This window comes from Lytechinus variegatus, chromosome 10, assembly GCF_018143015.1.
Source record: "Lytechinus variegatus isolate NC3 chromosome 10, Lvar_3.0, whole genome shotgun sequence".
Classification (NCBI taxonomy): Eukaryota; Metazoa; Echinodermata; class Echinoidea; order Temnopleuroida; family Toxopneustidae; genus Lytechinus; species Lytechinus variegatus.
In genome coordinates this window covers 21,323,080-21,378,380 of record NC_054749.1, presented here as the reverse complement: position 1 = coordinate 21,378,380, position 55,301 = coordinate 21,323,080, and the positions used below count along the sequence as shown (strand labels likewise).

The following is a 55,301-nucleotide window of genomic DNA, read 5'->3' as shown; positions in this document are numbered from 1 at the left end:
CTTTTAACAATTCTATGTAGAAACAGGCCATTGATATATCTTTTTAGGTGAAAAGAAAAAAAAGACCAATTTGGGAGTACTATTTTCCCCCCTTTTGGGGATATTTCATTTCTTCTAGGTGTGGCACCCTTTATTCATTTGGCCATGTGAAGGCTATCACACATTTTGAGTTTAATCTTCGAAATTTGGTGTTCATTAGTTTGTTGTCCAAACTCTGTCTTACATGTAAATGTTTATAGGAAGATTAACATAATATTTATGTGGAGTGCAATCATTGATCTCTTGTGGAGTCGCACAGTCACATGTATTCATAATATGGTGCTTTTATGCCATACCTGTCAATACTCTTTTGTACTTGAACTTATTAGTAAAAAAATGTTTATTAATGTCGTTGAAATCAATTACACACAAAAGATTTAACATCAAGTTTATTGTATTACAAGTATCAGGTTTGTATGCAGAACAGTGGTTTTGCCAAGTACTCAATCCATGTAAAAAGCAATATGAGAGAACAGGTTTATTCTTGGAAATGTTAGTCTTCATTTGTTGTGTTTTTCAATCAAACTCTGTCTTGATGCATGTTTAGTTTTAGATAACAAGATTGACAGAGTATAGATATCAACGAGTAGCTAAGTCATATATATTAATAACTTATGTGCTTTAATTATAAAGTCTATACTTGTGAATACTCTGTGCCATTTATGCTGTACTTAAACTTCTTATAGTAAAAACATTTTATTGACGTTCTTGAAATAAGTAACTGTTTTCATTTTTTTTCTTGTGTATACTTATTCCATTATTAAGCCTACCACTAACCCCAGAGATATGCTGTTCACCATTGGTCTACCATTCACTGTACTTTATTGGCCTACTATACATTGCACATCGTTGTTCTACTGTCTACCATTCAGTGTAAACCATTGGTCTACCATTGAATTTACACTTGTGGTCTATAGTGAATGACCAATGGTGTTATTTGAATGGTTGACTAATAGTATAGTGTGTATGACAGTGTTGTATGGTAAATGGTAGGTCAATGGTGTGCGGTGTATGGTAAGCCAATGGTGTATGGTAAGCCTATGGTGTATGGTAGGCCAATGGTGTACTGTAAATGGTAGGTCAATGGTATACGGTGTATGGTAGAATGGTGTAAAGTGAATGGTCAATCAATGGTGAACGGTGTGTGGTGTACGACGAATGGTAGTTGAATGGTGTATGGTGAGTGGTGAATGGTACACGAATGGTGTACTTTGAATGGTACGTGAATGGTGTACGACGAATGGTAGTTGAATGGTGTATGGTGAGCAGTGAATGGTACATGAATGGTGTACGGCGAATGGTGTATAGTGAATGGTACGCGGATGGTGAATGGTACACGAATGGTGTATGTTGAATGGTAGGCGAATGGTGTATGGTGAATGGTGTAAGGTAATTGGTAGGCCAATGGTGTCCAGTGAATGGTGGCTGAATGGTAAATGGTAGGCCAGTGAATGGTGGCTGAATGGTGAATGGTGGTCAATGGTAAACCTGTCTATAGTGGCCATATGGTAGATCAATGGTGAATGGTGTTTGATCAATGGTATATGAATGGTAAATGGTGCTCATGAATATGGTAATAGTAACGTCCGAATTATTTAAATTAGTTTGAATGGTATACCATTGAGGCTTGAATGGTATACCATTGGTGTATGGTGGGTGCTGTGCGAATGGTATTCCAATGGTATATCAATGGTGTATGATAGATGGTAGTCAATGGTATACCATTCAATTTTTTTTATAATCTTAAAACTGGAATTCACTTGAGCTCCAAATGGCGATGCACACCACAACTGACGGCGGCGCCCTCCGAGCCGTCCCCCTACGCCTCTCCGGTCAAGATCCTCTTGGCCACATGGTCGAGTCACGGCAATTACTCACATCACAGACAGTTCTGATAAGCTCTTCCTCAGACTTGGGGATCATCTAAAACAGCTTCCCTACTCTTGGCATGACACAAGGCCGGGGCACACCAACCATCAGACAGAGCAGTGCACCCTCAAGGGGGTTCCCGAGGCAGACCGCCTGTCCCTGCCCTCTGCGTCAAGTACGTGCCCCCATCGCCTCCTACAAAACTTCCATTTCCTGCAAAGCGTGAGAAGCTACAACAGTATCTCCTAGATTACTACCAGTCCAGCACATTCAACACCTGTGAGCTGCAGCCCTTGATGGTGGACCCAGATGCGGAACCCGTCGCTCATCACACACCTGTGCCGGTCCCACTCCATTGGCGTGATGCCGTCAAGGCTGGTTTGGATCATGATGTGCAGTTGTGCGTGCTGGAACCTGTACCCATTGGGGAGCCTATAACATATGGTGCCACAGGATGATGGTGTGTGCTAAAAAGGACGGTAAACCGTGTCGAACAGTCGACTTTCAAGCCCTCAATGTCCATGCTACATGTGAAACGTACCATACACCATCACCATTCATTCAGGCCCGTTAATTCTGTCCCCCACGGGAAGAAGAAGACTGTATTAGACGTATGGAATGGTTACAACAGCGTCCCCATATGCCCAGAGGACCGACACCTCACCACTTTTCATTACCCCTAGGGCAGGTACCGTCACAAGACAAACCCTCAGGAGATGGATGCACCAAGAGATATGATGAAATCGTCTCGGACATTCAAAATAAGATGAAATGCATCAACGACGTCCTCCTGTAGGCTGACATGATGACATATAGTTTCTTCCAGGCTGTTGAATGGCTGGACATATGCCGCAACAGGATTACCCTCAATCCTAGGAAGTTCACGTTCGGTGCGGATATCGTCGAATTCGCTGGCTTTGAGATCACCCCTGACAGCATTCGCCAATGTGAGAAGTACGTACTTAGTTACAAGCTTTCCTTGACTTCCCAACGCCCACCGGCATCACAGACGTGCGTTCCGGGTTTGGCCTTGTCAATCAAGTGTCCAGTATGAGAAGATGCTCCAATTCCATGACCTCTTGAAGTCCAACACACCCTTCATTTATGGACTACAGCCCTCCAGACAGCTTTCGACGAGTCCAAAGCCACCATTGCCAGCGAGATTGAAGAAGGCGTGCATATCCAGACAAACCCACCTGCCTCGCAACGGACTGGTCCAAGAATGGCATCGGATTCTGGTTCCTGCCAAAACACTGAACCCTTCTACTGCAATATGGGCTGGAAGATCACCCTTGATGGGAGCAGATTCACCCATGCCACTGAGGCATGCTATGCTCCAGTGGAAGGTGAAGCCCTCGCCATGGCTGATATGCTCTGGACAAGGCAAGATACTTTGTCTTGGGATGTGAGGACCTCACCATAGCTGTTGATCACAAGCCCCTCCTCAAGATCTTTGCCGATCACGCCCTACAAGACATCCCAAATCCCCACCTGAGGAATTTGAAGGAAAAAACCCTGCGATACACGTTCCATATGGTCCACATTCCAGGCGTCAGTACCGTTCCACAGATTGACTTTCGAGACACCCGACCGGTGAGCCTGAGAGGTTGCACCTCCCTGATGACATCGGTACAATCTCTTTGACCTATGCCATGTTCGTGGTTTCCATAATGCTCACGACAGGCCTCTGAACCATTGCCCCACGAGAGGACACTGATGCACACTTTCCTCTGCTATGTGTGCCCTGGAGTCCCTTCACTTGAAGTCAGTCACATGGGACCGGGTTCGTACTGCCACAACTAGTGATGACAACATGCAAGCACTACTCAATGCCATTGAAGCTGGCATGCCGGAGTTTCGTCATAAGCTCCCCTCACCTCTCCGCGAATACTTCCCAGTCCGTGGTGGCCTTTATACAAGTGATGGTGTCATCCTCTACAAGGACTGCATTGTCATACCACCATCCCTCCTGGAGGAAGTATTGGCTCACCTGCATGCTGCACACCAAGGAGTAACTTCTATGACAGCCAGAGTGGAGTCCTCTGTCTTTTGGCCTTGCATCACTCCAGCCATTACACCTCCCTATGCCCGGTGCAACCAATGTAACAGGATCGCACCCTCCAACCCGCATGCACCTTAGACCTGGTTGCTGTTTCCGGCCTACCCTTTCCAATGCGTCTGTGCCAATTTCTTTCACTACAAGGGCAGCAACTACCTGGTCATCGTGGATACTACTCCAATGGGCCTAACATTGAGAGGTTCAATCAAGGGGCAACTGGACTCATTTCTTGCCTATGGAGGACATTCCTCACCTTTGAGATCCCGGATGAACTAGCATCGGATGGTGGCCAAGAATTTACAGCCGCTGCCTTTCTCAAGGACTGGGGCATTCATCAAAGACTTTCATCCGTTGCTTACCCACATAGCGACTGTCGTGCTGAGGTGGCTGTCAAATCTGTGAAACGTCTCATCATGTCCAACGCCAGCCCTGCAGGTGCCCTTGACACTGATACCTTCCAATGGTCTATGCTCCAGTACAGAAACACTCCTGACAGGGACACCAAGCTCTCCCCGGCTATGTGTATCTTTGGCCATCCGATCCAAGACATCCCCATTGCCCCAGGCAAATATTTACCACACAACACATGGCGCGAGACCCTGGTAGCTCGGGAAGAAGCACTACTTTCCCGCCACATGAGGGACACAGAACGTTGGTCCGAGCATACTAAACTGCTCCAGCCCCTTGCCGTCGGAGACCACGTCCGCCTCCAGAATTAGACAGGACAACACCCACTCAAGTGGGACAGAACTGGGACTGTGATCGAAGTTCGACAAATTGACCAATACTTCATCCGAGTTGATGGTTCTGGGACAGTCACTCTTCGCAACAGGAAATTTCTTCGGAAATATGTGCCTGTGCAACAGCATGCACCCACCCCCACTGACTATGGAGGAAGACATCTCTGCACATCGCCATCCAGCACCCACACCCCTCTCTAGCCGTGTGGGACGGATGCCACTCTCCCTGCAACATACCGGCACTGCAGATGCCCCATGCCGCCCCCCTGGGCCTGCTTCTGACGCTCCTTCACCTCCGCAGGCAGCCAAGGATGCCCCTTTGGAACGCATCCCCCTTCTACCGCGGAGGCGGACTCCCTCACAAACCGCTTGAGTCACCATCATCAGCCCCCGGCTTGGATCCAATTCCTGCACCAATCGCTGCTTCTCCGCCAAGCACCCCTACTACGGCACCACGGTGATATACCCGTCGCACCAGACAGCCCGACTGGTACTATTCCATGTGATTTCAGCCAGTTAAACTGACATATTATCATTGCGTTTAAGAGTTTCCTGTTATTCGCACTGATGTTGACTTTGCACATTGTTTTCGCGTTCCTTAGTGCTAGTTATGTTATTCCCACGGTTCTTGATTTTATACATGGAGCTTTATGGACTCATTTCAACGTTGCACAATCTGTGTCGTATTTTTACTTTTTCAGTCTTCGTTCATGTATTGACGTCTTCTCTGATCTACGATACACATCAAAGACTTGGGGGAGATAGAGGATCTTGTATTGTGCACGCTGCATCACTGGTGTAAACGTTTGTTCTTATATGTACACAGGGACTGTGTTCATTGTTAGCTGCCATAGCACCTGATGCTTCATAGCCCAGAGCAATTACAAAAATAGACAAGGTTCTTATTTAAGCTAGTCTTGACTCTATTGGTTAAAGTGTCAAATATGAGTCTCTGCTTGTGCAAACCCTTCATTTAAGTTAAAAGGTCTGCCATGTACAGCCTATTGATGCCTGTATACTGAAGGCCCTATACAAAGACAGCAAGTTTTTGTTTACGTGCTATTCTTTGCGTCAAATTTTCAATCAGGGTTTGTGGATGAGCTAGGTCTGTATAGTAAAGCCCGGAGTATTAGGTACACAAAACTTTCAGAGTCATATGGCGTATCTCGATCAGAAAACGGCACACAGCTGACACATTAATTGCTACGTGCACCTCTCAATTGACTTACATAAAAAGACATATGAGCTGTGGGGTTTCGTGAGCCCAAATGGCATACATGTATTTTACTGAAAATAACGCGGAAAATAGAGTTATCGGCCAAAAAGTGGTAGGGGTGTGCCGCGCGCGGGCGAGACAAAAAACGGGGACCTTTATGGAGCGGGCTTTTGTAAAAAAGAGGGTCCACGGAACGGGCTTCGGAACTACAATTTTGTGAAAACGGGGGTCCTTGGAATGGATCGCCAGCGTGTGAGTACGTGCGTATGCACCCATATGGAACGGGCATGCGTGCGTGATGCAGCTAGCGCGGCCTCCGCCGGGTGCACTCGCGCAGAGACGATGGTCGGACAGCGCTCAGCGGCCGCTTTTCACCAAAATTGCAGAAGATCAGTGCGACCCGCGGAACGTCGTAAATATGCCAAGCTTTGGAGCGGATTTCTTTCTTCTTTTTTCTCGATAAGAACAAAATGCTATGCCTTGGAGCGGCTTTCTTTGTTTTTTTATAAAAGTTAATTAAGAAAAAAATGCTATGCCTTGGAACGGAAAGTTGGGTGTCATGGCCCGGGGGGGGGCCTCCGCGGCATTTGCATCATACACACTTATTATATGAGCCTAGGTTATGTTAAAACTACAGTTATCGCGTTTACAAGGACTTGGGTAGATCGATGAAAACATGTCACTGTGACCTTGACCTTTGACCTCAACATCATCAATTAAATAGGCTTCCTGGAATCCATGCTGGTATCATACACATCAAATTATATGAGCCTTGGTTACGTTAAACTGAAGTTACCTTATTTACAAGGAAAAGTTAATGGACGGACGGACAGACAGCGACACCGAGCGTGCACATCTCGTCTTGGACTGGCGTATATTATATAAAGTTGTGCTGAATTTTGGTCAATCGCGGGATCAAACGTATTTAGGGTATTTTTTCCCCCAAAGCTTTTTTTAAGACTAGAAAAACGTGTTTAGGATATGTTTTTTTTTCTCCCAAGCTTTTCCCCCGAGGTCATATATTTGGTGACTTGTTTAGGGGCCAAAATGTGAAAATAAAGCCCATGGAAAAACTTGTTTAGGGGGTTATTTTGCACACAGAAAAACAAACTCGTTTAGGGTGTGTTTTGAAATTCCTTGGTCACGCGTGTGTACAGCAATATATTGGACTGCCCCCCACCCCCCCCCCCCCCCCCCGGAAAGGAAGCTCAGTAGTTACCATTTCTAGAATCAGTGTTAGATTTTCAATTATATTCATACACTTTTGTCAATCAGCAATTTCAAATTGAAAAAAAAAAATTGAATGGGTTGGGTCGAATGAATATTTTTAGCCCTCGATCCTGTTGTAATTAGGCTCATGGAACCTGTGTTATATAACCTATGAATTTTATTTTTTTTGATAGCTACTTTGCTATTATTTTATATCTGTACACTCACACTAGCACAAATAAATAAATTGAAAATTCCTAGTTTCTGCAATGACCCATTTTAATGTGTTACTCATAATATATTCACTATATGGATGTACACATTATCCTACCTGCATTTAGCCCAGGCCAACAGTGAATGCAATGACAATATAGGCCCCTGCCCCTATTCTCCTTTTAATATAAAGGTTTATGTAAATTTTGTGTAGATCAGGATACCAGAACTGTCCCCAACATAATTAAAAGATATACACATGACATTGAATGAGGAAACAATAAAAGAATGGGAACATATATTACTTTTAAAGTAATATGTACTCATTCTTTTAATGTACTAAATTAGTATATTTGCATAATTATGACCTTTATATCAAAATCTTCCTAGGGCTATTGCCTATTAGTATCAAAAGGAAGAGATACATGATAGATAGAGAGAGAGAGAATTATATAGATGGCATGGCTTATAAAGAGGGGGGGGGGCTAGACTATAAGATTGGAGCACACAGCCACCCCCTCTCCATTGATGAGCACTACTAGTATTAGATACCTTAAGGTATTTAGAAAAAGGCAGAGCTCTGCCTTTTTCTAAATACCTTCTTGAAGGTATACTCTGCACTTCAGTATATATAGTTCTCAAAGTTCTATCTCCTCTCTATCCCCTTCCAAAGAACAGTTTTAACATAAGCAATTTGTAAAGGTTTTTCTAACATTAAGTAGGTGATGACATACACTAACACACAAACCAATGATGAATCAGGCCTAGACTCTCATTGACCAGTCTATATACATTCCTCGGCTTACTTACAGAGAGTCAGAGACCTACAAACTTTACCTGATATAGCCTTGCTAAGCCATTAAATCCATTTTTTAAAGACACATCTTTTTCAGGATCAAAACTTTGTCCAGAATGTTCAAATTTTCGGAAAAAAATAGATACAATTTCAAAAAAAAAAATTGCTCGCGCTTCGCGCTCGCATCATAATATAATTTATCAGAATAAAGCTTAGAAGTGACTATATTAGGCATACCCCTTTCAAGAAACAAACAAAAAATCAACTTCGAGCGACTGATCGGGGAAAACGTGGCAGGAAAAAAAGCCCCCCCCCCCTCTATTGGCGAAGGCCGGATCCGGCCCTGGTATAGTAAAGGGGCGGCGATCCTTAGGGCGGGAAGCACAATGCCCCCGCTTTTTGATGCACTGAAAAAGTGTCCTTTTTACGCAAGAAAAATGCCCCCCCCCCCTCACGAACGTATATACTGTGCATGCCCCTTTCACCCGAGGAGGACCCGTTTTAGGTGTTACTAGGAATCCTTTCTCGTATGTGCCAATTCTCTAAACCAAAAATGCCCCCTTTCGAACGTGTTTTACCAATTTTACATGTTAACGAGTGCCCCTTTTTTGAAAAAAAAACAGTATTCTCATTTTCATAATTATGTTACTACAAAACTTGTAAGGCTGATTCTATACGTTCCTTAAGCTTCATGAGTCTTGTGAGTGGGGTGAATGGTGATAAGCAGAGGCTTACAGATGGGGACTCTTCCCCCTTCCAGTTTTCACGAAGGAAAAAAAAACTGAGAGAAAAGGAAAGAGAGAAGGGTGAAATATGATTATTTTCTGAATATTAGTTGTCAAAATATAATTAAAAAAATTGATTTTCGTTATAGAAAATAATGTCAAAAACTTTCGCTCGCTCACAGCTTCTTATAAATTTCCATGATTTTTCGAGATATATCTAACCCCCTCAAAAAAATTTGCCCCATTATGCCACGAGTGTAAATAAGTAATTTTTTCTTTGTTTTAAGAAAGTGCCATTTTTAAAAGAAAAGGTGCCCGTTTTCCCTGTGTCCCCCTTTCACTTTCAACTTCGTTCCGCCGCCCCTGGTGTATAATACCCCCTTTACTTCCTTTCTGTTTTTGAGTGTTTCTCTAAAGTAAAAAAAAATGACACTTTTTTCTGCAGGTTGCCCCCCCCCCCTTGCATCCACGCCTGGATTGGGACCTATAACCAATTGGTTTCAATTGGGACCAATAGCCAATATGATATGGCTGTGATCAGCTTACTTGCATATCACACGTATACGTCTGTATTATGTCTCATGCCATTTTGCAATATAGTTTAATAAACAAGTAAAGAATTATTTCTGAATGAGTAGCAAAGAATGTAATACCAATAAATGATTATATATTTCAATTGCAATACATTAAAAGTCTATAACAGCAGTTCTTCACCGGATGAAATTTGATTTGCCTACTGTCTTTGTCCTTTATAATTGATATTTATGCAGACAAGCAATATATTCAATTCAATTTCATTTATTCACCATATGAAAATATTCAAATTACAATACAAAATAATGTTTAAATGCATACAAGTAGCGACAAATAATACAACAAATAAATACAATATCACACCTGCGCGTTCACCCACTTGCACACACACACGCCCACTTCATTTCTTCATTTTTTTCTTTCTCCTTTTCTGATGATTTGTGACGTAAGATTTTCTTCCAGACCTATTCTCGCCGGGTCGTGTGGTCCAGTGGTTAGAGCATGACTCGTAATCGCAAGGTTGTGAGTTCGAATCCCAACTCTACCATTGTCCCCACTTCGATAAAAAGGCCCAAGCCCCAAGAGTGATATATGTCGTCTATTACGTCAGCCACTATGACTGATTAACCTAGATGTAAAATGTTTCCAAGGTAATTGGTTATATACCAGCTTGGCGTTAACCAGCAAAATGCTGTCCTGCCGAGTTCCTACGGGAGTTACCACAAACAGAAACCTATAGAATAATTGGTTTCCATGTAGCATTTTTTTGCTTATATATATATATAGTTTGCCACTGCATTTGTTTTTCACTACTCACTCTTATCCTTAAATTGTATTCATGTCTAAATTTTTTATGACACTATTATGAATTTGTCACATGACAATCATACTACGATTATATGTTTATGTATTGTAAATTTATTTTGACTTTACAATAAATGCAGAAATTCCTGAAAAAAAATCAACATAATATGGTATGAGGCAACCAAAAAGATTAAAATCTTGTAGGCAGGTGCCCCTTTATAAATATCAAATATTAATTATTCATACAGACATAATTATTATTGTATACATTCACGCATCAAACACATATAGTCACCCACACCCAACACACATCCATGATTTATATATACACTCAAACAACAGAGAGGGAGAAAGGGGGGGGGGTGATAAAAAGGAATCAAGATTAATATCTAAAAATTAATTGTCATTTAAATAAAATTTTAAATGAAGAGTCACTTGAACAGGAACGAATTGTGGTATCTAAATTTTCATAAATTCCAGGTCATGCTTGCATGTTCAATAGAATTATGAATTTGATTATTCGAAAACATCTGAAAACTTACTTATTTTTGTTGTAGTTGTATATTGGAGAGTAAATAATGTGTATGTAGCAGTTTCAATTGATTATGCGCTTTTATATGAGAACCAATTTATTATCATTATTATCATAATGTTGTTATTATTATTATTATTAAGTCAGTGTATGGTGAAAATGAGGAGCAGAACGATTATTATATGATTATACTGGTGAAAATCATTATTATAATTCAAACGATTTATAATGTTAACAGGTGCATTTTCCCGTTTAATATAATACCTAAAAACTGCATAAATATGATAAATATTCAGTGTTTTTAATAAAAAAAGAGGGGGCAGATGGTGCTTAACAAGAAGAATTTGTACAAATACGTAAAGTTTTTTTTTCTGCAATTCGCAAAAAGGTTCTAAACTTCTGATTGATTTTCCCCTATATTTCTCCAGGTATATTACATTAATAGATAAGAGGAAATAGAAGTGAGTTGCAAAAACATGAACATGTTTTTAAGGTACATTAGAACGTAGTTTTCCGATGATATCTACATTCTTGGAAATCTTATTATAAGTAAATTCAAGCAATGGTCTCGAAAAGGAAGTTGATCATAAAATAAAACTTTTAGGAATTTTACTGACTTTGAAAATTCAAATATAATTCACTAAATTTTATTTTAACTTTTTGGTAAGAAGACTTGATATTTGCTTTGGAAAAATACAAAATAAAAGTTTTATCATAATTGAGTGCTGATTTATTGGACTAAAACCAGTCGATAACATTGGGTGAATTTCATATGAAGATAATAATATTGTTCTACTGATTTTGCTTGTGCCTATTCCAAGTTCCATATTGCTTCAAGTAGAAAACCAATTAACTGCAAATTGGTTTCAATTGGATACTAACCAATCATTGGTTTCAAATTGAGATCAATATTGGCTATTAGTTCCAATTGAAAACAATTGGCTAAAGACCTGTCTCAAACTGTCAGCTCGGTCGATCTTCGCGCTCGCGTCAATTGATTATTTAGTTCAAAACCAATTTGTTCATGGTTACTAAATTGCTTAGAATATCAAGTTCATTAAGATGGAAAGATTAAGATTAAGTCGGAATATCAAAAGTTTTAACGCTCGCTTCGCGCCCGCACGACTGTTAATTTAGATACCCATCCTGTAAAACTGCTTAGAATGTCGCGCTTCGCGCTCGCATAATTTATTAAAGAAGATACCTATCCTATTCATAATTAAGTGCACAAAATGTATTGTTTTAGGTCTATTTTTTTATTATTATTTTAAAATTATCATTTTTAACATGATTTCAATGTCGAATACCTCTATTATAACGTCTCTAAATGAGCAAAATCGGGAACATAATATAAACACCTTCAAAGAGGAATAAAACAAAAGTGTTTTAATACAAACGTTACATGCAATTACCACTTGATAAAAAATATATCGATCACGATCGGGCCTACATTTCATTTCTGGAATGATATTCAAAAAATACTTAATTTCGACAATAAAGTGCAATCGCCCAATATATATAGCAAATATCACGGTGGTAGCAAGGTCCTTTGAACTGTTTTATTGGGCACCCCCTTGGTATTGACCTTTCCCACCTTCAGTGCCACTGCTGCCAGACCTACACATCCAAACGTGTGTATGCCACTACGTGTGTGTGTGTGTGGGGGGGGGGTGGGCTGCAAAATGCAGGACAATCCTCGTGTATTGGTAATTTTATGACCGAATGTGTTGCTAATTGCCCCCCCCCCCTCCTATGCCAGGTACGCGGCTATTCACGCTCACTCATGCAGGAAATTTCAATTTAATAATTTATAGAATTTGCTTTTAATTTAAGTTGATCATGATTGACTCAGTATCACAACACTCTACTTTGCAAATAAAGTTCCAAGGGACTCACCTCGATCTCACAAAAAAATGAAAGATATTGGAAAGGTAATTCCTGCTCATCCTAATTTATATATCCAATATATAACAATAATGCTGAAGATAATGCTTTCATTGCCAATAAAGTTTTTATTGTTCACTCGAATTTTCGACGTTCCTCCGTCTTACAGGAGTTGAATGTGTGGTATCAATCAGAGAGCGCATCCTCATCAGACAGATGTTGTTATGATGACTGGCTGAGGATATGTGCGCCCTTCACAGAAACAAATCGATAGTAACGTCGAAAATTCGAGTGAACAATAAAAACTTTAACTATATTGGCAATGAAAGCATTATCTTCAGCATTATTTTGTTACCTTACAGAAGCCAAGACGTGAAACTTTAAGATATATATATATATATATATATATATATATATATATATATATATATATATGTTTACGGTATATATATATAATAAGATATATACAAGATGATTTTTTATTTTTCAATGCATGAAAAAAGGTCTGCCACATTCGATAAAAATTTAGCCCTATCAATTTTTGTTAAATTTTGTAGCCATGTTTATGTTATAATGTGAGTTATTCGATATATTCCACGTTCAAGGCATCATATCACAATCAAAATGAATACATACGGGCGCGCCGAGACGGTCAGCTGATTGCCCGATGAGCATGCACTGCTATGCTGCTGAGCTGCCCCTATTCCTATAGCCAATTCTCGCGAGCTAGGCTCGCTGCGCGCGCTAGTTTACAATCGTGTTGTTGGCATAATGGCGGAGGATGAGGGAGATACTTGACAAGGTTTGTGCAATTTTAGGTGAGTTAAAAACCCATCATGTTTTCCCTGATATTTTTCCTTACATAAATACAACTGAAGATATGGAAAGGGGCTACACCTGTGGAATATTGGCTTTTAATGCTGAGTTTGAAAATGTTTTATTGTCGAGGCCTTTTTTGTTTCGTAATGTTTCATTGATTGCGACGCACAGCACGATTTCCACAAACAGCCTACGGTACCGTACTGAGCTACATTCACATTATTATAGTGTCAGTGAGTGAGATAACACTGCACTAGTAAAGTATGATGGGTAGACAGGAATAACGGCATAACCGTCGTTTCTGGGATTTATTCAGCAATTTCTGGCATTTTACTATCATCCCCATTCACCGACGGTAAAGTGTTAGTGCGAGCTCGCATACATCACGCCCTCCCTTTTGTCGATTGACCAGATTTCGATGTGCTTTTTTTACATCGAATTTACACTCTAAGTCTAGGCCTAACTAAGAATTTATCAACTACAAGATATCAATTTATAATTTCTTATCAATGAAAAAATGTAAAAGATTTATATTAAAAGGTATGAAAATGGTACTTAACAGATGTTTTCTTGCGACTTGGACGCCAGAATCACTCCAACAATGGCAGCCAAAAATTACAAACAAACGGAGAGTGCATTGACATTTTACTAATGTGATATCGATATTGCTTTCGATATTAATTATAATGAGATCTGCTCCACATGCGAGCTAAACTGCTACGATCACAGGTAGCAGACAACATTTGATATATCGAGACATTAACGATAATGACGTCATTCAAGATGGCAACTTGCAAGAAAAACCGTCAGCTCAGGTGAAAATGTCTTAGACGAAAGGTTTCTGGATCATCCAGAGGATTTTTATCAATGACTCTGGTCCAAGGTACGCAATCACTTATATTTCCCTGATAATGGAAACCATGAAACTGTAAATTTCGCTTAAAAACAGTTTTAAATCGCGACCTATAAAACGTTAGCTCAAGTTTTACGTTGGCTGTATGTACGGAACAACCAAAATACAGAGACTGAAGCTTTTGGTCTATATGATGGGGGGACCCAAAGCTACGCACTTTGTTTTCAAACGATAAAAACTATCCCTATTTTAATATTTCAACAAAAATCTTTCACTAATTTGTGGCAAATATTCTAAAGATCATTAACCAAGAAAAAAATATTGCAAAACTCACTAATACGAAAATCCCGTCGTGTTTTCCGAACAAGTCTTAATTTCGCCGCCCGAAGGGGTCCTAAACTACGCACTCGATTTATCATGCAAAAAAAATAGTATTTCCTGTGCCTCAATTATTAAAATATATATTCATATTATTATAGGATAAAATGAAATTTAAGTGAAAATAACTCCAAAATTCCAAACAGTTGTTGGTTTTCTTGGCATTTAGAGATTCATTGCAGCCTCTGTAGAAAAAATTGAATAGGAATCGTTCGTGACTGCAGTCACAATTCCACACACAGAGTGCACTTTTGCCATAAAACTGCATGCACGATGAGTGGTGCGTAGCTTTAGGACCTGCGCAACTTTAGGACCTGCGCAGCTTTAGAATCCCATACCATATCATGAATCTTGCTGAACTTGCTCAGAGAAAAGTGTGCATGAATTTAAATGAATGGTCGTTACTCGCCGTTATTGTTGTTTTCTTTGGTTTTAAGGTGCGTATCATTCTGATAAGAATATTAACTCCTTGAGATGCATGTAGCCGTTTTGACAAGGCATCGGGACATAAATGTACAGCCAAATCGTGGTTTGAAGGTTTCGAAAACCGCTCGTCGATTTGTATGCGCGTACGTGTGTACAAAATGAATGAAGGTGGAAATAGGGAACCGTGCGTGTGACTGAATAAAGCGCTGTTGTATGAAGTGAACAATGGTTCCCAATATCACGATAATGCCGGACATACCTGGTACCGCATACCGTAGATGTTATTATTAATCTTCGTCGAAATCTAGATCTAACATTAGTGACAGTGGCTGAAAAAATATAGGTCTAGATTTAGATCTTGGTCTAACGTTAGATCTAGAACTACATGTATCTAGTACTAGTATTAGTAGTGGTTGACTCGAAGAAGAGATCTGATCTGGGGCCTGTTTCATGACGAGATGAGCGATCTGTAGTCTACATTCAAGGACCATTCTTTCGAGATAGGAAGATTGGGGACAAATCAATGTTTTCCGTTTCACAAAGGCAGTTTTTTCTTCCAAGTCCGCGACATTGTTAGATCTCCATAACCAAGAAAATGTCGTAAGTCAGTGGCGTAACTACGGGGGGGGGGGCATGTGCCCCCCAATCGGCTGGCCCCCCCAAAAAAAACTGGGAAAGGGGAAAAAGAGGGAGAAAGGAAGAGCACCGAAGTGGGGAAAGAAGAAATTATGTTCATTATATTATAATTATGTTATATTACATAAGAAGCATTTTCTTCATAACTTTATGAAACATTATTTGCTCACAGGGCCTATGACTTTATTGTTCCTGGTGCTCGCATAGACCGTTTAAAGAGATAAATAATTCTGATGTACTAAAACCTCCCTTTTTCAAATCAATATACTGTACACTAATGCTGCAGCCGAACCGCCGAACCGAACGGAAGTTCGCCGAACTTGGCACTTCCGAACCGGACCGAACCGAACCGAACTCAAAGGCCTGGTTCGGAAGTTCGGTAAAAAAAAAAGTATGTTTGTATGCAATGCATGAATGCGATGACTACATAGATTTAAGTATAAAATCAATAAAATATATATTGGTTAGTGATTGTTCACAAAGAGAATTCCACTCAATATATTTTTAAAATCCACTATGATAGCTCCCATCTTGTCTTTGATTGAACTGTTATCAACTTGAGAATATTTTATTAACATAAATATATTTTTTCTTGATAAAATGAGGGGGCATTTTGAAGCTAAACTTGGTATAAAAGTGTGGTGTAATTACGTATTGCCGTAATCGATCGTGATCGTAATCGGACCTAATCATTTTGTATTTAATAAAGAAAAAGAACCAGACATAAATTCATTCCTCGTAAATGACAAAGTATGACAGTTTCGGTCTCGTGTTTGATTAAATTTTTATCATTTTCAATTTTTTTTATAAACATGAATAGGCCTGGGAGTAAACATCGATTGATCGAATGGTTCGATTGGCATGCCGCCAATCACCAATCGATTAGCAAAATTTACACTAATCGAATGTTCGGCAGATCCCGATTATGACGTTGGGATACCTCTAATACCCAAGTAATAAAAATAAAATGACAAGAAAACAATGATGACAGCTGTTTTTTACAGGTTTAAAAATTATGTTACCGAGGTAATGTTTCAAAAATTATCAATGATTGTATCACATTCACAGTTACATACCAACATGATAGCGCTCCGAAAATGTTAATCCCACCCGACCTTGCCCTCATACACAAAATAAGTCATTGTGTGCGTGCACAATAATAAGTAAACACATAACCAGCTCACTTGAGCTGATTGGACCTTCGGATAGCCAATGAAACTTTGGGAAACAAAGAAGCGGAAGGCATGTGGTTCCCTTATCAGGAAAGGTCATGACTTCAGAAATGAATTGACCCCTCCCCCATCTGTGTGTGTGTGTGTGCGTGTGAGGGAAAGAGAGAGGGAAGGATAGGGGGTGGGAGCCGGAGAATTTCTTTCATGTTTCAGAACAATGCAACCTTTTTTATATCCCCCTCAAGGCCTCAACCAATGAAAACTACATTCCAACACGCGCCCGCCTTCACCAGTACTTTCTCGACTAGTCTCGAAAAATAGACCCAGTTATACATGTAGGTTCAAATGATAAAAAAATCGTTATTTTGAAAGGTATTTCACATGAAATATTTTTTTTAATACAGGTGTAGCATCGTGGGCAGTGCCGCAAGTGGAGGCGGGGACATGGTGTGGGCAAGGGATGAAAATTTTCAAGTGAAATGCTCCACCTGGGCTCAGTCTCAAAGAATATACTTCATCAATGAGTTGTTTACGTCTTAGGACTCGGCGGGGCTGATTCATTTATATGCAGGGGTGTGGCACTTGGAGGGATGAATGCATAATACCAGGGTACCAGTATTAATTTAGGAAAGATTTTCATTGGGACAATAAACTGAAAGATTTAATCTCATTTCATGAAGTTTCTTTTGATATAAAAAAATCATGGAGAAGGGGGAAAAGGGCCTCATTTATGCTAAACATGTGACTTTGATGGAGATTTCTTCATGGGGGGGGGGGGGGGCACCATAAAGTAGGACAACTATTGTGACTTAAAAGACGTAATTCCCGACGAACAATCGAATCATTCAATTATTTTTCCAGGAAATAATCGAATGGTAATAATGACAATCGTCCCAGGCCTAAACATGAATATATTTTTCCTTATAAAATGTGGGGACATTTTAAGCTTAACTCAGTTAAAAAGTGTAGTTGAAATACGTATTGCTGTAATCGGATGTACATTTAATTGAAAAGACATAAATTAATTCCTTGTGACTGACAAAGTAATGGTAAAGTATATTCCACCTTCTGAAATTTCCATATTAATATAAAAGATAAATAAAGAGATGAAGGAATGAGGGTGAAAAAAACAAAAAAGATAAAAATTCAAACCAAATCAACGCATGTTCCCTGATCGATGTTCCGGAAATGGTTGGTAAGGAAAGTTGAAACAGGAAGTCCAAACAACCTGCTCTCGGTCGCTATTATACAGGTAAAATTCGTATTCCAAACTTGAAACGTTTTTCCATTGTCAATATTTTCTTAAAAGTGGTTTAATCTGGCCAATTACTGAGAATGAAATGATAAATTATCAGTTCCGTCTTAGTTCTGACGATCAACGCCGAGTGATTTCACAACACTAAAATATGCAGTACAGTCCCATGTACTCATTTTCGTGTTAGAAATATGTTTGAAGTCACGTAGCGTCGATCTTTCTGGACCAAGAATGGACTGATATTTATCTTTTTAAAGTAATTCATTGACCAGATTTTACCACTTTTCAGAAAATAGGGACTTTCTAAAACACTCGTATTCTTTGGAATGTGAATTTTACCGGTATAATAACAGTTGAGTGGAGGTTGTTTGTCTACTATTTCGACATTCCCGATCAACACTTTCCAATTTGAGAAGCTGCGTTGGCAATGACATCGTAATCGATCATGATCATAGCTACATGAAATAATCGTGAAAAAAATATTCTGATCTTTGTAATTCTGTTTCTGTCCTGATTCTCTCGTTATCAATATTTTTTTCTTTTGATTTTTTTTATTTTCATTTCAAAAATGAAAGTAGAAATGACTTATTTTTTGTTAATTAAAACAAAAGAAAGTTCAACAATTATCTTAACTATTCTTTTTAGAAACAAAATTTATTATTAAAACATGACGGATCATACACGAGATTGCTTGTTTGTAGGTCGGCGGTCTTTATTTTTTATGTGTTAAATTTAATTTGGCTTTTATTGCCGAACTCCGAACCGAACCAAAGTTCGGAAAAAAATTGCCGAACCCTGCCGAACCGAACCGAACCCGAACATGCCGCCTGACTTGCAGCACTACTGTACACCAAATACATTACCTCGCAATTCGAGTCATAAGTTTTTCATGTAGTGACATTTGCTTTTTTTTTCATGACTACTTACATTGATTGCCCTATTTAAGGTCTTAATATAAAATATTTCCTGTCCGTGTTAACGTTCGCAATAGTTGATTGGTGAGATGTCTGCTCTTCAATGAATTCCTAAAATCAGTCCTTAAAATGTCAATTTTTCTGATCTCAATATCAAAAATTTTCAACTCGGGCTTCGCGCTCGCATCATTTGGTTAGTGAAATACTTATGGTCTTAGTGAATCCCTGCAAACAAGCCTTAGAATGCCCTTCTTTAGGTCTGAATTTCCTAAATTTTCAGCTTGCTCTTTGCGCTCGCAGTATGTGATTAGTGAGATGCGTATGATCATGATTACTATGTCTACAAAAAGTGCTAAATGTTTTTAGATGTCATTCTAACAAAATCAGCAAAGGATGGTACTAGCATTAGATGACTATATGCTGAGATATGTATACTCTTAATGGATTTCTAAAATATATTCCTTGTTTTTGGTCAATATATACCAAAATTTCAGCTCGCGCTTCGCATCGTTTGTTTAGCGAGGCAGGTACATATCATGATTGCAAAAAAATTGCTTATAATGTCCCTTTTTAGGTCTGAATATCAAAAATTTTCAGCTCGCGCTTTGCGCTCACATTATTTAATCAGTGAGATACATATCCGTTTAATAGCACTGCATGTCCTTAAAATGTCTCTATTAGGTCAGTATACTTGGAAACTGAGCAAGTGACTCGAATTTTTTGCTGGTGCCCCCCCCCCCCCCCCCGATGCCATGGCCCACGGTATGCCACTTTCGTCAGTGAAATAGTGAGGACTTAACTGTTTACCTTGGCTCAGACAATGCCAATGGTTTGTGTAAGCTATACTACACGAATTGGAGTCGAGTCGGTAGAATCTGGACCGTTCATTTACAACTGTATATGAAGAGTTTAGTTGCAAAAGGGGTTAGGTCCACTTTGGACCATTCCAAGAAAAAACATGTTTTTTATTCTCACTTATTGCAATATTCTTATGAGAAACTAAATTGTCATGATGTACTACCCTATCATGTGAACATAAAATTTGGTATAAAAGAAATCTACTTGTCTTCAATTTGAAAAAAAAAAATCATTGTGGACCTGACCCTTTTGCAAGCAAACTGAAATTAATTCAATCTCTTATGATTAAAAAAGTGATTTTTCTTTGCCACTTTCATTCATGTTTTCATTTGAATTTCAAATTTTCTTGGTATGATCAGAGTGACTAAAAATTCAGAGGTTTAGAGACAGAAAACAATAAAATTTATGAAAAATTGACCTACATGTAACCACTTTTGACAAATGAGTTCTTCAGAAGAGTTTTGTTGCAAAAGGGGTTAGGTCCATCCAAGAAAATATTTTTTTTATTCTCCCATATTGCAATAATCTTATGCGAAACTGAATTTTCATGATCGCCTACCATGAGAACATAAAATTTTGTATAAAAGAAATCCACCTGTCTTATTTTTTAAAGATATTCTTTTCCCCAAAAAATCTGTGTGGACCTAACCCCTTTTGCAACTGAACTGAAATGGACCCAACCCCTTTTGAAAAAAAGTGATATTTCTTTGCCATTTTAGTTCACTTTTTAATAGGAATTTCAAATTGTCTTTGGTATCATCTTTAATATAGAGCTACAAAAAATCTGTACATTGAGACATAAAATCAAATTTGATTGAAAATGGACCTGAAAAATGGTACTGTAGTACTGACTGTAGCCTTAATGATAAACAACTAGTTCACTGTGTTTCGAGGGTTCTATCAGTCCCAAATTCAATTATTCCAAATCTGAAGGCCTCCCCATTTCTTCACATTTCACAGCAGGTGACAAGTACATGTACATGTATGACCACTTGCGATTACAGCAATTCAAGCGGGTTTCCATTAGATGCTATACCTATCTACCATGCATCAAACTGGTATTTTTTCAGTGAAAAGTAAAGAAATTCATTTACATTAATGATTCAGCTTATAAACATTTGTTAATGAACATATATACCCAGGGTAGCCACTTCAGCTCTGAAAACTGTCCTCTCAGTGAGCCCTGCTTATTATGATGTTATTACCTTAGCTTTAGCATGGCTAGTACCTTGTTCGGGCACTTGGGCATTCAAGGATTGGATTTGGCTCTTCAGATTATGTGTATAAAAAATGTAATCTAGAAAAAAAAAACAAGAACCAAGGCTTTAGTATCAAGGATTAAAGTTTGAAGATTAAACATTTGCAGCTTTCAAGTTCATGGATGCTCGGTGAAGTTGAAAAAAAAAATGGTTACCTGGTCTATTTTCTATCTTTCTAGGTCCGGTGGCATACCATGGACACTAGGCACAAACAGCTCCATGACCGGGCCAATGATTTATTTTCGCGGCAACAGTACCAGCAGGCTGCAGAGCTTTTCACCCAAGCTCTGCAGCAGCTAGCCACAACTTCCTCATGGGGGGACAGCAGCAACAGCCGCAGCAGCAGCAACACCAAACAACAGACCCCACAACAGCAGCAACATCTAACAAGTAGCAGTCCCAGACACAGTAATAACAGCCAAACGCAGCAGAACAACCACAATTCAACCAACCCCCACCATCAGCCTCGAGATCTCCACCTCTCCTGCCTCAATAAACGTGCCACCTGCTTCCTCAAGTTGGTAAGTTTCTCAATGAATGTCACCCTTGGAAAAAGGGCTCATCTCGAAGTGCATCGTTGCGGTGTTGGCACCCCCCCCCCATTTTTCTTGAAAGGTTGCAATGCAACACTTTGAGGTAAGCCTGGAAATAGAAAAGAGAAGAGAACAAAGAAAAGTGAAATTTTACAAAGGGCCATATACAGAACGTGTGTGGTAAAAATCCAAGAATATAAATAGAAAGTTGTTTTTATTTGAAAAGGATTAATTTTTAAGATAACTTATGTACAGTACTGATAACAACAGAAAATAAAATGCTCTAAAATTGAACAAAACTCGCACCGAATGGTAAAGACTATAAATGAATGATATGCCAAACAATTTTTTAGGAAAATGTGTTTAAATTACAGAGTAATTAGCAAATATCAGAATAATTGCTGAAGAATGCCTGCCTGTTCATGTGGTCCCACGTTTTGTTTCCTGTGTTAGCTACACAAGGAAAAGCATGTGGTAAGGGACTGAATATAATTTAATGCATGCCTGAATTATTTTTATTCAACTGTGCTATTCTAAATAAGCGTTCTGGAATGAAAAACACTTTAGAATGGCTTCCAACCACTCCTGTCAAAATAAAATTTTTATACCAGAACTGAAATTGAGCTTTGATAGCCAAATAGTTTTGAAATTTTGAACAAAATCACTCTAACAATAGAAATGTTATTAAAGGTCAAGTGCACCCCAGAAATTTTTGATTTGATAAATCTAACTAGCATAACACTGAAAATTTCATCATAATCGGATGTAAAATAAGAAAGTTATGACATTTTAAAGTTTCGCTTATTTTTCCACAAAAAAGTGATATACCCAACTCAGTGACATGCAAATGAGACAAGCGATGATGTCCATCACTCACTATCTCTTTTGTTTTTTTATAGTATACAATATTTTATTTTTTAGAGATTTAACAATAAGGACCATATACATGTAGTATTAAACAATGCTAATTCCACATGTTCAGGGAGGAATTAATTTTTTCACTTGACAAAGAGGAGAAAATAAGAAAATTTTACATTTCATAAAATACATAGGAAATAGTGAGTGGATGACATCATCAGTCTTCTCATTAGCATACCGACCAGGATGTGCATAACTGTATATAACTGTTTTGTGAAATTAAGTTAATTATTAAAATGCCATAACTTTCTTATTTTACATCCGATTTTGATAATTGTCAGTGTTATGCTTGTTGGATTTTTCTCTTTTTAATTCATTGAAATCAACTTTTTGTTCAGGTGGTCTTGTCCTTTAATTTCCCTCTACCTTTGGGGTATTAATTCGCTTTACATGTATATAATACTGTAGGTGGCATATGTGATGAAGGGTTGAGGCAACTCTAGGGAATAATTTTCCGGGTATTGCATCGCAATTTGCTCCAAATTACTGAAAGATAGGACTGTACATTACTTAGTTGATAGCTTTTCTCTAATGCATTACTTTTCTCTCATGGCCAAAAATGCTATTAAAATTTGTAAAGTAAAATTATTCCCTGAACTCTCTTTGCTCAATACTTACATTACATTTAAAGGGGAAGTTCACCCTGACAAAAAGTTTATTGTAAAAATAGCAGAAAAAATAATAAAAAATATTGCCGAAGGTTTGAGAAAAATTCATCAAATAATTAAAAAGTTATTAGAATTTCAATTATTTGATTTGTGACGTCATATGCGAGCAGCATTTCTACATAGCGAATGGTAAAAAATCAATGAAATGTCATTTTCTCAGAAAATTGAAAATGGTTTTCACTGTAACTTTTGTATATCAATAGACAAATCATTTCACATCCGATCATGAAAAGAAAACAAAATTAAGTTATCAGGAACCATACAAAATTTGAAATTCATGCATTTTATATTACATAACACATGGGGCAGCTGCTCGTTTATGACGTCACAAATCGAAAACTTTGAACTCTAATAACTTTCTTACTCTTTAACGGATTTTCCTCAAACCTTCACCAATATTTTTTACTATTTTTTCTGTTATTTTTACAACAAAGTTTTCTTCAGGGTGAACTTCCCCTTTAAGTGTCATTTTTTTAACAGAAGATAATCAAAATGTCATTTTTCCTTAGGTACTAGACTATGTACATACATGTATCACCCTAGGGGAAAAGCATGAGATTCTGAATTATTTAAGTAGCATTACTGCAATGGCAGTAGATATATGTAGGAGAATTATCCCTATAACATTTCATAATTTACTCGCAGAGAAAACAAAGGAAAATATTGAAAATAATGTATTGCAGTGGCTGTTGTAATTCAGATTCAGAGTAAACCACCATGAATTGCAGGAACTGCACTTCCTTTTCATTGTGTAAACATTTAATCCCAGCTAATGTTATGATTGGACTCTGATATCCTCCCACCCTCTAGACCTTCCTTTCAAGGAAAAAGCTAATGTCAACAAATACCTGCTTATTTTTCCTCTCCTGTATGACACATATTTTGCTACAGTTTAGATTCAGATCATTTGGTTTATGCTTGGTACATATGTAGGTAACACTGATTAGTGATTAATGACCATTTTTTTGTGGATTTTTAAAAATTGTTGAAGCCTTATTCAGACTTGGTGCAATAAGCCTCAGCACAAAGCCTAGAGACGTGTTAGTGTTCACACTATAAAGCGAATAACCTTAATTTACTGTTACAGGTCAGTGTGAACACTAGTAAACATTGTCTCTGGGCTTTTATTGCAGTAGACCATATTACATGTACATTATGTTATAATAAACACAATAACACATGTCATGATCATATACACTGTACAGCAACCTGGGGCGTCATATTTTGCAACATCTTTAGCAGAATTTTTGAATTTTTGAACCAGGCGTTGCATATTTGGTCTCAAAAGATGGGCACAACTTGAAAGTAATGAGTCGGTGAGCGGCGCAGTCAAACAAATTCACGCAGCGGTGTAGTGACAAAATTGGTCAACCTGTTAATATTGAAGGGGGGAGGGGACCCCCCTCCCAAAGGGTTGAAATTATTTCATTTAAAATTGTGATTGAAATTTTCTCATCAATCCTCATAGCAAATTATACTCTCATTGTGTCCCAGTTATCCAATTTGAAATTATTTTTTTTTACACTTGTTTAAGTTATTCATTGAATTACATGTACAGTCTGTGTACGATGTGAGTCTTCGGAGTATATGTATGAAATTTGACACATGTTACTCTTATTGTTCAGATACTGTATATTTGTGTTGTGAATGTGTAGGACCAGCATAATGTTAAGAAATATTACCTAAGGTCATTTCTTTTACTATGAGAAGTGCCACTTCCACACAGTATCATGGTTGAGTTGAAATTTGAGTCCCCTGTTCCAGGATGGTAATTTTGAACAAAAAAAATTGAATATAGCCAAGACTGATACATGTACAGTAAATTTTATAATACAGATGGAGAGACTGTGCTTAAAATCAATCATGTGAGTAATGAATATGTTTGATTTGATTTGATTTGACTTTAAATTTTAATGAAATTGTTTTGAATGAAAATTGCAGCATAACAGGAAATGAGAGTAAAATTGTTTATCCCCCAAGCAATAAAATATTGATACCTGTAGATTTCAGAAGAAATACAATGCAGAAAGGGCGGTTGTACAAATGCATTTCACTCCCAATTTATGACTTTGAGACTGTATGAATGCACTGTACATTTTACATGTGCATGGATAGCACATGAACTTTGTTTTTCTCAAAATTCATGTATTGTAGGAGTACTTACGATCTAGATCCATGTGCATCATATTTTCATTAACAGGTGTTGGCCTACTTTATCTGTAAAGATGTAAACAATCCACATTTTTGTTGTCATTATAATCTCTTTTATCTTACTCAATGAAGGATGTGTTCTTGTATTTATTCAGTCTTGTGTGAAGGACTGTATTTTTCAGATGGGTATTTGAATTAACAAAAAGTTCATTGAATACTTGTTTCTGTCACCATGAAATGATAAAGAACAAGGATGAAAGGTGAAGGTAAACATTAGATATTAAGATTCCTTCATATAGCCACATATTTGCTTGAACAGTGAAATGGCCAACTACTTTGTCATCCAGGGAGAGAAACACTTGCAAGGTTGTCTCATCTCCCTGCAGTTGGAAAACAAAAAGGATATTTATAATGCTAGCAAGACAACTTCAAGTACATTTCACAATTCTTTTTATTAAAATCTTATCCAGGTGGTGTTTGACAAAGACAAAAGTGTGACTTAAAAGTAAAATCTCATTCAAACAAGTAGAACTTTGTGTATGATGTATAACCTGTCACTACATTAGTCAGACCATGCTGAGAGATAACAAGTAGCATTGGTACCTGAGCATGATTTTACATTTAAATCTTTGTGCACACCACCGATTTCATCATCTTTCTGAATGGAGTTGACTGTGACCTTTGATCTCAATTGAAATATTCATTCCACAGGATCAAAATGAAAAAGCCCTAGATGACATCAACAAGTTATTATCCATGTCCCCAACCAGAAGTAGCCTAGGTAAATTATTAATGCGCAAAACCCAAGCCCTCAGCAAGCTACGCAAGACCCAAGAAGCCTACGAAACAGCAAAACAGTGGACCTCCGCAGAACCAAAGGTAGGACGGATGTATTTTTATTGGTATTCTTATTGTTGCCGTTGGATGATACATCAATGGAATCTTTATTTATTTATTGTAGATTCTATTTGTATTAAATTGATTTCATCCTGAAATTAAAGGGGAATCCAACCCAAATAAAAACTTGTTTTTATAAGGAAAAGAAAAATCAGACAAGTTGATAGGTGAAAGTTTGAACAATATTGGACAAACAAAAAGAGAGATATGAATTTTTAAAAGTTGTAAATATTGGTAATCACTATACCCATGGAGATTTCAAATTGGCCGCATATGGGATGTCATAGTGATGTAAGGCAAGGACTACTCTTCCATGTACTCCAATACATATTATGGCTAAAATGTCATTTTCCCAAAAAGTTTTATTTCAAATTATATTTTTCTTTCATGAGGACATAAAACAATATACTACATGGGTTATATTCAGATTACTGCCCCAGGGGAATGGGTACTTAGGAGAAAACCACAAATCCCTGATAATAAAGTACATGGCCTATGGGAAAGTTGTCCTTGCCCCTTGTCATAATTTACTTACCCAGTTGCCAATTTGAAATCTACATAGTATTAAAAACATAATGTGAATTCGATGTGTTTTGGACATAGTTACAGAGGGCGGATAATTTGGATTGAGCTATTTGCATGTTTGCTCTTTGTTACCTTAACTCCCCTTACATTACAATCCTGATTTTAAAAAAAAACATCAAAATTATTTTGGATTATTAATTCAATGACTGCTAAAATCTCCTATTATCTGTGGGAGGTCTCAAGGCAAATAACAAGTATTGTAAATCAAAATCAATCTCAGAGATGCCAACCCTCCCGATTTCATCGGGAGGCTCCCGAAAATTCATCCCAACTCCCGCCCTTACGATTACCATTCTTATCCTCCCGAAATTACGATTTTTTTGCATTGTTCAAATTGGATTGGAAGGATATGTATCGTCTGCTAATTTTAACATGTAGTAACTCCATTACGTTCGCTGCTACTTAATTCTGTGTGAAAGGTAGAGAAATAAGGAGCAGCGAAAAGCTGGTGCATGTGATATGCCCAACGGTAATCCACTGTGCACCAGGCCGGTAGGCCCGGCTAGCTTCGCGAGGCGTGTGCGCTCGCGGCCACTGGATTTATCGAGTCGTGCGGTGGAATATCGGTGTGTGATTTCGGCGTATTAATGGGTTGATATTGACACGAAATGGCGGAAAATCGACAAAAGAAGACCAAGAAATGGTCTCAGAAGTATAAGACTGAATGCAGTCTCCAGTACCTGTGTGTTCGGAAGTCGGAAAGAGGAATTTACCATGCATTTTGCGCAATTTGCAGCGTGGACATTTCAGTTGAGCACGGAGGTCGTGATGATAATTCGGAAGCACTTAACGTTCGGGAGCAAACGGCATAGGCCTACGGACATTGCGAAGACAAGATCTTCGAGCTCCACTAGTACTAGTACCCTGTTGTCTTTATTTCACCAAGCAAGGGACCAGCGCTGAGCTTTTCTTTACTGGATTTATATTGGAACATAATAACCTGCCTATATAGCCAATAGTGATAATTCCTCATTATTATTATTGTTGAACAGGTACTTCTTTTGTCCCCTCATTTTTTTTTACATGTAAAAATGCATATTTGATATTTTTTATGTTAAAAAAGTGGGAACAATGTTTATTTGAAAACATGTGAAATGCCCCAAAATAAGGGTCAGATTGCACCAGAGAGCATCTAGAAACCCAGAGCTTCCAGGACCCCGGCCGCAAGGGTCGAGCGCTCCGCGCTCGAGATGTGCGCATAGCGCACATAATTTGGTGGCGGTTGCAAATCCTCCCTAATTCTGATTTCCAAAAGTTGGCATCTCTGCAATCTTAAATACATAATATAATTTAGAATTGATTATTAAGGATGCATATCGCAATGAAACAAAAACTTTTGTGTAGATGTTTGAACATTTTTGTCAAAGTAACAAATGGGTATACTTGAATTGACATGGTGTCTGGATGAGCATGTGTTTTACAAGATTCACCTACATGTATTCATATTTATAATGCAAAAAGTATTTATATTTCTGATCCAATTACACCTGAGTCATTACATCTACATTTGAAAAACGTTAAACCCTTTTACTAAAGTTGCTAAAAAATGTCATATTTTCTATATTTAAATCCATGAAATGGCCATCTATATTCCATTTTCCTTTATTGTATTGATATTCTTCATTTTTGGGTAGTTTTTTTTAGCCTAGTCAGGCCCTAGATCTACATTGAATACACATTAAAAAGGTTTCAAAATAGGTAAACTTTCATGCCTTTAATTTTTGTTTGAATGGCATTTAATTCTTTTGACTCTGTCCTAGATCAAATTTATTTGTGTCAAATATCAGTAAATTTATACTTCTAAATATCTTTATACAGAATGGCCAAGCATCTAAAGAAGTAAACAGACTAAAGAAATTACTTGATGAAAAGACAGAGGTGAGTAGAGCTCTAATGTATTGGTTATTTTAGGAAGAAGAAAAAAAGCTATTAAGCTTCATCCAACACCAGTTATTGTGAGACTTTTTTCTCAATGTTGTGACCTTTTTATGAATTCAAACATCATATGTTTATTTTTCTCAGTTGCACAAGCAAAATACAGTATACTTGTTCATTGTTTAGAAAATTTGAATCGACAAAAATTGTTGAAATTAATTTGAGTTAGGCTTTTTTGTCAGTTTTATCTTCTTCTTTTTTTTTTTTTAGTTTTGAACAATATCTCAGCTGTATCAAAAAGTAAAACTGAAAATGGATTGTAATGTGAAAAATGAGCAGTCACTTTCAATTTGATGCAATAAATCTTTATACTGTTGCATAATTGAAAGGGATTGCTATACCGGTAGTTGTAAAAACAATGTTTTCTACAAAATCAAAGTACTTTTTAGAAAATTATTCCAGTCAGATATTTCTGTATTGTAGTTTGATATGGACCATTAAATCTTTCTTGGAAAAATTAAAAGATATTTAATATCCACAAGGGTGTGATGCATGTGGGTGATTTACTTAAAGTCTTAAAGGGATGGTCCGGGCTGATATTATTTGTAGCTTAATAAATAGAGTAGAATTCACTGAGCAAAATGCTGAAAATTTGATCAAAATCAGATAACAAATAACAAAGTTATTTAATATTAAAGTTTAGTAATATTTTGTGAAAACAGTCATGAATATTCATTAGGTGGGCTGATGATGCCACATCCCCACTTGTTCCTTTGTAATTTATTACATGATATTAGCTTTATTCAAATTATTTCCTCCAAGAACTAGAAAAATTGGATTGACAACTGATTTAGTGCATTATATATTTATTGCTGCAACTTATTTCATTACAAGGGAGACATATTATTCACACAAGTATGAAATAATGAAAAAATAATGATTTTATGCAATAACATAAGAAAACGGAAAGTGGAGATTTGACATCATCAGCCCACCTAATGAATATTCATGACGACTGTTTTCCCAAAATATTGCTAAACTTTAAAATGCAATAACTTTATTATTTGTTATCCGATTTTGATGAAATTTTCGGCATTTTGCTCAGTGAATTCTACTCTACATGAATGTATTAAGATATAAATATTTTCAGCTTGGACCATCCCTTTCATTGATTGAAAGAAGCCAAAGACCAAATAGATATTACATGAATTTGATTTCATCTTAGATGAAATCAAATTCATATATATAGATATGTATTGATGATCTATTGTAGAATCAATTTCAGTAAATGGTGAGCATCCCACATTTACTCTTCATGTTATCTTACAGAACCCATCAACTAGTAGAAACACATCAGCAAGAGACAAGAATGGGACGGAAGCGTCATTACACCCCTCTCAGTCAAGTGGAAGAGGCCAAGGAGCCAGTGGTGGTAGTGCTAGCTCGGCCTCCTCCTCTCATCACCAGAGGGGTAAACGCAAACCAGCATCTGAGGGAAAGCATAAAAAAGATGCCAGTAAGCAAGAGAGTGAGTGATTCATTGATTGATCTTGGATATATTCAACTGGTGTATTTGGGAATCCAACTCGAACAGAAAAATTGTTCTAAAAGTAAAAAGAACAAAAATAGGAGAATGGATTGGTGAAGGGTTTAACAAAAAAACAGAGGAAGGACAAGAGCGATGTGAAATAATTGAATATTTTAAGAACTGCAGAGATGCCAACCCTCCCGATTTCATCGGGAGGCTCCCGAAAATTCATCCCAACTCCCGCCCTTACGATTACCATCCTTATCCTCCCGAAATTACGATTTTTTTGAATTGATCAAATTGGATTGGAAGGACATGTATCGTCTGCTAACTTTAGCATGTAGTAACTCCATTAGGTTCGCTGCTCCTAAATTCTGTGTGTTAAAGGTAGACAAATAAGGAGCAGCGAAAAGCTGGTGCATGTGATATGCCCAACGGGAATCCACTATGCACCAGGCCGGTAGGCCCGGCTAGCTTTGCAAGGCGTGTGCGCTCGCGGCCACTGGATTTGTCGAGTCGTGCGGTGGAATATCGGTGTGTGATTTTGCGTATTGATGGGTTGATATTGACACGAAATGGCGGAAAATCAACAAAAGAAGACCAAGAAATGGTCTCAGAAGTATAAGACTGAATACAGTCTCCAGTACCTGTGTATTCGGAGGTCGGAAAGAGGAATTTACCATGCATTTTGCGCAACTTGCAGCGTGGACATTTCAGTTGAGTACGGAGGTCGTGATGATATTCGGAAGCACCGTTCGGGAGCCGGAGCAAACGGCATAGGCCTACGGACATTACGAAGACAAGATCTTCGAGCTCCACTAGTACCCTGTTGACTTTATTTCACCAAGCAAGGGACCAGCGCTGAGCTTTTCTTTACTGGATTTATAGTGGAACATAACCTGCCTATAGCCGATAGTGATAATTCCTCCTTATTAATTATTATTGTTGAACAGGTACTTTACTTCTTTTGTCCCCGCATTTTTTTACATGTAAGAATGTATATTTGATATTTTTTATGTTAAAAAAGTGGGAGCAATTTTTATTTGAAAACATGTGAAATGCCCCAAAATAAGGGTCAGATTGCACCAGAGAACATCTAGAAACCCAGAGCTTCCAGGGCCCTAAGGCGGGCCCTGGACCCCGGCCGCAAGGGTCGAGCGCTCTGCGCTCGAGATGTGCGCTACGCGCACATAATTTGGTGGCAGTTGCAAATCCTCCCTAATTCTGATTTCCAAAAGTTGGCATCTCTGGAACTGTAATCATGTTCTATAAGGGAATTTCAAATTATCTGCAAAGGTGACATCATTGTAATTTAAGATGTAGGTTAGTGATCAATGTGCTCTAATACACAAAATGACTAGATTGTTGGCTTTGCTGACCTCTCATTAAAAAAAATTGCAGGTGTACTTGAATTACCTGTCACTATTTCCTTTATTGTGTTAGTTTATGTACATATGAGATCTGTATTAAGTGATCCAGAATCTACAAACATGTCACTTTAAGTCAATATTTTTCATGCAAGTAGCTTTGTGACATCAAAATCTAACTATAGTAAAAACCTACTTTTGTCAAAATGAAGTATTTGTAATTTAGAGAGGGGGGGGGTATAAATACAATATTATTTCTGTAAATATACAGGGTAACTTGCCATGAAATAGTCTGACTATGATGTCACATTATGATGTCATTACCCCCCCCCCCTCCTCTCATTCTGAAATGGTGGATCTGCCCCTGATCAATATGAAAAACCATAGATCATTCATGGTCGTCTGAGAAACTCATTGCCGTATTTGACGAATTGCTCATAATAACTTTACATGTGACCTTACCTACGACAAGCGCCATAAGAACAAAGAAAAAGAAAGGATGGAACAATATAAACCTTAACCTTTACTGGAGAATTTTAGTTAAGAAAACTTACAATTGATGTCTATTCTAGAGCTGAAGATGCATGTCATAGTAACCTACATGTGCATCTATCTTCTTCAATTCGTTGGATATTTTCCATTATGTTTATTTTTTTTGTAGATTCTGAAAACTTCTGTTCCTATTGTCAAGTGCAATGTTCAACCCAGGTGGATTTCCATCTCCATAGTATGAGTGAGAGTCACAGAGCTATCATATCATCAGACGAAGGGCGGGATTGGAAGCATAGACCGCCACCTAGGGGTGCCGTGGGGGAGGAATACGTCCTCTGTGCTGAGTGAGTACTGGTGACTATAATGATGGTTGTGATGTTGATGATGATGATGATGATGGTGATGATGATGATGATGATGATGATGATGATGATGTTGATGATGATGATGATGATGATAGTGATGATGATGACAGTGATGATGATGATGGTGATGATGATGATGATGACGACGGTGATGATGATGATGATGACAGTGATGATGATGATTATAAACATGATTATGATGATGATAATGATATGAGGCGATGAGGATAATAAAATCATGATATTTATCAGTGATTACGATGTATGTTTTAATTTCCAAAGTTAGATTGAGAGTATTAATATGCTCTTTAATAGCTTGCTATCATTGTTGGATATCTATTTCATTGAAATAAATTAGTCTCATAAGTATAACAGAAATTTACTCCCATTTTGCATGCAGAAACATACATTGAATTTTTGACGTACAATGATATCTTAAATTGGCATTTTGTGAAAAGGAAGCATCACCAAATGGAATTTTCAAGAGCAACAAATAAACATCTAATCGTTGCAAATGCTGACCACTATAATTATAAACTGATTCATTTGCAGTCGTCTGAAATGCCGGTTTGGTCAACAATGTCCATACGCCCATAGTGAGGATGAATTAGCCGAGTGGAAGGAACGCTACAGGTATAGGCAGATGAAATACCAACGAGCGAGGGACAAACAGATACATGGAATGAGTTTTGCAGAGCAACTTTTTGAGAAGTGGATGAATTCACCAGCTCCTCTCAATGTGGTAGGTCTCAATCCACCCCAGAATGCGAGTCTTATGTCATTTCTTCAATTCGTTTACTTCACGTTTGAATAAAAAAAACAAATAAGGTCAAACTTGCATTAGTTGACCTTCCATAACACTATATACTTCCTGAAGTCAAAGGAGTTTTTCATAGGGGAACCTGTAACATAAAGCCTAGCAATTGATCATGGAGCTGACTTTTATGATTGATCATGCAGCATACTGGATGCAATCAATTGTAGAAATTAGCCCCACAATCAGTCGCTAAGTTTAATGTTACAGGGCCCATATTATGCAATTACTGGCCCGAACTCACAAAAATGGTTTTGAAAACCCATGGTTTATGCAGATTTTCTGTATGAATTACTCTTGATTTAGCGCGTATAATGAAAAGTGTTCAATACTGATGCGCGCTTATGTCACAGTGCACCAATTTGACGCCTGTTGCCATTGTTGACTATGCTATTTTATTCCTTTAGTCCACTCTTTTGAATTAATGAGTCCACTATTCAAAATAGTGGACTCTTGAATAAAATAGCATACTTATCCATGGCAACATGCGTCAATTTGTCTCATTGTGACAAGAGCGTGCATCAGTATTGGACACTTTTCAGTATACGCGCTAAATTAAGCGTAATTTATACAGGAAATCTGCTTGAACTATGGGTTCAACCAATGGTTTTCAAAACCACCTTTGTGAATTGGGGCCGATGATATCTTTTCTCAGTCAAACAGATTGTTGTGATCCCAATAGCTTTGACTTTGGCAAAGTGACCTGTACGTAGATAAAGTACAGGGATGGATTACATGTGAGAAATACATAAAAATACTATACGTGTATAGAATATCGAATAAAGAGAACAAAGATACAAATTATTATTATCATCATCTTCACAATCATCATCATTACAACATCTTAATTGTCATAATCATCATCATCTTCATCAACATCTTCATCCTCATCATCATCACCATTATCATCATCAACGTCATCATTTGACAGATTTATTTTACATTTTTCCTCCAGCTCAGTGAATCAATTGATGATGTGAAGGTTAGCATCAATTCTGAATCCAATGTCACAGTATCAAGTAAGAACACGGCACATTCCTGGATCTTCACACTACATTGTAAGGTAAAGCAAATACACTTTTCTAAATTTCCTTGCTTGGTCTTGATACTTGATTGTGTTACTTTAAGTTGTTGAAATGATGTCTGTTGGTGTGTTTGCATTCCTATGTAAAGACTGATCGGGTTCTCTGGCCTGAAATCGATATGATGTAGAAAGTTTAATTGGATTATTTTTTGAAAGAGCAAAACGTAAATTAAAGTCATTTTTCCCATGTTTTGTACATGTGTGTAGGAAATGCATTTCCCTTTTTTAACAACTTAAGTGCCAGCAATAGTGGTCTTCCACATTCAATGAGGAGTAAATACTGCTCTATTTCCTTTGAACAAATCATTGTAATAATAGTAATTCAACTCTATTTATTTGATTCATATTGATTTTAGGCTGGGATACCCCTTTGAATTTTAAAAGAAGAAAAAAGATGAATTCAAGAGTAGGAAGACTCACATCATACTTATATACAGTAAAGTTACTTTTCAGTTATCCATCAATTCTTTAATTTAGTGCAAATATACAATGATAACAAATAAGCTCAATTACGAATAAATTTGCATTCTTTACTCAATAACAGCCTAGCAAACAGCTCCAACGAGTGGCTCTCTTCTTCGACGTCCACCGACCGCACTTCAGCATCGCCAGCATCCTGATGGGTGACTCCAAGCGTCAGAGCTCCCAGGATATACCGGAGAATTGTCAAGAGTGGAGCAGCAAGATGAGCTCCCACAACAACAACAACATCAACCCTTACAACAGCGCAAAGTCCAAAGAGCGCATCTACCGGGTCAAGATCCAGTTCACCTCGCAGATCTTCGGCACGTTCCGTCAGTCGGTCGTCTTTGACTTTGGCACCGAGCCGGTGCTGATGAAGAGGATCTCTGTGGACTCGGTGTCCGCCATGGACCAGAAGGAGCTGGAGGAGGTGAGGGAATCCATGATGTGTGTGACGGAGCGCTGGGACGGAACCAACAAGACGGTGGTGAACTTCAGTCCGCCTATCCAGATGGGGACAGAGGAGGATAAAGGTCTACTTTCGTTCTACATCCCTCCGCACTCGACGGAAGAGCTCTTCAAACGCTCGGTATTGGAGAAGACAATCACCAAGAATAACTACAAGAACAGGATGCATGATCTGCTCTACATTGAGGAGACAGCCAGGTTTAGAGATATCAGCAAGTAAGTTGTTCCTTCGTCTCACAAATGGAACTGTCACCATGCGGTTTTTCACATAGATTAAGTCTGACTGAAAATCACTCTTAAATTCCCAGTTGTGTGTGGTATATGCATGGATGTAGAATTCATCACTGCATTGGTGAGATCATGCCCATAGGATGTACTTAATGAAATAAGATTTGCATTAGATATTGTGTGCATGTTGGCACTCAGTCATGACTTTTAGTCTGACTTAATCTTTGCAGGACATCCCCAGATCAAACTTAGACCAGCTGTTTATTTGCAGTATAATAGTATGTGTTAACTATTTCTGGCAGACATTGATCTGTTTTTGATGTAAGCTCAACATTACAGATGAGAGTAAAATGTTTCATGGCATGAATCTTTTGAAATGTTAGATGTGTCAGGGTAAAGATGACAAAATCAAATGACTATGTGGTTTGTTTTGTATGATTTGTTTGATTCAGATGTTATGAAATGATGGGTGATTGATAAAACTACTATTTGAAGATCTTGTGGATAATGACATGTAAAATTTGGGTTCTGTAAGATAAAATATACCATCAACCGTAAAATCAAGTGTAACTGAAAATCTATTGCAAACCATGTCCAAAAGGTTGCAGTCGGTTGTAAATATTGTATCTCTTGTTATTTTTAATTTGAAGGTTCAACATCAGGACAACACTTCAGATGGCCACCACCTTCATGCTGGTGCCGTCACGGAACAGCGGTGCCCGTTACGCTCAGGATGGCCAGCTCTTCGCCCTCATGCACCTCAACGACGACCTATCCGACGACACTCCAGGTGGCCGGCTGATCCTCAACAGCTGCAGTTCTGTGCTCCTGGCCCCCGTCCAGGACGGGAAGACAACGGAGAAGGTCTATGAAGCACCTATCACAGAGAAGAGCAAGGACTCTATCTACATGACCCTGAGTAAGGAGTGTGTTGATGACCTGAAGTTGAAGAACAACTCGCAGATCAGAGTGGAGTTACAATTCCAGCTCAGTAGGTAAGGAAGTGTTAAGAATCTGAAAATTTGATATTTCAGGGAATTTCCCTGATGCTATTAATAAATTCTTTTCGGGGTATTATAACGTTGCTTGCTTTCCATAATTTTAACTAAAGAACCTTGTTTATCATACACAGTTTCTCTTTATAACATCATTTTAGATGAAATGTAATTAATTTATGACTTTACAATTTTAGATTGAGTTGTCAAGGCTTGGGAATGTACACAAAACTTAGCAGTTGTGAATTTCAATCTCCAGATCCCAAGCAGAATATCAAGTGTATTGTTGATATCGTTATAGGTTGATTAGGAATGTTTGATAAGAGAATTAATGAAATTGCATCTGGATGAGCATTAATTTCTATACACAATATTTAATTAAGTGTTGTTCTATGGTGATTATCATTCTTGAAGATGTATTTATTTTCCACTTCCACCATAGATTACACCTGTGTGAAATGCACTATGCAGTGGACAAGGTCCCAGATATGAGCCTTCTCTTCCCTGATGTGCGTTCCAATGCCAAAATTCCATGGACCCCAAACAAGTAAGTCTCCTTTGAAATCTATGTTAATTTGTCTTATTAGAATTCCAGCTTAGGTGTTTTTTTTTCAATGTATTTTGATAATGTAAGATAACAAAACATTGTTTATTTATTATGGTGCAATAGTTATCTCTATCAAATGTGGTATGTAAATTGTGGAATCTGGTAGGAATGGAGTACTTAAAGATAAACAAATATTTTCTTATTAAAAGCCTTGGTATAGTATCTAAAAAAAATCCAGGTAGAAGTGTTATTGATCAACCTAACAGCAGTCATTTAACCAACAAAGTCCAGGGTGCAAATCCTACCACGGAAGTAGTATGTTTTGGCAAAACAGATATTAAAGCAATATTGACTGGCCTCGGGGCGATACGACATATATCGCCCGAGTCGTAGACGAGGGTGATATCAATTTGGTGAGGGTGATATATGTCCTTTCGCCCCCAGGCCAGTCAATATTGCTATTATTAACCAAATTAGACATCTGGAGCAAAAATCGTTAAAATTTAGATATTTTAAATTTTTAGAATGAGAATCTAGTTTCTCATGTTGAGCAGATCGACTGGGCCTCTGAAATTTACCATTGTGACGTAATTGAAATGACGTGTCCCTGGCCTAGGGACGCAGTATCAAGCGTTGTCTCAACTTGATTACCATTATGACGTATAGCACTGTGCGGTTTAAGGACGCGTAAAAAACGTGTAGAATACCTGGATATTAGCGTTGCCTTTCATTGCCTGCTACATTTCCAAGCATTTTCTCATTGATTTTCCTGAGTGGGCAACAGGGTTGGCGGATTTAAATCACGTTGATTTAAATCGTGATTTAAATCGCGATTAATCACCATGATTTTTTTTTAAAAATCATTGATTTAAATCACTCTCATTGAAAAATGTACAAATCATGGACAAAGTATTTGTTCAATGCAGTTTTAATTCAGCAAGTCAACTGAAAAACTTTGATTTAACTTTATATCAATAAAAGATCAACAAAGTCTTCATATCTACTTAAAACAAATTAAAATCAGGTAATTCCTTAAAAACTACAGATGTATGTTGTCAATAGGTACTCATTTTTTGTAAATTATGTCGAGTTTTTCTTCTGAAATTTTACATTCTTTGTCAGTTATTATTAGTCAATTTCTTTATTAACATAAAGTTTTCACATAATCCAAAGACTTTTCAGAGAGCAGTTTGTAAAAAAAATATATAATACATAAAAGTCAATGAGAAAAGGTTTGTTGGCAGTTTTCCAGTTTTGATCCTTCGCCTACACATAACTACTTCTGTCATGTAAAATAAAAAAAATGATACCTGCATGTAATCAACATATTTAACATGCCTCTTATTTCGTATTGTTACATTTATCATAAATTTGATGTTTTGAATAACATAATTATAAAAATCACATTAACATAATGTAGTACAGTCATAATTTGACTGTTGAGAAAAGCTTTCTCTTATAAACCTTTTAAGTCACTGCAGCCCATTTTATGTTCAGTGCTACAAATAATGGAAGTTTTGTATCTGCATGTAATAATGGAAAGAGCTCTATAACAACAATTTGCAAAACTCAGAATAAACATTTAACACTGCATTTTAATGTTAAGATGCAGGTACTTCAGTTACAATCATTGGCAGTTGTAAGCTGTGTCTCATTTAAAATAAAATACTTCTTTTTGTAATACATATGTTTTAATTTAAGCAGTTTTGCAGTTTTTATCCTTTAAGTTAAAAGTAAGTAGATTTTTTTTCATACTTCATGGATCAAACAGATTTTTTTGTAGAGAATATGGGAATAAAAATTGTAGATTAATGTAAAAAAATCACAGTAACAGAATGTAGTATAGTCACCCTTTGACTACCGGTAAGCTATCTCCTATATTGTTCTCCAAAACTGAGAGTTTTGCATCTATATCTGTAGCAAGAGAAGAGCTTTTTATCAAAAAGATCCTAAACATATACAGTTGTAGTCTCTCTTTGACTATTGTAAAGCTGTGACTAATTGAAAAAAATCATTGATTTGAATTATTTCTCTTACAATATACATGAATACTAGTAATTGGCAAAGGGTTTGTTGGCAGTTTTGATAAGGGATTTTTTCTCTTGGATTTTTTAAATATTTGAATGAAAAATCCCAGAGGGGAATTTTCTCTACTCACTGGGAATTCCCTATGGAATATTCCTTCATAGGCCTATGTATGATAGAATTAAGTTCAGATACATGATTCCTCAAATTTATTTTTTAATTGTCCATTTTTACTGGATTTTAATTACAAAATATGTGGTAAAGAACAATATTAGGGGTGAAATGTATAACATCAATATTGATGTCATTGTAAGAGTAAGGGGGGGAGGGATAATTACCCTTTTTTTAGAAGGAATTTTAAAAAAATAAAAAAAAATCTGATTTAAATCAAATAAATCCGATTTTTTTGATTTTTTAAAAAAAAATCAAAAAAATCGCCAACCCTGGTGGGCAATAAATTGGTCCCGTGGATAAACAATTGGAATTTATTGACCGGTCATTTGATCCCAGTCTTAACCCTATCTAGGCCGGGGTATTTTGGGAGTTCCTATGGCCGGGGGGGGGGGCCTCCCAGGCCCCCCCCCCTAAGATTTCGGCCGTTGACTGCGCGATCGCGCCGAAAATTAGCACGCGGGTTGTCTGGGACATAATCTACAAGATTGTATAGTAATTTATTTCATGCGAATCGCTAATAAGTGATTATGCTAATTTATGCGTAATTAGTATGCGAAATCATACTTTTTCCTCTAACTCCCTAAATAAAGCTCCAAATGTACTAATTTTTGGTATAGAAACTCTTTGTGGTGTCCTTAGCAAGAGTACATGAAAAAAATTGTGATATCAAATCATTTTCTTATGTATTATATTGTTTTTTTGCAATTTCTTATGTATTTCTTTGTTTTTTTTACCTTTTGTTTTTCATTGTTTTTTCAATGAAATTTGTTGGGGACTCTTCTGTGATCATAAAAATCATAAAATGAATACATTTAGACTGGCAAACTAAAAATAATCATACATTTATGAATTTTGGTTGAAAACACAATTTGCATTGACTTTGTACACGAAATCACATTTTTGAGCAATTTTCGGTCTGACATGCACTTACATAATGTTGCGTAATTTCGGAACCACATACCCGGGTGACGCAAAATTGGTCTCAAAAGTTGCGCAAGACTTGAAAGTAAAAACTCAGCGAGCGGCGTGGTCAAAAAATTTCGCACGGCGAAAATATCGCGCGATTCGTTGAGGGGGGGGCCTCCGAGGCCCCCCCCCCTGGCTTAGCAGGCAACAATGTTTCAAAGTTGCCCTACTCAGATGTCTGATATGGTTAATAATAATCTATATTTGCCAGTCTGCACCCAAGAGCAATGGGATACCAGTGAGGAGTGTCGGACCCAATGCATCTATACAATTAAAAAATGTTAGAAGTGATCCATAACAAATAGAGATTGTTCGCGGGCTTGGAATCCAAGTGGTTAAGAGTGTTAATTGTAAAGTGTGCCATTAGGATGTATGGAACAATCGGCAAGTCTGCAAGGGGGCAAATCCATGTGGGTAAGAAATTGGTACGTATTTACCACATTCACCCAGGTGTAAGTAGGTACCTGATATGCTTGGGCAGGTTGAATTTGATGCGATTATTGTTCAGGTATTTTAAGAGAGTTTTTCCTACCCCTATTTCATGTTTTCCAGGCAATGGAGTGATAAGATGGACATGCAGATGAACAGCAAACAGAGAGAAGCCATCGTTGCCATGACGACACCTCTAGTCCATCAACTTCCTCCAATCTTCCTTGTTGGTCCCTATGGCACTGGAAAGACCTACACTCTGGCCCATGCAACCAGGCTCATCCTGCAACAGCCCAAGACAAGGATACTTATCTGCACCCACTCCAACAGGTAAGGAGGGGTGTATCCTTGTCTATTCTTCTTTGATTGATAAATGTAATGCTGAAATCGACGGGTAGGGCTGCTCCCTAATCAAGATCTCATTTTATCACTTTTCTTTGCACCCCAGGTGGGTGTTTTATTAAGCTAGTTTTAACATTAACCATGGCTTTACATACGACTGGAGGACGTTCTGAGGTGCTAAGTCAGCTACATAGAAATTTATCATTCAGCACAAGAAAAGTTCACACGTCATGTATAAAGTCATTTGTAACTTATGAACAACCCACCAGCTCTCCTCAGAACTTTGGTGTTTCTTCCATTTATTGAAGCTCTTGTCTCTGGGCTTAATTTAATATTTGAAAATATACATATCTGTACTTTTTTTCCAGTATCCCATCCTTCACCCCCTTGTCTCTTTTTTCTCCATCTTCACAGTGCCGCAGACCTATACATCAGAGACTACTTCCACTCCTTTGTGGAGTCTGGTAACACCGCTGCCAAGCCCCTGAGGATCTATTTCAAGGACCGATGGGTGCCGACGGTGCACCCTGTGGTGCGTCTCTACTGCTGCATGTCTGAGGGGGAGGACCGGTTTGTCATGCCTACCAAGGAACAGGTGGAAAAGCATCGGGTGGTGGTTGCCACACTCAGTACCTCAAGGTAAAGACAATAAAATAATGATAAATGATAATATGCAGTTCTTGTAAATGACAATATGATATAGTGTCCCTGTGCCATTCCAAAGGACTTGGATATTGTTACCAGAGCTTTAGCCCTTCAGCCTTTTACATCTCGTTAGCATTTCAGGAGTGAATCGTAGCATGTCCCCATTTACCTCACCTGAGTTGAGTGCAGCACAGTGTGGATAAATCCCATGCTGAAGAGAAAGCCATGATTGCAATACGAACCCATGACCCTGATATTGAAATGCAAAAGACAGAACCACTAGACCATAAGGCTTCCACAAAAGAAAAAAAAAGATATTTCAAGCTTTCATTTACATTTGTCTAACTCTGGTCTTCTTGCTCCCAAAGTTAGATTCTATCCCCTGTCTTATGGTTAAAATTGAAATTTTACATACTAATCAAATATGTTTGTATGTTTGCCAATTATCATCACCAACGATGGCTTCTTCTTTTGTTCACAAAAATTGTTATATTATAAAAAAAATTATAAGATGCCATACAAGATTTATCAAGTTCATACATTCAACCTTTGCTTGTATGTTTTCCAGAATTATTTGAAATCATCACAATTATCCATCTTGAAAGCAGACATCACTTTTTATTGGGCACTTCGCGTGTGCGCCTTAACAAATGTCTTTCTACAGGAACCTCCCAAGCATGTCACGTATCTACTGCACACTCTCCAGAAAGGATGGACAGCATTTAACATAAAGACCATCATTCCCAGCCCTGTTTCATTCCTGTTTGTTTGTCTTCACTAGATTTCTGACCCACCTGGAGCTAGACCAAGATTACTTCACTCACATCCTACTGGATGAAGCAGCTCAAGCCATGGAGTGTGAGACAGTGATGCCCCTAGCCCTCGCGACCAAAAATACCAGGATTGTTCTGGCAGGAGATTACATGCAGGTCAGTAAAATGAGGCAGAATTGCCAGCTCCTAAACTTTGCAATATTTCTTTAATTACTTTTTGCCATAGATTTTGCGTTTTGTTTTGGAAAATGCTCTTCCTAATTGTACTATAATAGGAAAGGTAATATTTCTCAGCCCAAAATATTGGAGGTTTTCACCCTAGATAAAAGCATTTCTCTCATGAGAATGATACTATGTTTTTTTCAAGGTTGATATCCCTGTTAAAAAAAGGTTTTCTCTTTTTTTATGTGGACAACAAAATATGATAGAAAACGAAACATAGTAGATGTTTGAGATATTAGCATTTCTGTTACGCACGTTATATAAGGGTAGATTGTTTCTAGGAAAGTGACACTATGCATGCCCAGCATCAGGGTCAAATCACAATTTTTGGTCTTTTAAAAAGAAGTTAAGAAAACAATGAGGGAGCCTTTAAGAACTTATAATATGAAACTGTCAGAAGTAGAAGTTTCTTTTTATACAACATTCTTTGATATATCTCTCTCTCTCTCTCTGAAACCTTGTTGCGTATGTCACAGATCAGCCCGCAAGTGCACAGTGAATTTGTCTATGATCGTAAACTCCACATCTCATTGCTGGAGCGTCTCTACGACCATTACCCCGACACCCATCCCTGCAAGATCCTTCTGTGTGCCAACTACCGCTCTCATGATGCCATCGTGGACTACACCTCGGATCTGTTCTACGACGGGAAGCTCTTGGCGTCTGGGAAGCAGCCTCCGCATCCTAAGTGGTACCCACTGACGTTCTTCACTGCCAGGGGTGAGGATGTCCAGGAAAAGAACAGTATCTCCTTCTACAACAATGCAGAGGTATTTACAAGAATCAGTGTACAGGAGAATCTCTCTATTACGGTGTTGCAAGAAACTTGCGTTCAATTCCAAATCAAGTAGAAACTAAAACATCAAGCATAACTTCTTAGATCTAACAAAAATTGTAGTCCATTTGCCTTCCATTGCAATTCAACTTTCTTGCAACACCCTGTTAATGCTTGAATTGGGCCCATATGCTTGTTTATTTCTATTTCATTGAAAAAATTATGTATTATTGAATCAAATCTTCATGATTACGATAGTTTAAGGTATTTCAAAATAATTCATGATGACAATAATAACAGAACAAATTAAAAGGAATTATATGTAAATAATTAAGGCGGTATGCTGGATTTACAATTGAATGTAGGTTTCATTCAACATCCTGCATGATAAATATAATTAGGTAATAGCTATGGAAAGCCAGCAACACCATAATCCCTGAAAAAGGATTTTTTTTTAAAGTGGGAGTACAGTTATCGGTGTATGGTTCAATGGCCATGCAGGTGATTGAAGATTCTATTGCTTTGTCTTAATGGGGAAAATATTGCTTGGAAGGTATTGCACATTAAAATTTTTTTTTCCTTTGCCAACATATTTGTATCATGAATATTGTTTAGCGTAACTGATGTGTTTGTTTTCATGGGTATGTATTGTAAGACTTAATGAAATCATAGTCATGAAGAGAATATTCAATTTGAAGGAAGAAATTCTTAGTTTGTGATGTATGTTTTTAGCAACACAAATCACATGATCTTCAAGCAAATGTGTCTCGTTGAGTAGATAGAGAATATGCTCAGACTCTATCATTAAGTCGGAAGTGATCAATCATGAAGTAGTTCAAGAGTACAACTAATGGTATGCAAGATGGCTGCTGTACTAGATGTCATTAAAGGCCACCGCACACCTTACGACTGTTCGCTATCAGATTTTGGAACAAATCGCATTTTGCTCAATTTCTGAAAATGTGAATGGAACATATCATTTTATTTGAGGTAAAAATTAATTGAAAGAATACTAATAAAGTGCTGCAGCTGAACCGCCAAACCGAACGGAAGTTCGCCGAACTTGGCACTTCCGGACCGAACCGAACGCAAAGGCCTGGTTCGGAAGTTCGTAAAAAAAAAAAATATATGATAATATGCAATGCGAAAGTGCGATGACTACATAGATTTAAGTATAAAATTAAACAAAAAAATATTGATTAGTGATTGTGCACAAAGAGAATTCCACTCAATATATTTTTAAAATCCACTATGATAGCTTCCATCTCGTCTTTGATTGAACTGTTATCAACTTAAGAATATTTTATTAACATAAATATATTTTTTCTTGATAAAATGAGGGGACATTTTGAAGCTAAACTCGGTATAAAAGTGTGGTGTAATTACGTATTGCCGTAATCGATCGTGATCGTAATCGGACCTAACCATTTTGTATTTAATAAAGAAAAAGAACCAGACATAAATTCATTCCTCGTAAATGACAGTTTCGGTCTCGTGTTTGATTAAATTTTTATCATTTTCAATTTTTTTTTATAAACATGAATATATTTTTTTCCTTATAAAATGTGGGGACATTTTAAGCTTAACTCAGTAAAAAAGTGTAGTTGAATTACGTATTGCTGTAATCGGACATACAGTTAATTGTTTTGTATTTAAACAAAGAAAAAGACAAGACATAAATTAATTCCTTGTGACTGACAAAGTAATGGTAAAGTATATATATTTCACCTTCTGAAATTTCCATATTAATATAAAAGATAAATAAGAGATGAAGGAATGAGGGTGAAAAAACAGAAAATATAAAAATTCAAACCAAATCAACGCATGTTCCATGATCGATGTTCCGGAAATGGTTGGTAAGGAAAGTTGAAACAGGAAGTCCAAACAACTGCTCTCGGTTGCTATTATACAGGTAAAATTCGTATTCCGAACTTGAAACGTTTTTCCGTTGTCAATATTTTCTTAAAAGTGGTTTAATCTGGTCAATTACTGAAAATGAAATGATAAATTATCAGTTCCGTCTTAGTTCTGACGATCAACGCCGAGTGATTTCACAACACTAAAATACACAGTACAGTCCCATGTACTCATTTTCGTGTTGGAAATATGTTTGAAGTCACGTAGCATCGATCTTTCTGGACCAAGAATGGACTGATATTTTATCTTTTTAAAGTAATTCATTGACCAGATTTTACCACTTTTCAGAAAAAAGGGACTTTCTAAAACACTCATATTCTTTGGAATGTGAATTTTACCGGTATAATAACAGTTGAGTGGAGGTTGTTTGTCTACTGTTTCGACATTCCCGATCAACACTTTCCAATTTGAGAAGCTGCGTTGGCAATGACATCGTAATCGATCATGATCATAGCTACATGAAATAATCATGAAAAAAAATATTCTGATCTTTGTAATTCTGTTTCTGTCCTGATTCTCTCATCAATATTTTTTTCTTTCTTTTTATTAATTTTCATTTTAAAAATGAAAGTAGAAATGACTTATTTTTTGTTTAAAGATTAAAACAAAAGAAAGTTCAACAATTTTCATAACTATTCTTTTTAGAAACAAAATTTATTATAAATATAAGACAGATCACGACTAATCACTTGTTTGTGGGTCGGCTATCTTTATTTTTTATATGTTAAATTTAATTTGGCATTGCCGAACCCCGAACCGAACCAAAGTTCAGAAAAAAATTGCCGAACCGAACCCGAACATGCCGCCTGACTTGCAGCACTATACTAATATAACCATTTTGAAACATTGCAAGCCTCTATTTTGGAGTAAAGGCCAAATTAGTTTCAAGTCATAGCCAATCTGCTATGACGTCGTTACGACTAGATATTACATTTGCTTTTATTGTAAGAAGGATGATAGCATAGTCACAGATTTAATAATAGGTATTCTTACAATGATTTAGAATATTACACAGTAAGAATTTCCAAGTCTCAATTTTAGCATCAAATTCTACTACATTTTATTCTGAAATCAGGTCGCAGACCAATCGTAAGGTGTGCGGTCGCCTTAATGTTTTAAGTTATCAGTCATGAGGTTAACTATAAAAATCAACTCCGTATCACTGTTCAGGTGTTTGAACTGTGTGACCGAGTGCAAGAGCTTCAGAAGACATGGCCAGAGGAATGGGGGACGTGTGATGAGAACAGCATCGGAGTGGTAGCTCACTACTCAGATCAGGTCTTCAGAATCAGACATGAGCTACGGAAGAGAAAACTCTTCAATGTGTCCGTTGAGAGAGTTATGAACGTCCAAGGTAATTTGTCTTCTTTTTAATGATGGTCTTTTTAGAAATAGATTCAAAATATCTGTTTCATTGAAACAGGGCTTGCATACGCATTTTCTTTAACTGGAATCAAGTGTAGTTGAAAAACAAGTGGCTGTTTATTCTTATGGTGGGATGTAAAAGTAAGGTCTTTCTTTTCAATGATTTTTATTTAAAATAGATTGTTTCATTAAAAAAGTGTTTTCATTTCCATTTGTTTTCACTGGAATCAAGTTTTGTAGTTGACAAAAAAAATATTGATGCATGGCTGTTTATTCTTACGGCAGACAATCTTGTAGTTAAAATGTCTTTGTTTCACAAAATATGTAAATATAAGCATTAGACAATCAAACAATGCTTTGCTATTCCTACGTGAATGAGCCGTTAGTCTTATAAGGGTTAAACTTGGAATTTATTGAGTAATCAAATTCACAATTTCTTTATTACATCATGTTGATCTGTTTTCCAATTATCATAGCGATCCACTAATATTTCTTTGTCAGACATTGTAATCATTATACTGATAAAGAAGCAGTACAAGATTTTTTCTCTTTTTCTCAGTTAAGTTTATTACTTTGGAGATTTATCAATTTAATGCATAAAACCACTGATGTTTTCCAGATTTATGTGGAAGTGCAATTTTACAAAAATTGACACAATTATCCATATTGAAACCAAACATTTATTACAAGACAGTCCGCTTTGGCACCTTCACAAAATTTAGTGTAGCACCTTTCATCAGACATCCTCCATTTCGTCTTTTTCATAAATAATCCAGACTATTACATGTACATTATAGACAAATCATTGGGGGATACAGGGTAGCCAATTTGAAAGACACATACCACTTTCATAGTGGGATTCATGCTAAGAGACAGGATGGAGACTTATGTTCGTGCGTCCTTATGTTCCCTCCTCTTCTCTCCTCAGGCAAGCAGTTCCGAGCCCTATTCATCAGTACAGTACGAACACACCACACCTGTAAGCACATGGTCAAAGCCCAACCTGCCAAGAAGTCTAACGCCTCGTCCAAGTCTTCTAAAGACCTTCCTCAGTCATCGAGTGAAGATGAACCAGACTATGGCTTTCTGTCCAATGACAAGCTCCTGAACACTGCTATCACCAGAGCTCAGTCTCTTGTGGCTGTGGTCGGGGATCCCATCTCTGCATGCTCAATCGGCAAGTGCAGGTTAGTCCAACAGAGATTGCATTGACAGATGTTGACTTCAAATCTCATATCTTCCAAATGCCATCCACTATTTGTTTTTATATCTGAAAAGTGGGATTTAGAATAAATATTTTTTTAATGTGTTCTTGGTGTTATGTTTTATTTGATACTTTATTTTATTCAACTTCATGAATGTAGTTCCTGCTCTTGATGATAGTGTTAAGAAAGAGAAGTAAATGATTTGTAAAATGTGCCTTGATTCTGAGAGTGAATCAAGATTTTAAATGTATATTGAATCAGATGCATCAGGGTTTTTGTCTCACCTGCGAAGCAAAGTGAGACTATAGGCGCCGCTTTTCCGACGGCGGCGGCGGCGGCGGCGGCAGCGTCAACATCAAATCTTAACCTGAGGTTAAGTTTTTGAAATGACGTCATAACTTAGAAAGTATATGGACCTAGTTAATAAAACTTGGCCATAAGGTTAATCAAGTATTACTGAACATCCTATTAGAGTTTCATGTCACATGACCAAGGTCAAAGGTCATTTAGGGTCAATGAACTTAGACCATGTTGGAGGAATCAACATCGAAATCTTAACCTGAGGTTAAGTTTTTGAAATGTCATCATAACTTAGAAAATATATGGACCTAGTTCATGAAACTTGGACATAAGGTTAATAAAGTATCACTGAACATCCTGCATGAGTTTCACGTCACATGACCAAGGTCAAAGGTCATTTAGGGTATCTGTTGAATTACCATCATAACTTTGAAAGTTTATTGGTCTAGTTCATTAAACTTGGACATTAGAGTAATTAAGTATCACTGAACATCCTGTGCGCGTTTCAGGTCACATGACCAAGGTCAAAGGTCAATGAACTTTGGCCGAATTGGGTGTATCTGTTGAATTACCATCATAACTTTGAAAGTTTATGGATCTGATTCATGAAACTTGTACATAAGAGTAATCAAGTATCACTGAACATCCTGTGCGAGTTTCAGGTCACATGATCAAGGTCAAAGGTCATGTAAGGTCAATGAACTTTGGCCATGTTGGGTTTTTTGTTGAATAACCATCATATCTCTGTAAGTTTATTGGTCTAGTTCATAAAAAGTGGACATAAGAGTAACCATGTATCACTGAACATCTTGTGCGAGTTAGAGTAGTATTCAAAGTCAGCACTGCTGCTATATTGAACCGCGTGATGCAGGTGAGACGGCCAGAGGCATTCCACTTGTTTTCATAAAGGGCTACATAATGGGAATAACCTAACAGTTCTAAGCAACCAATCATGATCAAGGTTTCCATGGTAGTTGCCTTAATTGCAAAAGTTCCTGTAAATGTAAATCTTTGTGAAACAGCCCCTGGTAAAGTATGGGGAGACAGATCAGGGACTATAATTGTTTCTTTTAATTTTTTTTTCTGAACCATGCATCTGACCAGATGAACCTGTCATGGTTATAGACCGGTATTTCTAATGTATTTACAACTGATGTTTGTTTTACTGAATGTGGCTTGAGGTTTGATGAGTAAAATACTACTAATTATTTGTCTGTCTTTTCATGACAGGAAACTCTGGGAGAAATTTATCTCCATGTGCAATGACAACAACAGTCTCCATGGATGTACGTTCTCCTCCATCCAGAATCAGCTCTCCAATGTGGAGATGAAGAAGACCTATGTCCTGAATCCTTTAGCAAAGGAATTCATCCCTCGAGCAATGCGCAACCAGATGATGGGGGTGCCTTTCATCCAGGGATCACCTGCCCAAGGTATAGCGACCATCAACCATAACCTACATCGGTCAGTTCTGTCACCAAGTCACACACCAACCCCTCCCGTTCCAGGAAACCAGCCTTTGCCTTTCTTCGGAGGGGTTGGTGCCATACCAAGTGGAAACATGGTGAGGCCAGCGAGTCCTGTGCCTTTGATTGATCCGTACACTGGACGGCGTGTTGTCTATATGCCTATGATGCATATGCCAGTGCCTGTCAGGATGGTTCCTAATGCTTATTACCCATTCCCTCAGTACCCATACATGGAACCTGCCGTGCCTTACCACCCTCAGTTTATGCATCAAGGAGGATTTATGATCCCCCAAGGGGTGAAACATCCGCATGGGCAACCAGGTTCACCTGCTCACCAGTCAGCTCAAGACAAGTCTCAGGGATCTGCATTCAAGGAGGCATCAGCATCCTCATCTACGATGCATCCAGGCACCACCCACAGAATTGCCCCTGGCTCTCCAGCAAGAGACCCAAGGCCAATGAGCTTACCCATTGGACAGTTTGATTCTAGTAAAAGCCAACATGAGAGACAGGAAGTAGTGGCTAAGATAGAGGAGATGCAGATCAATGAGGAATATCAATATTTGTTGAGGACAAGAGGACAAACCTATGCAGACAACTTCCTGGCTAATGTTAAGAGGTCGCAATCACCAAAGGTTGGTCCTGGAAGACCGAAAAGTGACACTGCACCTCAATCAAAGGTATCTCAACAGCAGCAGGGGCAACAAAGCCAATCTTTGTACACAGACAAGACTGAAGCCATTGGAGCTAGTGGACACCAGCTTCCCTTTAGCAGAAATTCCAACCACTGGAATACATCATCAGAGATTAACCAATCTAACAGAGACCCCTGGCCCTCAAGGTCAAAGTCACACAATCCAAGGGATACCCTGGACTCGACAGGGAATCAGCCTAGGATTTGTGATCCTGCAATCATTGACCAGGGCCCAGCCTTCAGTAAGAATCAACCAGGGCATAGGATGCCATTCAGTCCCCTGGAGATGCCACCCAATGTGTTTGTAGACTCCCATATGCCTCCTTACCATGACCATGAGGCCGAACACCAGAGAGATTTCTCAGTGCAACCAAGTGACCTTAGCCCTCGCACTCCTGCCAACTTCATGGATGCAAGTCCTGGCCTAAGCCCTCTGGAGCTGGCAATTCAGTTGGGAGATGCGAAAGGCAGTTTCCTTGGAAAACCACAGGGCAAGTCCTTCACATTCAATGGAACAAGTTCATTGACTTCTCCAAGAGATGATCCCAACCACCTTGCACCCCCCAACTCCCAGACAAGCTTTGGACATCAGCCAATGCTTGGAAAAGAGCATACCTTCAGACCAGTCAGCAAGGATGACAGATCAACAAGTCCCCTCGGTGCTGCTCCTCCAGTTGGGCACCAGAGATGGCCACAGTCTTCTATGAGCAACAACTTCTCAAGCACGCTCTCTCCTCAACATCATCAGCAAGAGTACAACAACTTTCCACAGTCGCAGGGTCTCCAGAACTTCAGTCCTACGACTCCCAGCTTGTCTAGTCAAGAGAGCCTCCCGAGCCCTTCATCGCCATATGGGCAAGGTAGTACCAGTAGTCTTCTTGGCTTGTCCAGTAGCCCTACCAACTTCAAGGATGACAGTAAGCCATCAATGTCTTATGCCAGTGCTCTTAGAGCACCTCCAAAGCCTAAGGTTCGAGCTAAAGATGAGAGAACAAAAACTGCATCCCCTGATCCCTTGTCCCTGATTAAAGATCTTGGTAACAGGCAAACAAAAGATGGCTTTTACTCTATCTTCTAAAGCTCCTTATGTGACATGGATGGCATTTTTGATAAGTATACCACTTTCTGATTTTTGACTTTGTATTGGTTTTAGTTTGGCAATTTATCACAAGTATCACTAACAGAAGTCTCTTTTTGTGTTATTTTATTTTGGCAATCAAACGATGCATTATATTGCTGTTTCATTGATGATTTCATTTAAAACAAAATCAGGATGCATATCAGTGATGCATATAAAACATGTATGTAATCTATTGTTTTGATGACAATTTTATTTTGGAATGATGAAGAATAAAGGTTAGTTTTTATCAAGATGCTTCATACATGTAGAAGAAATGTTTTTAATGAATAGTCATTCCATACTTCTTGATTGATTTTCTAAATGCCATTCAAGTCACATTCACATTTACATCTTTGCATAAATCTGCAATAGAACCTATTCTTGACATTGACCTTTTGGCATTCCATACTATGGGGAATCCCCCATCATTTTGTGCTGGTTCATTTTCTTCTCCATGCATAATGAGTACATTCTAGTGTACATACATTTTCTACTACACATAGTTAAAAAAGCAAAACAAATCTAGCATTCCAGTTGCAATATTGCAGTTCCATTGCCCAAGGGTATTTGTGTATGAATATTTCTTCCCTTAAAAAAAAGAAGCAAAAATCATGCATGATAAAAGTATATGCTGTGTTTTAACATTGTTCATACAGTACAAAAAGTGATTTCAATTCTATCATGGTGGAAATTGTGATCGATTTTAAATTTCATTGGTTTGATAATTTTTTTTGTGAAGTGTTAAAGCAATCAGATTTTATTAATGGCTTGGTTTCAGACTTTCAGAGTGTGATTAATATGAGATGTAGGTTGCTAGGGTGAATATAATGATCTTATTCAGTGAGCTGACTGTTCATATGAAGCATACTGGACAAGACATTATAGTAGTTAACCTTCTCTCTCGAGAAAAAACCTCTTTGTGATGAAATTTGAGATGGAAAGGTGCAAGAAAATTAGTGTCAAAGGTTTGTTTTTATACAGTGTGAGTCAATTCCTTTTTTGTTACTGGCAACCAGAAATCAATATCTGGTATCAGCCATTTTTTAATATTTTTTTTGAGAAAAGAGAGATGTCCGATATATACAATGAATTTAATTGCCTGCTTTGCTTATAATGAGGGATTCAGCAGATTTTCTACTGCTTGGCATGTAATATAGTTTAATTTTTTGTCATGGTGAAGTCGATGATTGTAAAATTCAAAGTGATGAAGGTATATGTCCCTTTTTGGCCATTCTAGAATGCAGTGTTTAAGTATCGATGGTCATTGCCTATACTAGTCATGGATTGTTAGTCATTTTTTGCTTCAAGTGAAATTAATATTTTCATCTGCTGCTAAGTCATGCTTGATTTGATATCTTGTGAAAACTTGTTTTGCATTTGCTTGGTCAGAATTTGATTGCTTGTTTCTTGTATATCCAGAGAAGAAAAAACAATAATTGAAAAAAAATGAATAAAAAAAATGAAAAATACAAAAACATTAGATTAGCATGTTTGTAGGATTTATTATGTAGTGACTCAGTACGGTGTACATAGATGTAGAGTGATTTAATTTGTACAGACACTGTTCATAGTAACCTAACTTTAGATTGTACGTTTAGCTTCCGATAAATTGTGTGAATAGCATGATGTCTTGATATCAACAAAGAGGTGTAAATTTAAATTTTGCAATCTTTTTCTGGGTGAGATAGCAAGATGCTTATTGTATTTCATTATAATATGTATCTCACCTCCATTTATACATTATGTCATACATACATACATGATAGAATGATTGTACTCTGTAGATATATATACTTGTACCTTCCTATAAAAGCTATCTTGTCTATATTGTAAATAGAAATTTGGCTTAAAAATAATCAATATTTTGACATCTGAAGCTTACTGTTAGACAAGAAGACTTATCAAATTTATATATTATTCATAGGATTTGACCAAAAGTGTTACACTCTGTTCAAAAGTCACATTCCTGTAGAAAAAAAAAATAAAGAAAGAAAATATGCCTTTGCTGTGAAACTCCTAGTTACAATGTAAATTTTACCCTTGTATGGGGATGCTATAGTAGGATTGTTTTTTGCTATATGCTTTAAAGAGAAACATAAGCAATATATTAAGTCATTTCAAACAAAATAATTGGATAAAGTTTATTCTCAGGGTAATTTCTGTATTGATTGTTAGGTACCATGATGCCCATGTGAGAAATGTAAATAATTCTACTGAAAGTTTTATTTAAAGATGATCACAGTTAAAAATCATGTACATTTACTTGGGGTTCTCCAATGTGTGGATGTCGATGACAGGATGTTACGAATCCTGGCGTGTAACAGATATTGATGGAAATTTACCACTGACCTTAAACAGTATGTATTCTGTGCGGTATAATCTATGAACTCCTTATTTTTATTTGTGGATTTAAAAGTATTGGTTGATTAATTGGGATTGCCAATTTCAATGACCGAGCTCAATTTAGACAAAACTTAGCGATTGATCACAGGGCATGATTATATGCTTGATGGTATTGGTCATTTTGTACAATCAGTGGTACAAATCAATTATATGATCCATTTTTTTGTGTTGTGTAGTCAGGCCTTTGAGTTCAACTACCACTGGACCAGATAAAATTGTTTGATCATCACACTTTTTCACTCCATTGCTGTAAATAAAGCACTGGTTTTTCTACTCTGCACGATTCCTTTCATAGGGAAATAAAAAATATGTACAGATTCACTCGAAGGATATTCTTAAACATGGGTAGCTGTTCTTCAAAAGAAATATATATATAAAGCACTGGTGACATTTAATTTTACGCACATTGTAAATATACCAGTATAGCTGTATATAACCTTTTCCCTTTTTGTGCTAGTCCAGATATATTTCTAAACTATATTTTCTGTAAATAGTTCACCCGTAACCTGTCAAACTGTATAGCAATACAGAGCATGTGTTTTCCTTTGATAGATAGGGATTACCACCCTTTGCATATAGAAAAAAAAAGCATTAGGAATAATCAGTGTTATATATATATATTTGTATATAAAATTTTGGGGAGATTTTCGTTATCTTTGATTAGTTTGTATACCCTTATTTTTGTTGATGTGAGTGATGTAGAAAGGTAGCATGATGCTGATTTTTACTATCGCTTTGTTATCACAATCATTTCAATTTTGTAAATAATACATGAATATATAAATATATATTTCCCAAGATGGCTCATTTCAGAACCATCAATATTTCCTGGGGTTTTTTTTCTTATAATTCTTTTCAAGATTTATCAGTAGGGAGAGTCAATTAGAAATAGACTAGATATTTTCCCTCTAAAGCTTTGAAATTTTCCATATTGTTGTGTATAGACATGAGATATCACTTTAGATATTTCCATATTAATGGTTTGGATGTTTCTTTGTAATTTTTGTGTTTATTGTGAGAGAAGGATTGTAATATTTCACCATTGTAATGACTGGATCGTACAATGGATTCTGTACATATTCAAAGAGGTATTTAGTAGACCAGATTAGTATAGTAATAGATGATGGCTAGCTAGTCAGATGTATAGTGTGTATAGAAATCTAGTCTTAGGAATCAACAAAACAATTGATTTATTATTTAGTGTGAAATTATTTTTTTCTTATAGCATGTAAATTAGCACTATATATTTTTTCTGCTGATAAAGTTTATGTATGATTTTTGTGGTCATGGAGCTAGGGTTTATACCTAGA

General features: G+C 37.4%; 1 protein-coding gene across 4 annotated transcripts; it reads left to right on the top strand.

Moving 5' to 3' along the window:
* The first annotated feature begins 13,331 nt into the window (after positions 1 to 13,331).
* On the top strand, positions 13,332 to 54,556 carry LOC121422476 (probable helicase with zinc finger domain). Of its 4 annotated transcripts, XM_041617548.1 has the most exons (19): positions 13,332 to 13,422; positions 21,370 to 21,453; positions 21,487 to 21,711; positions 26,172 to 26,339; positions 28,761 to 28,820; positions 30,147 to 30,345; positions 32,374 to 32,548; positions 33,122 to 33,311; positions 34,339 to 34,446; positions 35,012 to 35,613; positions 36,276 to 36,620; positions 37,063 to 37,167; positions 40,885 to 41,091; positions 41,518 to 41,742; positions 42,530 to 42,677; positions 43,220 to 43,513; positions 46,606 to 46,789; positions 47,729 to 47,987; positions 49,536 to 54,556. In XM_041617548.1, exons 1-19 carry the CDS (start codon positions 13,402 to 13,404, stop codon positions 51,544 to 51,546), a joined length of 5,610 nt encoding a protein of 1,869 aa, XP_041473482.1. In that variant the 5' UTR covers positions 13,332 to 13,401; the 3' UTR covers positions 51,547 to 54,556. The 4 variants fall into 4 exon arrangements, with proteins under 4 accessions (XP_041473482.1, XP_041473481.1, XP_041473480.1 ...); XM_041617547.1 differs by having other exon boundaries at positions 21,370 to 21,711; positions 30,147 to 30,333; XM_041617546.1 differs by having other exon boundaries at positions 21,370 to 21,711.
* Positions 54,557 to 55,301: the final 745 nt, after the last annotated feature.

Coding starts and splice junctions, on each gene's coding strand:
- LOC121422476 (XM_041617546.1), top strand. CDS start 13,402: ATGAGGGAGATACTTGACAAG. Junction 21,712..26,171: donor CCACCTGCTTCCTCAAGTTG/GTAAGTTTCTCA, acceptor TTCATTCCACAG/GATCAAAATGAAAAAGCCCT. Junction 37,168..40,884: donor ATTCCATGGACCCCAAACAA/GTAAGTCTCCTT, acceptor CATGTTTTCCAG/GCAATGGAGTGATAAGATGG.